This window comes from Castanea sativa, chromosome 11 (genome assembly GCF_040712315.1).
Source record: "Castanea sativa cultivar Marrone di Chiusa Pesio chromosome 11, ASM4071231v1".
NCBI classification, from domain to species: Eukaryota; Viridiplantae; Streptophyta; class Magnoliopsida; order Fagales; family Fagaceae; genus Castanea; species Castanea sativa.
In genome coordinates, this window is record NC_134023.1 from 6,359,112 (window position 1) to 6,431,200 (window position 72,089).

At 34.8% G+C, this 72,089-nt stretch overlaps 3 protein-coding genes and 2 pseudogenes across 3 annotated transcripts; all 5 read right to left on the reverse strand.

The window, feature by feature from the left end:
- Positions 1 to 1,587: 1,587 nt before the first annotated feature.
- On the reverse strand, positions 1,588 to 7,998 carry LOC142615486 (uncharacterized). Its single transcript, XM_075788227.1, has 2 exons — positions 6,970 to 7,998; positions 1,588 to 2,179 (listed from the first exon to the last, which is right to left on the reverse strand). The coding sequence occupies exon 1, from the start codon at positions 7,941 to 7,943 to the stop codon at positions 7,011 to 7,013; it is 933 nt and encodes a 310-aa protein (XP_075644342.1). The 5' UTR covers positions 7,944 to 7,998; the 3' UTR covers positions 1,588 to 2,179; positions 6,970 to 7,010.
- A 4,398-nt stretch (positions 7,999 to 12,396) lies between these two features.
- LOC142615958 (ATP-dependent zinc metalloprotease FTSH 12, chloroplastic-like) lies at positions 12,397 to 17,476 on the reverse strand (annotated as a pseudogene).
- Positions 17,477 to 32,355: 14,879 nt separating this feature from the next.
- LOC142615959 (uncharacterized) lies at positions 32,356 to 32,862 on the reverse strand. Its single transcript, XM_075788857.1, has one exon. The coding sequence runs from the start codon at positions 32,860 to 32,862 to the stop codon at positions 32,356 to 32,358; it is 507 nt and encodes a 168-aa protein (XP_075644972.1).
- Positions 32,863 to 37,733: 4,871 nt separating this feature from the next.
- Positions 37,734 to 38,198, reverse strand: LOC142615960 (SKP1-like protein 14). Its single transcript, XM_075788858.1, has one exon. It carries the CDS (start codon positions 38,196 to 38,198, stop codon positions 37,734 to 37,736), a length of 465 nt encoding a protein of 154 aa, XP_075644973.1.
- Positions 38,199 to 44,510: 6,312 nt separating this feature from the next.
- On the reverse strand, positions 44,511 to 45,352 carry LOC142617454 (uncharacterized; annotated as a pseudogene).
- Between the last annotated feature and the right edge of the window lie 26,737 nt (positions 45,353 to 72,089).

Below are 72,089 nucleotides of genomic sequence, written 5' to 3' on the forward strand. Positions count from 1 at the left end.
CAACAAGAAAAAAAAATCAGGCCTAAGCAAAATTGATTGAAATTGACAATCTTCTGAATTTTCTCCAACTTTTTTCTATTAAATTGATCAGGAGCCTCCTTATTGTAATAGAATCTGAAATTTTAATACTCGGGAGGGGGTAGGAGCACCTCATTCTTGTGATTTTAACTTTTCAAACAAATTACAGTTGTCCAAGTGCTCAAACATTGGTAGATCTTTTCATTCAGATAGTTGGAAATTTACATTTATAATGATAATATTTGGACTTTCTTTTGGTCAGGAGTTGGAGCAACCATAGGAGCTGGGGTATCTAGTCTTGTTGCAACCGTTGCTAAAGAACACTCAGGACTTGCTTTAGTATTTTATTCCTAATTTGCTAGAATAGCTGCTGCACTTAGCATTTTAGAGTAGTTTCCTCAGTCATCTTTATGGTTGTATAGTTGTAGGGGTCTGTTTCATCTGTAATGGCTTGTCGCATAACTGCTTTGACTCTTTGTGCTGTTTTTCCATTAATAGCTGCTGATTGGTTAGTTGATTATTGTATAATTTTCAGTTTCCTACATGCAAAAGACACGTCAGGAAGCAACATATTTGCTGTTGGTATCCATCATTAAGAAGGCAGCACATGGTTTTGTTCCAAGTCTCGTGTTCCAAATATCATATTCAAGCACCTGTTCTTGTGCTGAACTCGACCAAGTCACTCAGTGACCTCTTCATCTCTCAACTCTCGAATTTCTTCTCTTTGCTTATTAGATGATGAGAGAAAGACTAATTAGAAATTCTTCCCAAACGTATCTTTTTTACCCCTGCCCTGTCCTTGCGGGTATCCTTTTATAAGCAAATTAGAATGTCTATCGGAATCTTCAGATAATGTCTTCATAAATGTGTGCACTATATCAATAACAGATTTAAATGTTCTAGTATCCATGAAATCAACAATTGGAACAGATTCCACAATCATTATCCAGATAAATATACCATACTTGACTTGGCTGTAAACAATGAACAAATTAAAAATAAAAAAAATGTAATACAACACATGCAACCACATATGTAATATAAGGAAAAAAAGGCAAACAAATTTCTCATATTAATGTTAGATGTCTGGTAGTGAGAAGAAAGAGGATGTTGATCAGAGCCCAAATCATCAATATGTGACGCATGAGGCCAAAGAATTAAGCCAACCAAGTTTTCCCAAAGCAAAGAATATCATGCCACAACGACATGGAACTACATTATGACACAAAAGAGCACTACCAAGTGAACACTTAACAGATTTCAATACACAAGCAAAAGATGACGTCCACGACATCTTGATTTTGCTACTTCAATCCCAATTCTGCAAGACTCAAATCCTATTAATTGTCAAGTGAACTGTATGTCATTAACTCAAGCCGACTCTAAGTCTAACGTAAGCTAACTGTAATGTAACACCAAAATGTAATCTTTAAGATTCTCCATCAAAACAAATAAATTTCAACAAAACCATGCATGAATTATGAAAATGGCATGAAAGGCAGTGCGACTCTATGACTCTAGCAACCAATGCATCACTACAAAGATTGAAGAATGAATTGAAGAGAGCAATCCAAAGACTATATTAATTCTAATTCAGCAGTTCAGTCAAACGAACCAACATGTCAAGCACAATTTAGTTATTTATTTCATCACTATTTATCCTCATTGACGCATTCAGAAGCCAACGCAACCTTCTCGAGAAGCTGTGCCTCTACATCTCCCTATAAAAATATTCTACACCCTTATCGTCTCCGAGTTCAAACCTCCTCTTGAAGCTCGGCATCAAGAATGCCAGCAGTACCTTGATGTCCAAGTAATCGGCTGCCTTAACCAGCTCAACGATGCTCTTGTCGTTCTCGTCATCCAAAATCAACTCCGCTACTTGTTCAAATGAATGAGGTTCAGTCGACGGAGGGTGCATCAAGTGGAGACTCGGGCTTTTCTCGCAGTAGTGGATGACACGCCCAAGAACGGAGCTGGACACGTTTGGCAGAGGGATCACCGAATCGGCGGTGTCTTCGAGGACGAACTTCACCACGCCAAACTCCATCGCTGTGGCTTCCTTCACCATGAATAGCTTGTCGTCAGCGGATTTCAGCGTTATATATCATCACCGTGCTGGTTGCGCTAGAGTTTAGAATTGCGCCTTGGTTCGCCATTGCTGCACAGTAAAAATGAAAAACGGTCAACGGGGGGATTGAGTATTTATACCTATCGCAAATATAACTTTGCCTATAAACTCCTGCATAAGATCTCCTTCTAATGAATTTTTCAATTCTTCCGATTCTTTAGTTCAGTGAGGGAGATGAATGGAGCTTGGTGATTAAGAAACGAAAATTTCAAGTTTAAAAAAAAAAAAAAAAACTCAAATACATAAAGTAGCAAAGGCAAAAGAAAAAGGAAATAATAACATATAAAGAGATACACATGAAAACTGATAAAGTTGAGATATGAGTATAAATTGAAAAAATGGCTTAAAATGATAATAAATAAGAGAAAAATATATATTACTAATTATGGGTTATGTCATAAGGTAATTGTTAATAAATCATAATAGAAAAGTTTTGACACTATATTTATGAAAAATATAAAAAACTGTTAACAAAATTAATTATTTTATTATTTTCCAATAAAAAGATCTCTAAAAATAATTCCTACTATTTATTTTGGTAATTAGCAATATAATTAATAATTAGTCGTTAACTCGTACCATGCACCGACATGGAATAGTTAAATAAAAAATAAAAATGTTTGCCACAAAAAAGATCCGTATGGATCAGCTTAATGATCAATATGCAAGAATCATCAGCAGAGGATCTTCTTCATCAGATTCACTCTTTCCAGTTAATGGTAGCACAAATGGGTTACTATATATGTGCAAAAAATAGTCTACAATTGTTAAGGTTGGATTGAAGCGTTAAAAGATAGACCCCATAAGAAGCATCTTTCCAATGGTGTCTCTACATATTTGTAAATGTGATTTACAAACATAAAAATGTTCAACTTGTAGTATATTTGTAATATCTATACTACTATTTAAGGAACTTTTCCTGTTTAGATTCCTTATTTTTTAGTTCAAAAATGTCCCTACAGTCATATGTTTAAATAAAGACAAAACTAAAGGACAATTCGATAAAAATGTAACTCTAACTCCAACTAAAACATTGCCTAAAAAATAGGACCACTCTCTTCTTAATTTTTAAATTGATTTATTCACTTATAAATTAGATTTTTTTAAATAAAAATTATATATATAATAATTAAATACAATTTTTTTTTCTACAAAATAGGACCACTAAAAAAAAAAAAGTCTCATGGGTGTGATGAGGCTAGTATTTATAATTGTTCTTCCTCTTTGACCCTTTTTTATGCTCTTCAAGCCAATTCATAAACTTAAAATCACCTACCCCCATCAAAAAAAAAAAAAAAAAAAATCACCAATCCTCTTGAAAGCTGGGCCCAAACCATTTGTTCATATTATTGCATATCGACAGTGTTCAAATAGGAGAATTTGGTATTGTGCTTTTAGTAAACTACGGGTTCAGTTAAGCCAAGGTATATACTTCCATTTGTATATATTTTAGGGTAAATTTCACTAATTTCGCCTGAGGTTTGGACAAATACCAAAGAAGTCCAAAAGCTTACAAAATTGATCATTTCAGTCCTTACCCAATCGGATTCTAACACCATAATTTATTTTTGGTTTCTCTCTCTCACCCTCACACATGTCCTTTCTTCTCACCTTTTCTTCTCATCACTTTCTCTGACTCCCTCATCCTTTACTCTGTCAAACCTCTCTTTGACTCTCATGTTCCCTTCTTCTCTCTATCGTGGTCTTTGCGACGGTGTGGTAGTATGGGTAAGCAATTTTGGTGGGTTTCGGTGTGGATTGGTGTTGGTTCTTGTGGTCTTTGAGCGGCAACATCATGGGTTTTGGTGTGGGTCGGTGGTGGAGGTTTGTGATTTTGGTTTGGATCGGTGGTGGGTCGGCGGTGGTGGGTCAACGGTGGAGGTTTGTGGATTTTGGTTTGGATCGGCGAGGTGCGTTTGCTTTGGTTTGAGCAAAGGCTTTGTGGGTCGCGATGAGTGGTGGTCGGTGGTTGCAAGGTCTCAACCTGGCAGAGCTCGCCGTCATGGGTATGGGCTTTTAAAAAAAATTGTTGATTTGGGTTTGGTTTTGTTATGGGTCTTGGTTTTGCTTTGAAATGTTTTTGATCTGGGTATGTTTGAGATTTGATGTTGGATGGTTGTTTGTTTGGTTTAATCTGTGTTTGATTTTCTTATTGGTCATTTGTTGAGTTTGGCTAGCTTGAGCTTGACACAGAGAGTTTCTGGCGTGAAGAAGAGAGAACAAATTGAAAGGGGTGAGAGGACTGAGATTAACGGTGTTAGAGTCCGTTTGGACTTAAAGAACTGAAATTGTCAGTTTTGTAATTTTCTGGACCTCCTTGGTATTTGTCCAAACCTCAGGGGTAGTGAAATTTACCCTATATTTTATTTGAAACAAACATTTTGGAAGAGACAAAGTATATTTTCAAGGGTCAATAATAAAATTGTTGTTACTCTTACATTCATCAAACTTTCATTGGTAAGATCATTGGCCTTTTTCTCGGTTCAATGTTTCTTGTCAGGCAGGTAGATGATGATGAGAGGTTCAACATGATATATTGTGATGCCTTATCTATTGCACAGGAGATGCTGTACTTAGAAACTCCAGATCACTACTAGAAGATATTCGCACTGAGAGAATGGAGAAGGAACTAACTTTGTGTTGTACCGGTGCCATGTAGGAGACTATTAGCAAACTCCCACATTTTAATGCACATCGTGGTATGTATCCGTTCAAACATCTAGAATGCCGTCCAGTAAGAAATTTGCATACTATTTGCTCTAGCAGTAAGGATGACATTACCAATGAGAGAATCTTGGATCAAGGAGATGGAAGTCAAATAGTCAGGAAGTAGGAAGAGGAAGAACTGGGATTTTCTGGTGACAATCTCATATATGAGAACTTGGCACTTAAAAATGAATTGAAATGGGAAGAAGTTTTAATAGAAGGTTTGCTATTTTATTTTACCTTGTTGCAGGAATCAGCCTCCACTACAACGGACATCAAACGAAACTGAAAAGCTAAAATTTTCTTTAAGCCAAGTTCGACATGAGCTTGAGATGAAAATAAGTCAGCTTAATGAGTTGCTGGTTGAATATAGAAAACTTGAAGGTCATCTAGTTGATACTGAAAAGGCTTTGTTTATAGCTAATACTGACATTTGACTATTGTGAAGATCAAACAATACAGAGAGTACTCTTTGAACTTGAATTGCATGCTGAAGCTCAGGCATCCCAGTACCAGCAAAAGGTACTATACTGGACATGCACACTAAATTTAAAATAGCATGATATCAGTTTGATTTAAATCTTCGAGAATATATCTTAGGATTCAAAAGGAATCTCCCTGTACCAATATCTGATATGCTTGTTAGTCAGAAAACAACCAATTCCAAATTACAGATTTGTTTCAGTAGCTTCTATGTTTCTAAGTGTGGAGGCCTGGATTGCTTAGGAAGACCTAGGTGTGATTGCCTAGTATTTTACTTATCTTGTTTTTAGTTTATCCCCTGTTTCCGCCCCAAATAGCCATCAAGATTTAATCTTTCTAACCTAAAACCATTAAACATCCACCAATATTTAAGAACCCTTCAAGAACTCATCAAGAAATCTATTCTAGTTTAGAATTCTAAAAGATCCTGCATCACCACCAGTCATTTTATGTTCACTTCCACAACTTTTGGTTTCATCTCCTTGCTATTATATAAACCTGTCATACACAAAACTTGAAATTGTCTTCCAAAGTTAAATACCAAAACGCTACGACCAAATAGTCTACTACTAAATCAGTAAAAATCCCCAATGTATGAGACTTCACATTCGCAGACCCACAATTCTTTTCCAAATAAACATTAAAACACCAAGCTTCCTTCTAATCAAACCCAAATTCACTGAACCCATATATTTATTCTCAATGTTAAATTTCAAACTGGCAGAGAAATTCCAAACTCTAATCTCAATTCACAAACCCCACCGTGAAATCAACCAATTCCACTTCTCAATTTCCCCCAAAATTTCCAATACACAAATCCCAAAGGCCATTGTGATTCAATCCTTTCTACTATATACCCTTTCATTCACAAAACCTTAAACTATCTTCCCATGTAAAATATCAAAACGTTAAGACCAAGTTATTTTTTAATACCAATCCCACCACCAATAGGCTACAAAATCAGAAGAAATCTACAATGTATGATCCCGCATTCACAAACAAATACGAATTTAAAAACACCAAGCCACTTCTAAATCAGAGTCAAATTCCTTGAACCCACAATTCATTCTCAATAATAAATTTCAAATTTGCAGAGAAAATCCAAACTCTTAATCTCAATGCATAAACCCACCATGAAATAAATCATAAAAAAATTAGACCCATTTCTAGTTTCCCCGAAACTTTCAACTACATAACCTCTAAAACCATTGTGATTCAATCTAAAGAAAATAAATATAAAACTAGCCAACTGTAATGTAATACCAAAATGTTATCATTAAGATTCCTCATCAAAACAACTAAATTCAAAAATTATATAGAACTAGCAACCAATGCATCAATATATAGAACTGAATACAGCGATCAAAAATGATTTACATTCCAATTCAGCAGTGCAGAGAACAAAACAACATAATCAAACAACGCACACCAAAAAAAAAAAAAAACAGTTGTGTAATTTAAAAGAATGACGGGATGTTAATTTGAAATTTGAACCCGACCTTCCTCTTACCCCCATAAACGCTGACTTGACACTTGTACTTGACCCTTAGACTATTAATTGGTAATTTAAACTCTACATGGTCAAACAAAAGTAAATAACATGATATTAACATTTTATTTGTTTACATCACCTTTATGTCTTGATGCCCTCAACTGCTTGCTCCCTCAGAACTCAGAAGGCCCATGCTGCCCTCCTGAGAAGGATTGTCTCAAACTCAGCCTTATAAACAAATTCCACGCCCTTGTCGTCTCCAAGTCCAAACCTCATCCTAAAGCTCGGCATCACAAAATCCAGCAGTTCCTCAATCTCCAATTTGTCCGCAGCCTTAACCTGCTCAACGATCGTCTCGTCGGTCTGCCGGCCAAAAAACACCATATCAAACTCCTGCCTCACCGCGTCGTATTTCGGGCGGATGTCGAGGAGTTTCTTGCAGGCATAGACGACAATGTCGAGAACGTAGCTGGACACTTTTGGGAGAGGCCAAACGATGTTCTCCAGTTTAGAGTCATCAAGTTCGCCACTGACGAAAGCCTTCACCATGCCGAACATTATCGCTATCCTTACTGGCACCTTCAATAGCTTGCCGTCTGAGGTCATAAACGTTGCCATCGTCGTGGGGTTAGGGTCTGAGCTTGCCTCTGTCTCTGCCTCAGCCTCAGCCGTATAGACAAATTCAACGCCCTTGTCGTCTCCAAGTCTAAACCTCTTCCTAACGCTCGGCATCACGAAATCCAGCACTTCCTTGATCTCCAAGTAGTCCGCTGCCTTAACCAGCTCAACGATCATCTTGTCGCTCAGCTGGCCAAAAAAATTCGCCTCTAACTCCTGCCTCTCTTTCTCCACCGCTTCGTATATCGAGCAGAGCTCGCGCAATATCTTGGAGGCGAGGACGATATTGACGAAAATGTCGCTGCGCACGTTTGGGAGAGGGAAAGGGTCGGCGTTCTCCACTTCAGGGCGATCAAGGTCGCCATCATAGAAATCTCTCACTACGCCGGACATCCTCGCTATCTCTACTGCCACCTTGACTTGCTTGTCGTCTGAGGTTATAAACGTTACCATCCTCGTGGGGTTAGAAGATGAGCTTCCGCCGTAGGTCGCCATAGAGAGAGAGACAATGATGTGTAAAGCTATTGAAATAGAATAATGGTTTGTAGGATACGTATTATTTAGTGAAATTAACGGTCGCTTTCCCAAACTAATTATTTAAAATCGACGCTTTCACGCGGTTTCTACTTTGCGCCACGCGGTTTTTAAGTGTATATATATATATATATATATATATATATATATATATATATATATATATATATATATATATATTTTTTTTTTCCTTTTAAAATTTCCGCCCATTCCTCGTCCGGTCATCCCACTCAAGTGCAGAGGCTGTACCACTTGCCATACGGACCAGCCAAACTCCCGTTTGGTAGAGTATCTTAAAACACACATTTTTAATTTTTAAATAACACATATTTTTATACATTTTTTATCTACGTGTATTTTAAAAAATTACAAACAACATTACTCAAACTCTTGCGTCACTAAATTTCTTCAGTTTCTCAAACTTTGACTCTTCTACCAATATTCAAGCACATCATTACAGATTCAAAGAAAAGAGAACACAAAAATCATTTCACAAAAAAAAAAAAAAAATTTGAGGCTGTTTGGTACATGTGTTTAAACACATGTTTTCAGTTTTTAAACAACTTTATACGTATTTTCGTACACTTTTTTACCTACAAATATTTAAAAAAAATACAAAACAACGTTATTAGAACAACACTAGTCACTATCCCGTGCCATACACGGTAAAATTACTAATAATGAAATCTAAAGAAACATTGGATTATTTTCTTATTCAACACAAATCTAAAGAAACATTAGGTTATTTTATTTTTCAATTTTTCCATTGTAGTTTTACAGGTTGTCAATAGAACTTATTGAGGAGATATGTATTAAGAAATTAAAATAAAAAATACTGTGGACAAAGTCTGGTTATAATCAGCTGAAATGATTGTATGGTTTGTCTTCTCAAAAAATAATTTAAGTATGATTTAGTAAGTCATGTGCATTATACATGACAAGGATACATGGGAAGTTTAAAGGAACTTGCGAAGTTTCTATTTTGATATTCACCTAGATGTCAGGCGAAACTCTTCTTCTCCTTAGATTCTATAATTAAACTCATGTTTTGCAGTAAATTACATTATACCCTTGTACACTTCACTGGAGGAACATTCAGTTCAATCTGATGGTTGTATATCCCAATTTGAGAAATGAGAGGCGTCCTGTAAGCTTCGGCTCTAGCTTTGTACCAGACAACCACAATCTTAAGAAAGTAAAAAAAAAAATATATATATATATATAGAACATTAGCCAAAGGAATCACAAATTATAACAAAAAAAGCGTTTTTATGTTTTTGCATTTGTAAAATTACTGATAATGAAATCTAAAGAAACATTGGATTATTTTCTTATTCAACACAAATCAAAAGAAACATTAGGTTATTTTAATTTTCAATTTTTCCGTTGTAGTTTTACAGGTTGTCAATAGAACCTATTGAGGAGATATGTATTAAGAAATTAAAATAAAAAATACTGTGGACAAAGTCTAGTTATAATCAGCTGAAATGATTGTATTGTTTGTCTTCTCAAAAAATAATTTAAGTATGATTTAATAAGTCATGTGCATTATACACGACAATGATACATGGGAAGTTTAAAGGAACTTGCGAAGTTTCTATTTTGATATTCACCTAGATGTCAGACTAAACTCTTCTTCTCCTTAGATTCTATAATTAAACTCATGTTTTGCTGTAAATTACATTATATCCTTGTACACTTCACTGGAGGAACATTCAGTTCAATCTGATGGTTGTATACCCCAATTTGAGAAATGAGAGGCGTCCTGTAAGCTTCGGCTCTAGCTTTGTACCAGACAACCACAATCTTAAGAAAGTAAAAAAAAAAAATATATATATATATATAGAACATTAGCCAAAGGAATCACAAATTATAACAAAAAAAGCGTTTTTATGTTTTTGCATTTGAAGAAGCTTTATTGAAACAACAAAGTTGGAATCTTGAAGAAACAAATCTCTCTCTTTCTAACCTTTTGAGAAATTAATAACTAAAACAACAAGTGGATATAAGCTTTCAAAATTAATTATTCCATTTCAAAATGTAGAACTTATTCAAATTTCTTTGACCATGAAAACACCATGAATAAAACCTAGTATCTTTTCCTAACTCTTCCTCAAAATATCTGTTTAATTGCTAAAATGAGAAAATTTCACTACATCCCAAAAAACTTTGGAAGCTAATCAAGATTGATTTTGTCTACTTTCTTAATGTATCTTAACGTCCAAATGTGGTATATAACCTCTAAGCTAAATAGAAACAAAAGAAGATAAGATTAAATGAGTATAAGGAATCAAAGTACATATTTAGGCCTTTTATATAACACCTAGCATATATAATCATTTGTTGTAACATTTGATCAAGATAAACGGCCATTTGTTCTTCCTGATTTGGAAGGGAAAAAAAATAAAAAACTCTAAACATGACAAAGATGCAATGGAAGAATTATGCATTAGCATTGTTAAAAGCATATAGTGTGCGCAGCAATTAATTATTTTAAGTTTTCATTAATAAAATGAAGTGTATTTTTCTAAAGATTATCTAAAGCATATATTGCAGCCCTTAAATTGTAGTCCATTGTTGAGCAACAATGAATCCTCCATCATAAGCATGTGTTAGGTAAGATTGAGTAATCAATATAGAAGCAAAAATACTTAAAAAAGAAAAGTTATATACACCATAGATTACTTTGAAAATGCATATTATACCACTCATTGTTCATCAAGAAGCGCGTAAATTCTGGCTAAAATCCTAAACTTATGTAATCAATTATTTTCTTTATACTACACGTCAATATAGATTCAACGTCCTAAACAAAAGTCACGCAACATTGATCTCATTTAAAAATGTATACATATGAAAACTTACCACTTTCAATAGGGCCTTATTGGAGAAATGGTTGTGGTGATTTGGGAAGGAAGAGGATCGGTTATGGAGGAGGGTGGTAGTTTCAAAATATGGGGAAGAGTGGGGGGAATGGACCTCAAAGCTAGGTAGGGGAGCTCATGGGTGTGGTTTGTGGAGAGGCATCTGCATGGGATATGAGGATTTTAGCATAAATTTTCAGTTTGTTGTTGGGTTGGGGAATAGAGTGAGATTCTGGCAGGATAGGTGGTATGGGGATCAACCTTTCCAGGTGGGTTTCCCAAGGTTGTATGGTATTACCACTAACAAGGAGGCTTTTGTAGAAGCCTCTTTGTCAAGGCAGGGGGCGGAGGATAGAAGAATATGGGATATTTGTTTTAGTCGAGAATTCAATGATTGGGAGACGGACGAAGGGCTACATTTTCTTCGTATATTGGGAGCTAATACTCCCCCTCTGGATGTTGGAGACCGAATGAGATGGGAGTTGAAACCTAATGGGAATTTTGACACCCGGTCTTATTATAACAAATTGCGGAATTCTCCCTCAATTGTCTTTCCTTAGAAAGGTATATGGAGAGTAAAGGCTTCTAGACGAGTTTCTTTTTTTGTTTGGTGTGTAGCTTGGAATAAGATCCTTACAGGTGATAACTTGAGGTTGAGGAGATTGGTTTTTGAAGACTGGTGCATTATGTGTCGACGTTGTGGAGAGACAATAGATCACTTATTTCTTCATTGTGAGATGGCTCATCGGTCGTGGAGCTTTGCCTTTATTACTTTTGGCTTGTCTTGGATTATACCTAGATCGATCCCAGATTTGCTATTTGGCTGGTGGAATTGATTGAGGAAGCATTTGCCTCAGATTTGGAACTTAGTTCCGTTATGCATCCTATGGTGCATTTGGAAGGAACGGAATCAGAGGACTTTTGAAGACTTGAATAGCTTCGGTTATCAGATGTTGGTGTCTTTGAGTGGGACTCTTTTTGATTGGTCTTGAGCATGGGAACTCACGACTAGTGATTCCCTCCCTGCTTTTCTTAGCTCTCTTGCTCCTTTGTTATTATTATTATTTTTTTTTGCCCTGGTTTCTTTTATGTTTTCTTTCTGTTTTTATCCTTGTATTTCCTGGGTCTGCTCTATGTTTTTCTTGCATAAAGTAGCTATTCGTATATATATATCATTCTTACTTATATATAAAAAAAAAAAGTTATGAATTTTCACTCAATTACAAATTAATAAAGAGATTCATCCTTTACAAAGCTACACAGTGTTGTTAATTTAATAATTACTCTCCCTACAATTAAATTTCAATTGTGTGAATCTATACATCCAAAGTTATGGATCATCATAAGAGCAACTAAGTTCTAGATGTTAATTATGAGGAAGGTGCATCTCACATATTAAAAACATCAAAATTAAAATTCACTTATGATACCACCAACAACAAAAGTAAGAAAGAAGTGTCCAATCAAAACCATTCAGACCTCACAACCGTTAGTAAGTAAATAATGCTTCCATATCCCAAAATTCAAACACCCACAAACAGAAGCAAATATGAGAAGTATGTACCAGTATAAATCTGACAAAATAACCCATCTGCTACATTTGGTTATGAATGATTATATACCATGAAGGAAACGACCGCAAAAAGAAAAATAAAGCATAGGACTCAAATTAAATTCATCTCCTTTTCGTCCATTTTCAAAACAACCAAACAGAATTTGAAGCTACAAAATTTCAAACAATCTTGCATTTGTAATCAAAAAACACAAGATTGAGAAGATAAACCACAAGCAGGCTAAATTAATACACTTCCTCCCCATCAAGCTGTCCAATCAGAGCCTCAAACGTTGCCGTTCTTCGTGGATCCTTTCTTGCATGCCTTCCAGCAATAGCATCAATTTCATCGACAAATATGAATGAAGGAGCCTGTGCAGAGGATTTACCAAGAGTTACGGTAAAACGTAGTCAATAACATATCTGAGAGGTATCATATCTAATACAGCTACAATATGGACATGACTCCCATGTAGTGCTAGATATCTTTAAACCAATATAGAGATGCAGTTTCCTATGAAGTGGTTGTTGAATTACAAAATGTCCCAGATTTCTAAGTCATTCCATGCTTCTACTCTTTAGCTTGGAAACCAGCATCTCCATATAAGGAATGGTAAGAGACACAGTGAACTACAGGGAGTCAAAGACAAATGCTCACTACTCAGTATTATGAATCGAAACTTACCATTATGTGGGCATATGATACAGTAATTAACAGTAGTGAAGTGGAATATAAAAGACAAAACAAAATTAGAAGAAAGAAACATGAAATATAGGAACATAAAGAATACAAAGAGAAGGATGAGGCATCCTTCAGTGTTGAAGAGAAGAAATGGAAAAGGAGAATAAAGACGACAAAAAGATACAAAGCTTTAAGCCATTGAAGTATTTTCTAATTGATGCTCAGAAGTAACACTCATTTTGGCTTACAAGTCCGCTTCCAAGTTAGCTGACCCTATCTCATTACCAGTAGAGAAATCACCCTAAGTCCATATACGAGCACCCCATGGGACTAAGTGCTCTAGTGCAGCTAGAGTGTAAAATTGCAATATTTGAACACTATCCCATGCTAATAGAAGATAGTTATGATTGTGCCAGGGGTATTCATGTCTTCATAAACAGAAACTAATTATTTAGATTCTCAAACTTGCAAACTTTAATGTGAGCAGATGCAAGCCCTCATCACAAGTTTGCAAGCTCTTAACGAAATAACAAAATAGCGGGTAAATTATAGAAAAGGAAAATATAACAAATTCCGCAAACTACAGAAGAACAGGAGAAATGACTATTGATTTTGGGTGATTCCAACTATTTGACGCAATTGCAAGAAACCAAAAAATGTTAAAACTCATTCAAAGCATGAAGATGCTAGGACTGTATGCCCAGTAAATTAAACTAATAAAGGAATCAGAATTATCTGACTATCTACCCTTTTTTTATAAGCAAAGAATAATTTTAGTCAAAAAGAAGAGGAGTAACTCAAGTATACAGGAAGCATACAAGAGGTCCTCCTAAAAAATTACTCTAAGTTTAATCAAAATCAAGAAAATTGGCTACTTTTTATTATTAAGTAGCAAGAGCTTTAAGGCATTAGGACTTTAGATGTGAAAAATCCCCAACTTCTAGCTTGACGATTTTTGATAAAAATATAATTTTACTCATAGTAATAAATGACACAAAATAATGCTTTTGCAAATTACAAATGAGAGAATGCTTACATTTCTCCTGGCAATAGAAAACATCTCATTGATCCTTGCTGCACCACTTTTTTCACTATCTGTAAACTCTGCTCCAGAAGCAAAAACAAAGGGCAACCCACTTTCCCTTGCCAGTGTCCTTGCAAAGAGAGTTTTCCACATTCCAGGAGGTCCAGAAAGAAGAACACCCTGTTGAGAACACAGTCATCATAAACTATCTTACTATTACACTTATATAAATTATAGGACAGATCAAATAAAAGAACTCTCTATCTTTATAATACTAGAAATAGTTACCCGAACAAATTTCACGCCTTTTTCATAATACTACATGGGATTTCCCATATAAATCATTAACTCATCGAGAAGGTCCCAAACATCACCCCCTAATACCACTTCCTTATACATTGAATTTGTGTCGCCGACATCCCAAACTGGCTGGTTGAGTACAAATAGTATGAGAATTCAAGGATTTTTATAAGAGATAAGCAGGGAAGCAACAAATGCAGAGTTAAAGATATACCAGTATGAAATTTTCTGCATAAGCCATGTCAAAGAGCTGGTTATACTTTTTATATAGGAAACGCTTAGAAATGATGCTTAGAAGCATCACAGACTCCCTTATAAGCCACAGAATCAATATTCCAGGTAGTAATGCCATCACAACTTTCAGAAAGTAATGGATCTGACACTTTTGAAGGAGATCTACTTCAACTCCAGAACTGGATATAATCTCAAACAAATGAGGGTCTAGTGGAATATTGACCTATCAAGTATAATGATCAGTAATTATAAAAGTATGAATGATATGTTTCAGATCTGGCAGTAAAAACAACAGCAGCACATGCACTTGGATACTTGACTAACCCGAAATGCTCAAGTCTTCCTTCAGTTCCTTCTTTTCTTCTGCATTCAGTTTCACATCACTGTCAATAATTTGCTTTACACTGTCCTGAGGACGCTCCAGATCATCATCCCATGCATCCTCTCCAACATAAGAACTATCACGAACAAGTTTTCCATCAGGTCCTTCAATAAACCTCTTCATTTTCAGGCCCTTCGGCATTGTCTTCCTCCATTCACTCTTCCTAAACCTGCAAAATTATAAGGAGAATCTGAGGCACTGAAATTAAACAAGCACAAGTGACAAACATCCTAAATTTCTTTGTTCTTATTCCTTTTCATTCTCATCATTTGCAATCTGAGCCATCACATTCTACCATTTATAATAGGACAAAGATCCACCTCTTTCTAAATGTTAGCAGTTGTTAATCTCAAACAAGAGGGAGGAGAATGAGGGACGAGGGAGGACTTGAAAACGCCTTGATGGATTGGCTTTATTTTCTTGTTATCTTTTGTTGGACAAAGCTTTTTCCTGAGTTGTATTGCTTAATCTAATGTTACTCTCAAATCCCAAGCCATCTGCCATCTATCTATTAGGTGTAAGCAAACTACCCAGAGTAACCAGGTGTATTTAAGCTTTTCTAGGATGAGTTGGGTTTGATTAGAAACTCTATGTTCATTTAGTTCGTCCCTGGGTTGAGTCATAAATCCATATATTGGATTGAGATTGCCATAGTGTGAAAATTCATAAAGGAAGCAAATTTAAAATTTTTCATTCAGGGGAAGATAACTTCATTAATGAAAGATCAGATGGATTCACTTAGTTATACAGGATGCATGCAAAACTATTCTCAGATCTAAGGAGGAAAATTTAAACTTGAATTCTAATCCTCATGTAATCAAGATGGAGTAGTGGAGTAGGTTCTTCATGTACAATCACAAAATAATAATAACTTCACCATGCTATTAGCATCTTGTCATGTCATTAGAATACAAAGAAATTGATTGCATCTGCAGATAAAGTAAAAAATTCACTTACTTTCTAATATTGCTAGAGATGGCTCAGGAATCAATGCTTCCATGTAAGCCTCTTTGGCGATTTAAGATAGGAGCTTGAATTGCCATATATATTCCTTTGTAGGAAACTATTGCAACAAATACATAGAGAATTAAGGCACCAATTCATTTAGGCTCCCATGTTTTGATATCCTAGAGAGAGGAGAACAACCATATCATTATCCACTCCATAAAAATTATATACAGATTGGATAAAACTTCTCATAAGGTAAGCTAGGACAGGCATTGTCCACCATTACAATCTCAAAAGGCAAATTTTCTTCGTCTTGAAACATTTGAGGATCTTCATAAGGTGACCAAGATTCAAGGATGAATACACAAGCGCAAAGCAAATTATTATAAAACCTTTAAAACAAGATAACGCTGAAGAAACCACAAACTTTAATTCAATTTGGAGTTGTTCCAATTCACTTATAGAAAGGTTTATGAAGCAGTGTCAGGTCTGTTGTCAAACTATGCATTACATGCCTTCCAATTTCAAGACACAAGTGGGGGAACAAAAGGTAAAGAAGAAAGAAAAATGGTAGCCGATATATATGTCCCAAAATATCCAAACTTAACTAAATTTCTTTGAAAAGGGAAAATTTTTCATCCTATGTGCCATGCTAGGAAGCATGGACACTGGTATGGGTACGACATGGTGATATAAGCAATTTCTGAAAAATTATAACAAGGACACAGCGGGTATGACACCCCACATAAAGTGTATGTTCTTCCTAGGTGCCATTTATTGTTGCATCCTTGCATATACTTAATAATTCCATGCAATGCTCAAAATTTTCCATTTCCACCAAGTTCATATATGCTATCATTATCTGTATTAGTGTGTACACTAACAACCAGCTAATATACACTGCCCCAACAGTTCAGAAGAAAATACTCCAACTTGTCCATTTTCTATCCTTTTCCTGCAATTTCTTATCTATCAAACAAAAATTAAAACAAAAGGGTCTCTTGCAGAATTACCTTCCAACGCTCCCACCTATTCCAACTCACAAATTCAGGCACTAACTCAGTCCTAAACCGTTCCAACTCACCCCGACCTTTGCTGACCCCTTCCTGAGCTCGCCCCACTAACTCACCCACCTTCACATTGGCATCTTCCAAGTCAAACCCGGTTTCCTTCTTCACTGACTCACCGAGTTTCGACCACAACCGCTCCGAGCCACGCCGGACAGACTGAGTCAGCCTCAGCCATGAAAACCCATCAGACCCATTTGGGTTTGCAGAAGCTAGAACACGAAAATTGGGTCTGTGGTGGGAATTTTTGGACCTGGGGTTCTTAGGAAGCTTGAAAAGAATGAGAGTTTGAGAGTTGTGTGTGAGTGGAGCTGAAGAAAATAAAAGTGGGTTTGGTTTGTATGGGACTGTAAGCTCCATTTTTGGTTTGGATTGGTGGAATTTGATAGATTGAAGAAAGAGAGTGTCTGTTAAAAGAAAGCAGCAGTGTGTCTGTGTTGTGTTTTGCTGAAGACTGAGAAGTAGTGAATTTTAGTACTGTTTTTGGGGTTTTGGGGTTTATCTGATTATCTGTGCAGCTTGTTTATAATTTAGATTTTTCTCTTCTTTTTTAAAGGGGAAAAAAAGGTTTGGAAAAGAGTTTTTTTTTTTTTTTTGGAGAAAAAAATTTAATATACGGTAAGAATTTTTTTATTATAGCTATTAAATAGTACAAGCTAACACTTTTTTTTACCTTATGCTTTACTAATTATAACATATAAACTATTTGTTATTTTTCTTATAAATAACTAAATTTTTTACTTTTCTTATAAAAAAATTAAAAATGAAAAAAAAAGCATACATATGACATATTATTATTGCAATTAATGGATTGTAAAGTAAAACATAAAAATTAATATAAAAAATTTCTATTTTTGCAAACATAATGAAAATTCACAACTGGACCAAATTGGATTGAAGAGATCGAAAATGACCAAACTTAACCAAATAGACTAATTCATTATTGTGGTTGATATTTTGCATTATCATTTTGTAAAAATGTTATGAAAATGTTGTAAACATGTCATTTCTTTATCAGAGAGATGTTACGTCTACAATATTTTCACAACAAATCATAAGTGGTTAATTGTTATTGGTTCAAATTTGAACCTAACATTAAGATTACTTTTTTGCCCTAACAATAACAACCAATAACAAACTGCTACTTAGGATTTTCTTTAAAAATGTTGTGGACATATTATTTCTCTATCATTTTAGTATCATATTTTATAATAAATGATAGAGGATTGGAACAGTTACAAATCTTACGACAAAGTATAAAGACAAAAATAATAGTGTAAAATAAAATTGAGAGAGAGATAAAATAGTAGTAATACTTAACATACAAAACATTCTCAAAAAAAAAAAAAATATATATATATATATATATATATATAATTTAATTGACAAATAAAGTGCTAGCATTTCTAAGCAACTAAGGGCAACATTGTCAAATCAAATTAAACCCCACAGCCATGGTGAGAAGAGAAAATCATTATAAAAATCGCTATAAAATAGTCCTCATCCAAACATGACTTGGTGAAGGAATAATAATAAATATATAAAAAAACAAATACCCGTTGCCTCTTTCTCTCTCTCTCTTATTATTTTATTATAATATTTTTGTAATACAAATTTTTAGAGTTGTAATTTGCTACTTATTATACATATGTTTGAAAGCTAAGAAAATGTGGGAAAATAGTAAAAACTATTTTTATATAATTTTTAGAAATACAACCAAATACTTTGACAATATTTTCTTAAAAAATGCAACCAAACACTTATGTGGCGTTTGGTATGGGGTAATGTTTTAGAATTCTTAAGAATATTTAAAGATTCCTATGTTTGGTTGCAAATCACGCTAAGAAATCAGATGCCAGAGGAATCTGAATTCTCCCCTTAAACCCCTCTCAGTAGGAATATGGATTCCCTTTAAAATAAACGGGAATCCAGATTCCCAAACTTAAAAGAAATTATATTTTTTATAAATTGACAATTTTAACTATTTTTCCTTATCATTTAAACAATTAAGATAAAAATATTAAACAAATTATTATGGATTAAACTCTTTTAAAAATTATTACTAAGAATAAAAGTATTTGAGAATTTAAATAGTTATTTTTGTACTGTACTTGTCATTTTGAAATGTTAGACTATAATTTTAATCAATTTGTCATAATTAATAGTTTATATTTGGTTTTTCATTATTTCTTTAGAGGAAGTTTTTTTTTTTTTTTTAAAGGACTTAGTAGTTCACATTCAAATCTAAGGATAGAATGGGAAAAATAAATAATTCATTTCAGATTTCTGGGAATAAATCAAATATTATTATCTCACATTCCTATAAATCATAAGAGATTCCCAATGAAACCAAACATAAGAATAGTTACATTCTTAGGAATCTAGATACCAAGAATAATGTGAATTCTCTCGTACCAAACGCCACATTAAAAATATTTTCACTTAGAGTCAGAAAATAATTTTAAATGAAACAAACGTAGCCTAGGATATGGATAGGTTTCCTCTTGCATCAAATGTTTGTATTAATATCCCTGTTAACTCATACACTTGAGCGGAAAATAATCTTGAGGGGTATGAATTTGACTCCAAGGAGTATATAACTCATAATTCACACCTATATAGATATATAACATATTGAGAATTATACAACCATTAATAGCCTCTAGGTGCGTAACAGGTTTACACATTTTTTCCAATAATATATATATTTTTAAAACTATTGATATAACTAGAGGCAACAAAATTAGACATGACTCGAGAACTCAACGCGATACGACATGAAATTAGTAGGTTAGGAGTTGAGGTTTAATGGGTTTGTATCATATTTGGGTTGACACGATTAACCCGTTTAATATACGGGTTGGGTTAGTGTCCATCATATAGAACCCATTTGACCCGTTTGACCTGTTTAATTAAATGACATTTTACAAATATATTCTTTAAACCCTAAATATATAAACTTGTTAGTTGTTGTGATTTATTTTTTTTGATATATTATGATTGATTATTTGTGATATTGAGATATGTGTTAGTTTTGAATGATTATTTGTGATACAATTATTCGTTAGTTCTAAATTTTATATTAAAAATATTTATTTGTTTGGTTTTTTATAATTCATATCAATTTGGTTAATAGTTAATACTAAATTTTTTTTTCTTTTCATTTTGATAAAATCTGATAAACATGTCAACACGATTGACTTGTTTAATAAATGGATTGTGTTACGATTTAGGAATCTTAACATGTTTAATAAACATGTTAGATTATAGTTAACTCAAATAGTCGAAAACTGATGAGTCAACACAACACAAACCCAACATACGAATATGAATTACAACCCCTAGATATAACTAGGATTACGAGCCTAGCTCCAAACTTTAAACATTGAAATAGTTTTGAAGTCATATATTCATGTGTGGATGTGTTCATGTGTTCAAAATAGCGATGGGTATAGTACTCCATTAATATTATCTATTCAATGTGTTGCTTCTAATGTAATTTTTAGGAGTAAATTACAAATTACACCCCTAAAGTTTGGGAGTGTTTTGATTTTACACCTTGAAGTTTCGAAATTTGAATTTTACCCCCTTAAATTTGGGGGTGTTTGGATTTTAGGGTGCGTTTGTTTTGACAGTAAACCAATTCCGGAAAATGTTTTCAGCATTTGCGGGTGTTTGGCAACACCGGAAATTTTGGTCAAACGGAAAAGAGGAAGCGTTGACCGTAAAACAGGCCCTCCCCACCCGGAAAATAATTTCCATGTGTATTTTACCTTCAAATTGAGTTTTCCGTTGGAAAACACAGAGAAAGAGAAGGAGAGGGAGAGAGCAACAACCACACCAGAAAAGAGAAAGAGAGCTAGAGGGAGATCGCCGGGAAGCCAAGATCACGCCGTCCTCAACCCAAAGGCTCGCCGGCGAGCTCGCGCAGGGCGAGATCGAGGCGCGATCTCGCGCGGTCGAGCTCGCGCCGGGCGAGATCGACGTGCGATCTCGCGCCGTCGAGCTCGCGGCGGGCGAGATCGAGGCGCGATCTCGCGCCGTCGAGCTCGCGCCGTCGAGCTCGCGGCGGGCGAGATTGACGGCGCGAGATCGCGCCTCGATCTCGCCCAGATCGCGCGTCGATCTCGTCGATCTCGCGCCGTCGAGCTCGCCGCGCCGGCGAGAAACCCTCCCCACCGATCTCACTCTTCCTCCTCCCTGTCTCACCTCCCTCTCTCAATTTGATTTGGCCGGTGATTTGATTTTTGTTTGTTTAGAAGATCATGGATTTTAATGTTTTATTATAAAATTTGTTTGGAATGTGAGAAAATGGTTGAGAAAATGTGAAAAATCAGTGAAAAATTTGCATTTTCATAATGTTACCAAACACTTGAAAATATTTTCCAAAGTTTTTTTTAAAATGCCACCAAACACCTAAAAATATTTTCCTTTCCCGAAAATATTCTCATTTCCTGAAAATATTTTCCGGAATTGGTTTACTGTCAAAACAAACGCACCCTTATACCCGACATTTCAGAATTTGGATTTTACCTCTTAAAGTTTTGAGGTGTTTGGATTTTACACTCCTAAATCTTGAAATTTCAAGGTGTAAAATCTAAACACTTCAAAATTTTAGGGATTAAAATCCAAACAACCCTAAAATTTAGGAGGTAAAATCCAAATTCTGAAATGCTAGAGTGTAAAATCCAAACACCCCCAGACTTCAGGGGATAAAATCTAAATTCCAAAACTTCATATTGTAAAATCCAATTTAAAATTTAGCCTACTTTTTAATTGATTTATTTTTTAAAACTGATAATTTGTAGAATATAAGTCAAATAGAATGGTTCCACACAATGCATGCACTGAAACTTCTCTTTTTATTGGGTAAATCTTTCGGTGACTAATAAAAATGCATTCTAAAAATTCTATCCATTCATATATATAAGTGTACATCAAGAAAATTACGATTCAATGTCTTTTGTTGGGCCTCTCAATTTTGTTTTTACAGTAACATTTACAACCTGTTATGTAAATACAAAACTTATTAATTTATAAAAAGTTAAAACCAAACTAATGAAGACTAGCTCAGGCCATGTGCTGTTAGCAGTAGGATATACTGAAATTTCAAGAGAGAACAGAGAACAGAGTTCAAAAGTCCCAAAAACAGAACTATTGATTCTTCCTTCTGCAACCCAGAACAACCCAAAAATGGTGTTCAAGTTTTGTAAACCTACTATAAAACCAAACAGTATGGAAGTTCATCCTCTCACCACCAACCTCATCCTCCAAACTCCATCTCCTCTACCATGGCTGCTACTGTTTTATTCCTCATTTTGCTTACCACCCCACCACTGGCTATGGCGATCCCTGAGCTTCCAACACCACCATTCCCTTCATTTTCCACGTTCAGTTCATCACCACCACCATCACTACCTCCACTACCACCATTCTTCTCATTCAGTTCATCACCACCACCACCACCACCACCACCACAACCTCTTTCACCACCTTCCCGACCTGTGATTTATGTGGGCTTGGGAATTTTGACCCTCACAGCCAGTGTCGTACTCCTTTTAGTCTTTGCTCAATGCACAAAGGGGAAGAAAAGAGAGGAAGAGCAAGACGACACTGAGAGGGAGAGTGAGAGTGAGTCTGAGTCAGAGGAAGAGAGACCGTAGGTAATATTAATTTTAACATTAATAGTTTTAATTCAGTTACCTTGATTTGGTTCATTTTTGGTGATTGTGTAGAATTTTGATTATGAGTTTTGATTACCTTTTATCAGTGTTCTCCTGATTAATCTGTCTTAGTTTATTACTTCATTATGTCAGGTTGTAAGAAACTTTTTACAAGAAGAAAAAAAAAATTAGGCCTAGGCAAATTTGATGTTAATTCTTTCAAGAAAAAGAAAAGGACTTTGGATGGTTCATGACATGATAAAGGGTTTGTGTCACTGATGTGTTTTGTTTAAACAGCACAAGTGATTTTAGTGCTAGGTTTGTAAATAGGCTGAATGCCTTGTAAAGTTTGAAAGGAATGGAAGCAACAACAATGATTGTATTCAATTTGTTATGAATGTTGTGCACCATTTTATAATCCTAGCCGCATCTTGCTTTAAATGGCACAATTCATTTTGATGTGGTGGTGATTTGATCATTGTTTATGATTCTTGGGGTTTTGTTTATATGGATGAAAGTTTTGGAGTTATGTGATTTAGAGAGAGACAGAGGAACTGTGAGATTTAGAGGTATAAGCCCAATTGTGTTTGCTTCTTATTTAGAAGTTTAATATGATCGAACTTTCATTTTCCAATATGAATTCCCTAGTTAGCCAAAGAGTCTTTAACAGAAAATGGTCTGATTTATTAAGCTCAGACCATTATAATATCTCACATGGTGTTGGAGAGTGCACTTTGGTACCAAGCAAGTGTACACTTTTAACAAAATTGATTGAAATTGACAATCTTCTGAATTTTCTCCAACTTTTTTCTATCAAATTGATCAGGAGCCTCCTCATTGTAATAGAATCTGAAATTTTAATACTCGGGAGGGGGTGGGAGCACCTCATTCTTGTGATTTTAACTTTTCAAACAAATTGCAGTATGTCCAAGTGCTAAAAACATAGGTAGATCTTTTCATTCAGATAGTTGTAAATTTACATTTATAATGATAATATTTGGACTTTCTTTTGGTCAGGAGTTGGAGCAACCATAGGAGCTGGGGTATATACTCTTGTTGGAACCGTTGCTAAAGAATACTCAGGACTTGCTTTAGTATTTTATTCCTAATTTGCTAGAATAGCTGCTGCACTTAGCATTTTAGAGTAGTTTCCTCAGTCATCTTTATGGTTGTATAGTTGTAGGGGTCTGTTTCACCTGTAATGGCTTGTCGCATAACTGCTTTGACTCTTTGTGCTGTTTTTCCATTAATAGCTGCTGATTGGTTAGTTGATTATTGTATAATTTTCAGTTTCTTACATGCAAAAGACACGTCCTTGTTGCTAGAGGGAAGCAAAACATTTGCTGTTGGTATCCATCATTAAGAAGGTAGCACATGGTTTTGTTCCAAGTCTCGTGTTCCAAATATCATATTCAAGCACCTGTTCTTGTGCTGAACTCGACCAAGTCTCTCAGTGACCTCTTCATCTCTCAACTCTCGAATTTCTTCTCTTTGCTTATTAGATGATGAGAGAAAGACTAATCAGAAATTCTTCCCAAACGTATCTTTTTTACCCCTGCCCTGTCCTTGCGGGTATCCTTTTATAAGCAAATTAAAATGTCTATCGGAATCTTCAGATAATGTCTTCATAAATGTGTGCACTATATCAATAACAGATTTAAATGTTCTAGTATCCATGAAATCAATAATTGGAACAGATTACACAATCATTATCCAGATAAATATACCATACTTGACTTGGCTGTAAACAATGAACAAATAAAAAATAAAAAAATGTAATACAACACATGCAACCATATATATAATATAAGGAAAAAAAGGCAAACAAATTTCTCATATTAATGTTAGATGTCTGGTAGTGAGAAGAAAGAGGCTGTTGATCAGAGCCCAAAATCATCAATATGTGAAGCATGAGGCCAAAGAATTATGCCAACCCAGTTTTCCTAAGCAAAAAATATCATGCCACAACGAAATGGAACTACATTATGACACAAAAGAGCACTACCAAGTGAACACAGTTCAGAGTTCGATACACAAAAGAGGTCGCCCACGACATCTTGATTTTGCGACTATATTAATTACAATTCAGCAGTTCAGTCAACTGAACCCACATGCCTTCTAGAGAAGCTGTGCGACTCTATGACTATATCAACCAATGCATCACTATAAAGATTGAAGAATGAATTGAAGAGAGCAATCTAAAGACTATATTAATTACAATTTAGCAGTTCAGTCAAGAAAAGAATGTATATATATAAAACTAGAAGAAAGTTTCAAGGAGGCCAGCAGCTTCAGAAGCCAACGCAACCTACTCCAGAAGTTGTGCCTCTACATCCTCCGTATAGACAGTGCCGGCTCAAGGCCTAGGCAACTTAGGCCTAGGCCTAAGGCCCCACAACCAAAAAAAAAAATTCCCTACTAAAAAAAGGCCCATTTCAATTTGTGAAGGGCCCAAAATTTTATAAAAATATAACATTTTTTAAATAATTAGTACTTTTTTTTAAGTGATATTAAAGATACTACAAATTTTACTATGGGTTTAAGTTTAAATTTAGCTAACATGTCACCAATCACATAAAAAATTGATTCAAACATAAATAAATTAAGTTGTTGAATTTTATCAATTACTGTCATTATCACATTATATTGTGAACATTTTGCAGTATCTTTAGTATTTTTCTTTTTCATTTCTAACAAGGCTTCCAAAATAGGAGACCAATAGAAATTAAAACCAATTGAAACCCTAAAATGTTTCAAAAAAAAATGCTGCAAATGTGATAGAGCATCAATGATGACTAATCTCCTCTAATAGTTTGAGATCTTAATTTTTGTAAACTAATATCCTACAAAGCCACGCACGAAATAATATTTATCTATCTCTTTCTCTTAAAAAGAATATATAAATTAAAATTTAGGTTACAACTGTACTTAACTATGCATAGTTATATATCCAAGTTATAGTAAGTTTCTTTTTTTTTAAAATAATATTTTTTCTAGTTCTTTTTGTTTAAATTTATGGTTCAACTATGATATTCAATCCTCTGTATGAAATTAACCTTAGTTTAATTATTATTATTCATCAATTTCTGTATTTACATCAAATTAGTCTTAATTTAATTTGTATTATATATATTTATTTAATTAATGTTTACATAAAAAGGTCTCATATAAAATTTCCGCCTTAGGCCCCAAATTTTGTTGGGCCGGCCCTGCGTATAGACATATTGCACGCCCTTATCGTCTCCAAGTCCAAACCTACTCCTGAAGCTCGGCATCAAGAATGCCAGCAGTACCTTGATGTCCAAGTAATCGGCTGCCTTAACCAGCTCAACGATGCTCTCGTCGTTCTCGTCATCCAAAATCAACTCCGCTGCTCGTTCAAATAAATGAGGCACAGCCGACGGAGGGAGTATCGAGTGGAGACACAGGCTTTTCTCGCAGTAGTGGATGACACGCCCAAGAACGGAGCTGGACACGTTTGGCAGAGGGATCACCGAATCGGCGGTGTCCTCGAGGACTAACTTCACCACGCCAAACTCCATCGCTGTGGCTTCCTTCACCATGAATAGCTTGTCGTCAGCGGATTTCAGCGTTATCATTGCCGTGCTGGTTGCGCTAGAGTTTAGAATTGCGCCTTGGTTCGCCATTGCTGCACAGTAAAAATGAAAAATGGTCAACGGGGGATTGAGTATTTATATTTATCGCAAATATAACTTTGCCTATAAACTCCTGCATAATATCTCCTTCTAATGAATTTTCCAATTCTTCCGATTCTTTAGTTCAGTGAGGGAGATGAATGGAGCTTGGTGATTAAAAAACGAGAATTTAAAGTTTTTTTTTTATTTTTATTTTTAAAATCAAATACATAAAGCAGCAAAGACAAAAGAAAAAGGAAATAATAACATATAAAGAGGTAACATGAAAACTGAGAACGTTGAGAAGTGAGTAATGAAGTCAAAAATTGGCTTAGAATGGTAATAAAAAAGAGAAAAATAGATACTACTAATTATGGGTTAAGTTAACGGTGCGTTAAGGTAATTGTTAATAAATCGTAATAAAAAAAATTTAGCACCATGTTTATGGAAAATATAAAAAACGGTTAACAAAATTAATTACTTTATCATTTTCTTATAAAAAGATTTCTAAAAATAGTTCCTACTATTTATTTTGGTAATTAGCAGTATAATTAATAATTAGTCACTAACCCGTATAATGCACCGACACGAAATAGTTAAATAAAAAAAAAAAAAATTTGCCATAAAAAGGATCAGTATGGATCAATTTAATGATCAAGAGTTTGACTTATCACTAATATTTTTTAATTGGAGGTGTCCTTTTGTTTTAAATACACAATAACAAGTGAGTTTTAATCTTCACATTCTATTTAGTTAGTGGGTGATGTGACAATTTCTTATTAAAATAAAAGGAAATTCCAGTTAAAAATATACTGAAAGTAAGCCAAACCCAATAATCAATATGCAAGAATCACCAACAAAGGATCTTCTTCATCAGCTTCACTCTTTCCCATTGCTGGTAGCACAAATGAGTTACAATATATGAGCAAAAAATAGTCTGCAATTGTTAAGGTTGGATTGAAGCATTAAAAGATAGACCCCATAAGAGCATTAATATTGGGTCTCTCGTATGCCATATGAAGGTGAAATATAGAAACAGAGCTCCAAAAATCCATGTTACCCAGTCTTGCAATTGCAAAAAAAATTTGCAATTATGCTATAGTCCCATCCTAAATGTAGGATGACACTGTAGCAAAAAATGTATAATATTTCTTATATTTTATTAGGTAGGATGGTACTATAGCACTATAGGATGGTAAACTTGGATTATATTATTTTATTGGGTAGTATATATTATTTTAATGAGTTAAATAGGAAATAAAAGTTGGGATGTTGGGCATAGGGATGGCAGGCCCAGAAGGGTATATTGGGCCATAGGCCCTGTATGAGGACATTCAATAGTCCAAGGACAGGTAGACGCTAGTGTGGGAGTGCAAGCTAGTAAATGGGCGAAGGGGTCTAGTTTTAAGATTCCGAGAAGTATGTCCGAGGACAAATTTCACCTCGGCTTAACAGGGCCGAGGTCAAAAGGGTTGGCCTGAAATCTGGGATGATGTTTTGGGCGATTCTACTGGTAGGGTTATTAGGAAGGGATAAGGTATAAAGAAAGTGAGAAATATCCAAAGGAAAACTGCTACCACCGCATTAAATGCTCTATAGCTAACTTTCTGTCGCATTAATGTGGAAGTAATGCTTGAATAGTATTCAGCCTTACAGCTACTTACAAAGACTTCAAAAAGGTGCTGATAGGACAAGGATCAAAGTCAGCAACTTGGTCTACACGTGAAGGGTGGAGATGAAGGAAAGAGGAGAGTATAAAAGAGAAAGAAGCCCCTGAGAGGTGGGGATTGAAGAATTGAGGGAAAAACACTGTAACAACAGGAACTAGACTTGTAATCAAATCCAAAAGAAATATATACAAGAACTAATTTCCTCGAATTGTGCTGAGGACGATTTTCTTTGGGTAAAACTAGTTTTTCTTTGCTTTCTCGTCATTTGGATCCACTATAATTGTTATCCAACTCATTAAAACCTAGTTTTCTAACCTACTCTTTACAAATTTATTGTATTGGGCTCTTTGAATCTAGATCCTATTATTTTTTGGGCTTAGGAACTAAATTATGGCCTTACATTAAGTACGTTATAAAATGATATAGTATAAATGATAAAATAGCTTTTGAGATGGTAAGATTGATTTTTTTTTTTTTTTGTTTGTAAAAATCAAATGTGAATACTCTAAGAAACGTCTTTCCAATACTATCTCTACATATTTGTAAATGTGATTTACAAACATATAAATGTTCAACTTGTAGTATATTTGTAGAATATTTATACTTGATCTTCCTCTTTGACCCTTTTTGACATTCTTCAAGACAATTCATAAAATTAAAATCACCTATCCCCCATAATAAAAAAAAAAAAAAAAAACACCAATTCTCTTGAAAGCCGGGCCCAAACCATATGTTCATATTATTGCAAACCATATGTTCATATTATTGCATATTGACAGTGTTCAAATAGGAGAATTTGGGATTCTGTGCTTTAAGTAAACTACATGTTCAGTTAAGCCAAGTTATATACTTCCATTTGTATATATTTTATTAGAAACAAACATTTTGGAAGAGAAAGTATATTTTCAAGGGCCAATAATAAAATTGTTGTTACTCTTACATTCATCAAACTTTCATTGTTAAGATCATTGGCCTTTTTCTCGGTTCAATGTTTCTTGTCAGGCAGGTAGTTGCTGAAGAGAAAATTAACAATGCTAGTAGCTTCTTAACCAAATTTGAGGAAGCCCGCGCTACAATGAGAGAAACTGATTTGATGTTAAATGATTTGCTGAAAGCAAATGAGAGTGCAAAACAATTGGCTGGAACTATACTGGACATGCACACTAAATTTAAAATAGCATGATATCAGTTTGATTTAAATCTTTGAGAATATATCTTAGGATTCAAAAGGAATCTCCCTGAACCAATATCTCATATGCTTGTTAGTCAGAAAACAACCAATTCCAAATTACAGATTTGTTTCAATAGCTTCTATGTTTCTAAGTGTGGAGGCCTGGATTGCTTAGGAAGACCTAGGTGTGATTGCCTAGTATTTTATCTATCTTGTTTTCAGTTTATCCCCTGTTTCCACCCCAAATAGCCATCAAGATTTAATCTTTCTAACCTAAAACCCTTAAACATCCACCAATATTTAAGAACCCTTCAAGAACTCATCAAGAAATCTATTCTAGTTTAGAATTCTAAAAGATCCTGCATCACCACCAGTCATTTTATGTTCACTTCCACAACTTTTGGTTTCATCTCCTTGCTATTATACAAACCTGTCATTCACAAAATTTGAAATTGCCTTCCAAAGTTAAATACCAAAATGCTACAACCAAATAGTCTACCAAATCAGTAAAAATCCCCAATGTATGAGACTTCACATTCGCAGACCCACACTTCTTTTCCAAACAGACATTAAAACACCAAGCTTCCTTTAAATCAAACCCAAATTCACTGAACCCATATATTCATTCTCAATTTTAAATTTCAAACTTGCAGAGAAATTCCAAACTCTAATCTCAATTCACAAACCCCACAGTGAAATCAACCAATTCCACTTCTCAATTTCCCCTAAAATTTCCAATACACAAATCCCAAAGGGCATTGTGATTCAATCCTTTCTAGTATATAAACCCCTTTCATTCACAAAACCTGAAACTATCTTCCAATGTAAAATACCAAAAAGTTAAGACCAAGCTATTTTTTAATACCGATCCCACCACCAATAGGCTACCAAATCAGAAAAAATCTACGATGTATGATCCCACATTCACAAACAAATACGCATTTAAAAACACCAAGCCATTTCTAAATCAGACCCAAATTCCTTGAACCCACAATTCATTCTCAATAATAAATTTCAAATTTGCAGAGAAAATCCAAACTCTTAATCTCAATGCACAAACCCACCACAAAATATATCATAAAAAAAATCAGACCCATTTCTAGTTTCCCTGAAACTTTCAACTACACAATCTCAAAACCATTGTGAATCAATCTAAGATGCTATTTATAAAAATTTTAGAAACTTGGCTCAAGAACTCCAATACTGCACAAAATGTCTATGCAACACGCTAAAAGAAAATAACAACGAAAATTTTCTTACTTAAAAAAAAAAAAAAAAACTCTATCCATTATTTCTTCTCTTTGATTTAATTAATATCTCACGCAGTCTCTCTCTCCTCTCTTGCTCTCTGTGTCTACCTCTCTTTGTTCTCTCTATCTCTCTCATCTCTCACACTAAAATTCAGATTGGTGGTAGCTTTGGGTTTTGGTTGTGGTCAATCTAAGAGTTTAGCTTGGTTGTGGTGGATTTCAATCGATGAAAGGTGGCTAGTGTTGGTGAATCTTAAACCTTCGAACGATATGGATTTTTTCTGAGAGGGCAGTGGCTACAATTTATGAACACAAAGAAGAACTAATTTGGGTTTGACTAGCTAGGAACAAAATATAAGTTTTTTTTTTTTTTTTTTTTCCCTTCTTTTAATAGCAATTACAACAACAACAACTCTTTATTTCCCCAAAAGAGAGTGAGAAAAGGGAAAAGACTTACAATCTTTATGTGAAAAGAGAAGCCGATTTGAGATTTAACCTTTTCCACTCCTCCAACCAATACAGAGGTAAACTAGGCAGTGACAGCTGAAATTGCAATACAGCGTAAAACTAGCAGTGAGACCTGAAATTTGCAAAGGTAAATCAACACTTATATACATACAACAAAAATTATAAACATCTCTGGTTCAATTTCTTAGTGGTGATAAGGAAACGGAGCGGAAGGTGTATCAACTGATCGATCAGTAACGGGCGAGTACCAATTCATTATAAATATGAAAAAAGAGATGTGCCGAGTAGCAGAAGAGATCTCATCTCAATGGCTTCTTTCGTAGGAAAGAAACAAATGAAAGGGAAATAAAACTTTAGAAGGCGCACAAATAATCTTCACATATGGTTTTCTGTTTCTCCGCTAGTGCCTCTTTTACCTTCTACCTGGAAGCGTCCTTCAGAACTAGATGTGATTGCCCTTAGTGTGGAGGCCTGGATTGCTTAGGAAGGCCTAGATGTGATTACCTAGTGTTTTATTATCTTCTTTTCAGTTTTCGCCCTGTTTCAGCACAAATAACCATCAATAGTTAATATTTCTATCCTAAAACGCTTAAACATCCACCACTATTAAAAAACCCTTCAAGAAGTCATCAAGAAATCTATTGTAGTGCTTAATTCTTAAAGATCCTGCATCACCACCAGTCATTTTATGTTTAATTCCACAACTTTTGGTTTCATCTCCATGCCATTATATAAACCCGTCATTCACAAAACTAAGACCCAATAGTCTACCAAAGGGAAAGCAATCTCCTCGAAAAATTAAGCAAAGAAAGAAACAAAGAGGGGCTAAATTGAATCGGGGAGAGAAATGCTTTGCGATACAGAGTATCACCAAAACGAAATGGAACTACATTATGACATGAAAGAGCACTACCAAGCGAATGCAGTTCAGATTTTGATACACGAAAGAGGACATCCACGAAGTCTTGATATTGATCCTTCAATCCCTATTTTGTAAGACTCTCACTTGCAATGCTCACAGAAAAACCAATAGGAATATTCAATTGAACTGCATACCATTAACTCAAAACATCAATTTAGTTTTAACCTAGGCGGGATTCAAAATCAATTTTACCAGTTGACCTATAACAAGAGCCCACTCTAAGTCTAAGGTAAGGTAAGTCAACTGTAATGTAACACCAAAATTTTATCTTTAAGATTCTTCATCAAAGCAATTAAAATTTTAACAAAACCATATATGAAAATAGCATGCACGGCAGCACAACTATGCCTCAAGCACGCAGTGCATCACTGTATAATTCAGATCAAGCCATACAAACAGTTGTGTAATTTAAAAGCTAAAGCCATATCAATTCGTAGTCAGAAAGCTAAAAAAATGATCAAACTAAGAAAACCCATTTTGGTTATTAAAAATTCTATTATCTATTTTCGTCACCATGTTGTTTTGATCCTCGTCGACGCCCTCAAGTGCCGGCTCCCACAGAAGCCGGTGTAGCCCTCCTGCGAAAGATTTCCTCTGCCTCGGCCGAATAAACAAAGTCGACGGCCTTGTCGTCTCCAAGTCCAAACCTCTTCCTAATGCTCGGCATCACGAATGCCAGCAGTACTTTGATGTCCAAGTAATCGGCTACCTTAACCAGCTCAACGATGCTCTCGTCGTCCTCGTCATCCAAAATCAACTCCGCTACTCGTTCAAATAAATGAAGCAGAGTCGACGGAGGGAGTATCAAGTGGAGACTCAGGCTTTTCTCGCAGTAGTGGATGACACGGCCAAGAACGGAGCTGGACACGTTTAGCAGAGGGATCACGGTGCTCTCCAAATTGGTGCTGTTTTCGAGGAAGAACTTCACTACGCCGAACTCCATCACTATGGCTTCCTTCACCATGAATAGCTTGTCGTCAGCGGATTTCAGCGTTATCTTCATCGTGCTCGTTGCGGTAGTGTTTAGGATTGCGTCTTGGTTCGCCATTGCTGCTCAGTAAAGTTAACGGGGAACTGAGTATTTAGATTTATCGCAAATATATAAATTTGCCTATAAACTTCCTGTCTAAGATCTTCTCTTCGAATGAATTTTCCAATAGAAAGGTTGGCTTTTGCGGATAAAGGGGGTGAAATGGCATTGATAATATATGCCATAAAGGATAATAGAAATTTTATAATTCGGAGGTTGACCAAAATTAAATTGTGCACCGTATATATTGACATCAACTGCAAGTGGTACGTTGGGATATTCATGAAGGCTAAATTAAATGGTCTGTAGATGGTCACGTTTTATGTGGGTCCACACAATTGTATACCCTTTGGCCTGCAAAGAGACGGTAAAATGATGGATTCGAATTTTATTACATCAGAAATTATGAAAAAATTGCGACAAAATTACACTACTTGTATTGATAAGCTCCGAGGCACATAGATACTAAGTATAATCATCAGCTCTCTTATTATAAGGTATGGGACGCAAAACAAAAGGTAATTGCTAAGATATTTGGAGATTGGGAGGAGTCTTACCAAAGGTTGCGAAAGTTGTTGTTGGCATACTTGGATCAGGATTCGGGTACCCAGTACACCTATTGGACCATACCTAGCCCCATAGATGGTACTATGTTACTGCACTATGTATTTTGGGCATTCGCTCCATGCATTGCTGCATTCAGATATAGTACGCCAGTGATCAGTATTGATGGGACTCATTTGTATGGTAAATATTGAAGGGTGTTGATGATTGCAATGGTAACCGATGCTAACCAAAAGGTTTTGCCTCTCGCCTTTGTTGTTGTGGACAAGGAGTCAGGGGCTAGTGGGGGTGGTTTTTAGAGTGTCTCAAGAATTCGATAGGGCATGTGATACCTGACGAGGGCATTTGCATTATTTCTGACCAACATAAAGGTATCAAATGCGCCATTGTAGAGTGGCCTATAGGTGATGACGGAAAGTTACAAGTACATCACTGATATTGCCTTCGACATGTTGTTAGCAACTTCAGCACACACTTTGATGACCCGACTTTAAAGGCATTGGTCTTGAAAGCTGGATATGCGACTCATGAAGCTAAATTTAAGTCCATAATGCAAACTATTAAGGATGTCGGGATTAATGCACTGAGGAGTGTAGACCCTGATGATCCCCATCTTGAACTTTATATGCCATACACATATCTAATGAGTGAGGATGTGGAGAAATGGACCCAGTCACATGATGGTGGAAGACGTTACGGGGCAATGACAACCAATATCTCTGAGTGCTTTAATGGGGTACTTAAAGGTGTCTGCGGTTTGCCCATTGTTGCAATGGTTGAGTTCACTTGGTGCAAACTTATTGCATATTTCCATGATCGACATAAAGAAATTACTTCTGATCGCTCTCAAGGTAAGGTGTGGAGTAATTATGCAATGGAGATCTATACCACAAATTTGCAGAAAACTTCAAGACACACTGTGAGGGAATTTAATCATGAAACTGATGTATTTCAAGTGGTTACCCCGTACAATGACCATAGAGGTGGAGGGGGAAACCATAGTCATGAAGTGCGCGTATTTGCTAGAACATGTGGTTGTGGAAAGTGGAAAAACATTAAGATCCCTTGTTCACATGCAATTAAATTTTTGCAGCAATTGCATCTCAATGCGACCAGCTATATTGACCCATGTTACAGTTTGGAGAACGCCATTCACACATATTCACATCAATTTGTGGTGCCAAAGTCAGAGTCATTGTGGAGGGACGTTCGCGGACCACGGTGGGTGCCTGACCCAAGTCTGTTGCGGGCCAAAGGTCGTCCTGTGAAGTCAAGAATAAGGAATGAAATGGATGGGGTACGGTGAAAACGGGAAAGCCGGAACCTAGATTCGGACTTGAGGGAGATTAGGACTTGATACAAAACAAGCTAAGTCTGGCTTGTTTATGGGCTTGATAATAAGTTTCATAGATGAAATTATATATTTTTTTAAACTTTAATTAAATAGAATTTGGAACTCACTCGTCCAAATCAAATAGGTTAAATAATAAGCTTGATATAGGCTTGATAATGTACTTGTTTTGAATCTCAAACTCAAAAACCTAATATTGACAGGGGTGGCTTTACCTTAAGGCCAGGGGTTTCAAATGAACCTCTTGACCTGGCCATAATTATATATATATATATATATATATATATATATATATATATGTAAATATATATAATTTTTAATAAATTTTTTTAGCCCCTAAATAAAATTTTGAACCCCCTAACCCTAAATTTTGTTTAAACCCAGCTGATATAAATTTGAATATGACCATCTTTATACATTCACAATATTTTTGCAATAATTTAACAATAAAAATTAAATGCAAGTTGTAACTAATTTTTATCAAGACCCACGACTAACATCACTTTTTGTCTTATCTTTAACAACTTGCCGCTTAGGTTTTGTTGTGAAAGTGTTGTGTCAATAGCACTACTCTTAAAATATTTAATTTTATAAGAAAGAAAAAAAATGTTTCAAATTTTTGCTCATTTGTTTTAAAAATAAAAAAGCTTTTTTTCCAAGACTTTACCTTATTTTTCCATTGACAACAGAATAAAGTTGTTACACTTTTCTTCTTCATCAACAAAAAAGTACATCATTGTTACAACCAACAATTCTGTATCTATATCTATATTCTTTCCTCATTCTCTCTATCTTTCTTTTTCCCTTCTATGTTTTCTTAGTTTATCTCTCTATTTGATCAAGTAGTTTGATAAATGCTCTATAGATTTCCAAATTCAAAAAGTTTTTTAATGTTTACTCCAATTTCAAGAGAACCACGTGTATGGTTAAGAAGTCATATACTTTAAAAGTTAAAACTTATATTAGTTACTATGTTTTTCTTCTTAGTTTCACATTTACCATTAGTCTGACTCCAAGAGATTGACCACGTGTATTATTAGTTATTTAATTATATTTTTTTATGCATTCAGATTCAATGGTTGTTTTCTTACCGATATTTATACTAAGTTATATTTAGAATACTATTTTAGATTATTGTATAATGTATATAATATGGAAGTTGCACATATAAAAAATTTGTAATTATTTTATTTTTTAATTGCCCCTATGATAAATTTCTAGCTCCACTATTGCTGACCCCCTTAAAAGCTTGATATTGAGTTCGAACTTGGTTTAACTAATGAATCAAACCGAGCCGAACCGAGCCAAGTTGAGCCAAGCTCAAACTCAAACTTTTAAACTTTTTGACGAGCTCAACTTCCAACTATTCAATCTCAAAAAACCATTGTTATTCAATCCAAAGAAAATAAATATAAAACTAGCCAACTTGTAATGTAATACCATAATGTTATCACTAAGATTCTTCATCAAAACAATTAAATTCAACAAAACCAATATTTAAATTTAAGGGTAAACTACGTATTTGGTTCCTATCCTTTATAGCAGATTTCAATTTAGTCCATAATCTTTCATTTGTGTCAAATTAGTCCTTAACCTTTCAATGTCGTGTCAATCTAGTCCCTGCCGTTATCTATTGGATGGAAAACTCTGACATGTCAAACAGTCTAAAAAAAAAAAAATTGCCGCATCGTCTGCCACCTAGGCTAACATGTCAACAATTTTAATTTAATTTAATTTTATAAAATGTCAGCATAATTTTAAATTAAAAAAAAAAGAAAAACAACAGATAATTGAATCCTAACTCACATCTACCAAGGCTTCAAAAAAAAAAAAAAAACTCACGTCTATCAAAACAAAAAAAATCCCTTTTCTCAAAAAATAACAAAAATCCCTAAGTCGTTTCTTTAAGGTCCCAGCGGTTATGATTGCACTATCTTCTCTAACGATGAGATAGGACCCTGCAAAATTACTTTGCTGCAGTGATGAAGAGAGGATCCCAAACCCCAGATTCATCAAGGGGTAACCTAGAAACTACTGGTTCTCCAATAACCCTCTGCCCAGCAATTTAAAGACGAGTTCTTTATCTTATCTTCCTTAAACAATAAATCATATAGAAAAAAGAAATATGGAGATTAGCATACATGAGTTCTAGAACTGAAGGCCAACAACTTGAAGATGGACACTTAAACCAAATCAATAAGCTAGGATAGGGGAAAATAAAAGTCTTAGGATCTTAATCACCCGCATACATATATATTGGGTGTTTGAGTGCGTGTATATATCAGTCCGTTAACGTGGCAGGACATGTGTCCATTAACATGGCAATAAATTAATTTTTTATTTAGGCCATTTGACATGTCAGACTTTTTCATCCATGAGATAACGGTAGGGACTAAGTTGACACGACACTAAAAGGTTAGGAACCAAATTGACACAATTGAAAGGTTAGAGACCAAATTGAAATATAGTGTAAAGGATAAGGACCATTTATATAGTGTAAAGGATAATGACCATTTATATAGTTTGCCCTAAATTTAATAAGGAGCAAAGCAAAAGTAGCATGAATCTAGCAACCAAAGCATCAATATATGGAACTGAATACAGCTATCAAAAATTATTTACATTCCAATTCTGGCGTGCAAAGAACAAAAAAGAATATTATCAAACTATACAAAAAAAAAAAAAAAGTTGTGTAATATAAAATAAAAGAATTGATTTGTCCACAATATTTTCACAACAAATTTTAAGTGACAAGTTGTTACTAGTTGTTATCGTTGGGACAAAAAGTAATCTTAGTGTTAGGTTCAAATTTGAACCAATAACAATTAACCACTTTCGATTTGTTGTGAAAATATTATAAAAATGTTGGTCACGTAGTATCTCTAAAGCAAAACTACATGATCAAACAAAACTAAACAACATGATTTTTTTGTTTATTTTTTTTTCTCACCATGTTGTCTAGATCTGTTGATCCTCATCCGGTCCCAACAGAACCCGACGCGGCCCTCCTTAGAAGGATTGTCTCAAACTCAGCCGTATAAACAAAGTCAGCGTCCTTGTCGTCTCCGAGTCCAAACCTCTTCCTAACGCAGGGCATCATGAAATCCAGCAATTTTTCGATCCTCATGTAGTCTGCTGCCTTAACCAGCTCAACGACCGTCTCGTCGTCGGTCTGCAGGCCAAAAAACTCCGCCTTGACCTCCTTCACCGTTGTCTTCAACGCTTCGAATTCCGAGTCGAACTCGAGCTTTGCCCTCAGGAGGTCTAAGATAAAGCGGAGAACATGGCTTTTCACGTTTGGGAGAGGGAAAAGGTCGGCGTTCTCCACTTCAGGGCGATTAAGCTCGCCATCGTAGTATTTACTCACTATGCCGATCTCCGTCGCAATCGCTACTGGCACCTGGACTTCCTCGCCGTCTGAGCTTCTAAACGTTACCATCCTCGTGGGGTTAGAAGATGAGCTTCCGCCGTAGGTGAACTTAGTTACTGCACAGAGAAAAAGAGAGAACGATGTGTAAAGATATTGAAATAGAATAATGGTTTGTGAACGATGTGTCGAATTTGATTGTCTTCTCTTACATTAATGTATAAAATAATGTGAAAGATATTACATACCTGAGAAAAATGATTGAGACCGGAGAAGAAATACTCACGAAGAAATCGAATCTGCTGGCCCTCTGGAATAAAGAAAAGATCTAGCTACTTGGAAAATCCAAGTGTGAAAACCATATATGTTGAAAGACTGGGAACTCTTTTTTTTTTTTTGAGCAAGAAAGACTAGGAGCTCTGCCATTTATAGCAGCTGGTTCAGCCCAACGAAATTTTCTGGAAAGAGAGACCGATCCATGCTATGGTATACGCTCATTTCTAAATTCCGCGTAAGAAAATTAATATAGGTTTTTTTTTTTTTCTTGGTTGAAGTAGTATGAAATTATGTAATTAAATTTAAAATAGCTATTTGAATATCTATTTACTGTGACAATTTCTTAAACCTATTTACTAAATGTAATATCTACTCACCAAAAATGCTACAAAGAGAATGATAATAAATGTCATCATCTTTTTACAATACTTAAATTTTTGTAATGAATGATAATATATGCTACAGGTTTTTTGAAGATCTTTATCAAATTAAATACTTGTAACCATTTACAATAAAAATTTTGTTATTTATACTTCATTTTTTATCATCTTATCTTATAAGTCTAATTATGATGTTTAGCTTATTTATTTGTAATGAACACCCTCTTAAGTAGGAAAAGAAATTTTAAAAAATAACAAAAAAACATTTGTCATTAAAGTTTCTATTAGATAAAATTATAAGTTTAGAAGATTTAAACCTAATAAATTAGTGTTGATTTTTTTCTTTGAAACAAGAAAACGTCCAGTCTAAATAGGATAAGCTTTTTTTTTTTTTTTTAAAGGGATCATTCATTCATATAATCATAATAACATAACATCCTGAATCAAGGCATCCGTAGCCGGTGGAGAAGAGTCCTCCATCCAATACACATCATTATCTAAGGAATTTCTAGCATGTTGAGTCAAAGCATGTGTAACCTTATTCCCACCCCTCCTAGTAAAACTAATTCTAGCCCACTCTAAACAATGAACCAAGTGGCGAATATCATCCACCACATAGCCTAGCAGTGAACAATTAATCCGTGAAGATGAAATAGCTTGCATAACATTTACGTTATCTCCTTCTATGATCAGCTTGGTGAACCCAGCATCCACAACAAATTCAATTGATCTTCGACATGCCAACAATTCTGCTTCCTCACTAGAGCTCACCTTTGGTCCTCTTGCCGTCATTGCCGCCATAACTTGACCTTGCTCATTTCGTATAATTGCTCCCACTTAAGTTCTGTCTAGCTCAGAAAAAATAGCCGTATTAAAATTCAATTTATAAGCTATTAATGGTAGAGGTTGCCAAGTTGTGCTTCCATACTGCTCCATTTGTGCTATTGTCAGTTGCGCCTAGGTTGCCTTATATTTTGTCAGAAATTCTTCAGCTCTCTTGTTCAGGTTCCTCAGGTCCATCAGAGTTCCACCAAACACTACCCGGTTTTGCTAATTCCATGTAATCCAAGCTTGAATCCAGAACAGCTCCAATTCCTCTCTCGCCAACTTGTCAATTAAACATTCCATAAGCTGCATAACATCAATAGGCATGACGCTCCTCCTCTGCAATTTTTGATAGCTTCTTGCCCATATATCTTGCACCGCCACACACTCCCAAATTGCATGGATTGTAGTCTCCACTTCCCTTAAGCATATTGGACATTTATCATCAGGTATAACTCTTCTCCGCACCAAGTTAGTTCTTGTTGGCAAAATGTCAGTACAGGTCCTCCAACCAAATACTTTAACTTTGTTAGGAATTTAGAGATTCCACAAAGCTTGCCATACCTTCTTACCTGCATTACTATCTGATGACTCACCCCGATCCTCTAACAAGATAAACTCTTTAAATAATAGTATAAATGATTAAAATTTAGGTCAAATTACAACATATCCACATATAGTTAGGCTAAAATATATGTAATTTGAAATTTGACATTTTATTTACTCGAGGTTAGTTTAGCTAGATTTACTTAACTCACTTTTGTTGAAAATATAGCTAAATATATAATTTTACTCTATTTTTATATCTCTTTTCTTTAAAAACACAAAAATATATAAAAATACAAATAAAAAATAATTCAGTTGAATAAACGCTGCATCACATATTTCCAGCACTTTATTTTGTATTTGAAAAACGTTTTGTGGATCCCACGCACGTCACGCTAAATTAGGTCATAAACCCACTCACATGGGCCCCCGGGGGAATCAAGCATGGCAGCCAATACGAGCCTTTAATAAAATTAAAATAAAAAATAATATTAAATCGACGCTTTCACGCGGTTTGTACTTCGCGCCACGCCGTTTGGGTCCCACATGTTGTAAAAGGTTGTCATGAGATTCTTAATAGATGTTTCTACCAAATTTAAATCATCAACGAAGAAACTTCTACCAAATAAAGCACTTAATAGATGTTTCTTCCTCGTAAAAGGACAGACCAAAATCTCAGGAACACTATAAAATATACTACAATGCAAGTATAAACATGAAGATCCATAGGATCATTAGCATCATGATTCTTAAAAAGTACATATTTTAATTCAAAAAGTTCTTACTTCAACGCATTATTTTACATCCCTCACTACATCTCATTTCTTATTTATCAAATTAAATTCAACACTATTTATTTATTTATACATTTCTCTCTCTCTCTTACACAGTTACACTTAAAATGATCCTTGACCTGCTGCTGGTGATCATAAAACATCTTGGCAAGAGTGTTTTTTCCCAGACCATTCATTCCGCATACAGAAACAACTCTATAATTTTTCTCTTCTTTTCTTCAGTAAGTAAAGATGCCACCAATTAAAGAGCTGGTGGGGTTTAAAAATTATTTTGTGGAAAAGATTAATAAGGGCATGCCCAATATAGTTTGACAACCTAAAGTGGAAATTTTAAAGGGCATTTTTATATCTAAATATCACTTAAATAATATTTAGTATATTTTTTATATTATAATATTTTTTTAATATTTATCTATCATTAATTCTTACTTATTAATATGACTAATTCATCTAGAGTGATTTGTATTAGTTTTAGCATTTTTTATTCACTTCATACTAATTGGGTTTTATTTCTATTAATTCATAATTTTTTTTGTGTGTGGAGAAAGTATTAAAATTATTACAAATTTTATAGCAAAAAATCTACAAATTGATGTGGCAATAAAATAATACTTCAACAAAAGAATAAATGAGTAATGAATCACTCTTTGTGATTGTTGACATATTAATTTATAAGTCGTATATAATAAAAATTTAAATATATTAGCATAACTTTAATATTTTAGGCACTTTTAATTTTAAGAGTGGGGAAAAATATGTACACTGACTAGCATTTTTTTAATTTTTAATTAAAAAAAAACCCATACTGGCCCCAAATTTGGGGGCCTTAGGCCATGGCCTAGGTCTAGTGCCTGCCTGATTCATATCATTCCAATTCCAATGAAAGAGTTGCCCCTCAGATATTATAGCTGCTGGAATGGGTTTGCAATTGACTAATTGTAGCGGATGAAGTTATTGGGCCTGAAATTCCTTCCTCTGTTCGAAGCCCAAATTGCTAAACGACATGTAGCCCATAAATACAATCTAAAATTTTGATTTTGAACACAACGGCTAGGCTATTAACAGTTAATAGTAAACACAAGACATAAAGGCTTAACCCCTTAGAATTGCCCTGTCCATCTTCTTTTTAAACCAACCTCCATGTAATTCTTCAAGCCAATTCATAAAATTAAAATCACCAATCCTCTTGAAAGCCAGGCCTAAACCATATGTTCATATTATTGCACATCAACAGTGTTCAAGTAGGAGAATTTGGCATTCTGTGCTTTTAGTAAACTACATGTTCAGTTAAGCCAAGCTATGCAGTGAGTCAGATGTTGGAGATTGTTCTTACTCACAAGTCACAAGGTACATGTTTCCTTGAACCACTTGCATTTGTATATATTTTGTTAGAAAAAAACATTTTGGAAGAGACAAAAGTATATTTTTCAAGGGCCAGTAATAAAATTGTTGTTACTTTTACATTCATCAAACTTTCTTTGTTAAAATTGTAGTTGCTGATGAGAAAATTAACAATTTTAGTAGCTTCTTAACAAATTTGAGGAAGCCCGCGCTACGGTGAGAGAAGCTGATTTGATGTTAAATGCTTTGCTGAAAGCAAATGAGAGCGCAAAACAATTGGCTGGTATGTGGAAGCAAAGTGGTGAGGAGTTGGTGGTAGAGAGAGCAAGCTTGATTGAAGAAGCTGCACAACTCATCAATACGTTTGAAAGGAGAGAACGAATTACTGAAGGATCAAATCCGATATGGTTTGGTAGAGATAGCAAACTCTTTTTCTTTGCTTGAAGAGTGTTTTTTGTAAATGCAAAAAACTGTGTATGAGAGATATTGTTATGCCTTATCTATGGCGCAAGAGATGCTGGACTATGAAACTCCAGATCATTGCTAGAAGATATTTGCACTGAGAGAATGGAGAAGGAACTAACTTTGTTTGCGTTGTACTGGTGCCATGTAGGAGAGATTATTAGCAAACTCCCACATTTTAATGCACATCGCGGGATGTATCCGTTCAAACATCGAGAATGTCATCTAGTAAGAAATTTGCAAACTGTGTGTATCCGTTCAAACATCAAGAATGCCATCCAGTAAGAAATTTGCAAACTAACTGCTCTAGCAGTAAGGATGACATTACCAGTGAGAGAATCATGGATCAACGAGATGGAAGAGAAAATAGTCAGGAAGTAGGAAGAGGAAGAACTGGGATTATCTGGTGACAATCTCATATATGGGAACATGGCACTTAAAAATAAATTGAAATGGAAAGTAAGTTTTATTAGAAGGTTTGCTTTTTGATTTTACCTTGTTGTAGGAATCAGCCTCCGCCACAATGGGCATAGAAGACAACTGAAAATTAAAGCTAATATTTTCTTTAAGCCAAGTTCAGCATGAGCTTGAGATGAAAACAAGTCAGCTTCATGAATTGCTGGTTGAATATAGAAAACTTGAAGGTCATCTAGTCGATGCTGAAAATGCTTTGTTTATAGCTCAATAGCTGATAGCCTGATTATGAAATTTGATTTTTGTGAAGATCAAACAATACAAAGAGCAAATCTCTGAACTTGAATTGCATGCCGAAGCCCAGCCATCAGAGTAACAACAAAAGGTCCTATACTGGACACGCACACTAAATTTAAAATATATAGCATAATATCAGTTTGATTTAAATCTTTTGAGTATATATCTTAGGATTCAAAAGGAAATCTCCCTGTGCCAATATCTCTTATACTTGTTAGTCAAAAAACAACCAATTCCAAATCACAATTTTGTTTCAGTAGCTTCTATGCCCTTAGTGTGGAGGCCTGGATTGCTTAGGAAGACCTAGATGTGATCTCCTAGTGTTTTATTATCTTCTTTTCAGTTTTTGCCCTGTTTCAGCACAAATAACCATCAAGATTTAATATTTCTATCCTAAAACGCTTAAACATCCACCACTATTAAAAAACCCTTCAAGAAGTCATCAAGAAATCTATTGTAGTGCTGAATTCTTAAAGATCCTGCATCACCACCAGTCATTTTATGTTTAATTCCACAACTTTTGGTTTCATCTCCATGCCATTATATAAACCCGTCATTCACAAAACTAAGACCAAATAGTCTACCAAAGGGAAAGCAATCTCCTCGAAAAATTAAGCAAAGAAACAAACAAAGAGGGGCCAAATTGAATCGGGGAGAGAAATGCTTTGCGATACAGAGTATCACCAAAACGAAATGGAACTACATTATGACATGAAAGAGCACTACCAAGCGAATGCAGTTCAGATTTTGATACACGAAAGAGGACATCCACGAAGTCTTGATATTGATCCTTCAATCCCTATTTTGTAAGACTCTCACTTGCAAAGCTCACAGAAAAACCAATAGGAATATTCAATTGAACTGCATACCATTAACTCAAAACATCAATTTAGTTTTAACCTAGGCGGGATTCAAAATCAATTTTACCAGTTGACCTATAACAAGAGCCCACTCTAAGTCTAAGGTAAGGTAAGCCAACTGTAATGTAACACCAAAATTTTATCTTTAAGATTCTTCATCAAAGCAATTAAAATTTTAACAAAACCATATATGAAAATAGCATGCAAGGCAGCACAACTATGCCACTAGCACGCAGTGCATCACTATATAATTCAGATCAAGCCATACAAGACAGTTGTGCAATTTAAAAGCTAAAGCCATATCAATTCGTAGTCAGAAAGCTAAAAAAATGATCAAACTAAGCAAACCCATTTTGGTTATTCAAAATTCTATTATATATTTTCATCACCATGTTGTTTTGATCCTCGTCGACGCCCTCAAGTGCCGGCTCCCACAGAAGCCGGTGCAGCCCTCCTGCGAAAGATTTCCTCTGCCTCGGCAGAATAAACAAAGTCAACGCCCTTGTCGTCTCCAAGTCCAAACCTCTTCCTAAGGCTCCGCATCACGGAATCCAGCAGTTCCTCGATCTCCAAGAAGTCCGCCGCCTTAACCAGCTTAACGATAGCCTCGTCGCTCTGCCGGCCAAAAAACTACGTCTCGAACTTCTGCCTCTCTTTCTCCAACGCTTGGTATTTCGAGGGGAGCTCGACCAACCTCTCTTTCTCCAACGCTGAGTATTTCCAGCTAAAGTGGAGCCGTTCCTCAGTGAAGATGACGATACAGCGGAGAGTCAGGCCGTCCACGTTTAAGAGAGGGAAAGGGGCGTTCTCCACTTCAGGGCGATCAAGGTCGCCATCGAAGACTTCTCTCAGTGTCTTGGACTCCATCGCAATCTCTATTGGCACCTTGACTTTCTCGCCGTCTGAGGTTATAACCGTTACCATCCTCCTGGGGTTAGAAAATGAGCTTCCGCCGTTGGTCGCCATAGTTACCGCCCAGAGAAAAAGAGAGACGATGTGTAAAAGCTATTGAAATAGAATAATGGTTTGGGAGCTAGTGGAGGAGCTGAGGTGCATTATTTTATTGGAAATTAACGGTTGCTTCCTTACTACGTTTTCTTAATTTATCCAACGTTCTAATGGTACGTGGAGAGGAGGGCCCCATGGGGAAAATAGAGGATAGTAGCCACAGCTCACTAGGCATCTCCACTCTAAAACTTAATATTTTTTTAAAAAAATTTAACTATTTATTGTTATTGAATTCAAAATTCAAGAAAAAAAAAATTATTCATAAAAATAAATAAAATAAAAAATTTTGCAAAATTTTAAACTAATTATGTTTGCTGAATTTTTGCAAAGATCACCTTTTCTACCTAACAAAAAATATAATTATTGAAATAACTTTGTGTGATTAGTGCATAACAAAAAGAATGTAATTGTGATACTTTATCTAATAAAATGACAAATATATGCAATTGTGATACTTTATCCAACAAAATGGCAAATATTTGGCATTGAGTTAAGTTCTATTTAAATATACTGTCTCCAATAAAAGAACACTTCATAAATAAATAAAAAGAACTTCTATCATCAGCTTAGAAGGGAAATCACCTTGAAGCTCTCCATAATTAATATATATATATATATATATATATATATATATATATATATATGCTGACAATATATTTCATTTTCTAGTCATAATCAAGAGAAATTTTTTTAAATAATTATAAAAATCAAACTATATTATTAGTTAGCTAAGGTTTGAAACTAATTTGGTATATAACAAATCGAGTCCAAAGGACTCGATTTTCGAATGCTAAATCGACTGTTTTGAAGTTAATTTCAACATCGTTGGTAGCTGATGTGGAAAGGTGATCCACGTAGACATAGAACTCGAGTCCATTGGACTCGAGTTCTGTCAAATAGAAATCGAGTCCTGAGGACTCGATTTCATTTTGTTCATCATCTTCTCCCTTGGTTCTTTTTTTTTTTCTCCATTTCAGGTCCCGTTCTCTTCTTCCATTCTTTCTCCATTTCAGGTCTTGTTCACATCTTCTTCCCTTCTGCCAAGCCTCCAAAAATCCCAAACCCATTTTTCTCAAAATCCCAAACCCATTTCTCAAAATCCAAACCCATTTCTCAAAATCCTAAACCCAAAACTCATGAACAAAACCAAATACAAAACCCAAAACAAATCAAACAAATCAACGCGTTCTTCTCCTTCACTGGAGCGGCGGCAGCAGCGAGAAACCCAATAATCACGATTTCGTACCGGAGCGCATTGGTTTATCTCTTGATTTGTTTTCTGTTTTTTCTGGGTTCGCCTGTCTCGGATGGAATATTTTCTGTTGTGGTTTTGTGTTTTCTGGGTCTGTTAGTGTTTTCTGGGTTGATTAACTGGGTTTTTTTTTTCTTTTCTGGTTGGTCTGCTTTTCTGCGTGGGTCTGTGTTGAGTTTTCTTTTGGTTGCTGTAGAGTTTTCTGCGTGGGTCTGTGTTGAATTTTCTGGTTTCTGGGTTGCTGCGAATTTTCTGGTTTCTGGGTTGCTGTAGAGTTTTCTGTGTGGGTCTGTGTTGAATTTTTTGGTTTCTGGGTTACTGCGAATTTTCTGGTTTTTGGGTTGCTGCATTTTTTCGGGTTTCTGGGTTGCTGCACATTTTCTGGTTTCGTTGCTGCATTTTCTGGTTTCTGCATTTTTTGCATTTTCTGGTTGGGGAACTCGAGTCTTAGAGACTCGAGTTCCACGTGGATTTTTTTGTCCACGTCAGCTACGCACCTAATAAAAAATTGAGTCTTTAAAACTCGATTTGCTACTGTAAAATCGAGTCCCATAGACTCGAATTGTTAGATACCTAAATAGTTTGAAAACGTTGCTAATTAATAAAATAGTTTAGATTTTATAGTTATTTAAAAAAAAATCCCCATAATCAAAATGGAACTAATGTTTTACAAAGAACTATGTAATACACTGACATTTTCAAAATGAGAGGGCATATATAATACTCTTATCAATTAATTACATCCATATAAGCTATCACTCACTAATTTAGGAGAAATACAAAGGTTAAGCTACAAAATTTTCATCCTATTCAGCATATTTATCTCTTTATCTTTTTACTCATTTTCTTCAACAATCCTTCCTCTGCTAGAAGTTTTAGATTTTTGTTTTTTTGTTTTTTAAATTTTCAAAGTTGGTTATGAAAAACAATTGGTTGAAATGATAAATACTATAATAGTGGATAAATGTCCATCCTTTAAATGGGAAGATGTCGATGAGAAATTATTATATGCTCTATTGACCTCATTTTCTGTTTCCTTTGCTAGTCACTTAGCACATTAAATACCAGATCTTATATGAGTTTGTTTGCTGCTAGTTTTGAGAAGGCGAAGCAAGCTTTAATGAAGACAGTTATCTTGCTAACAAAAAGAAGAGTGCCCAAAATGTGGCATTGGCTTCTTCATCAAGCCTATACAAAAAGAGAACAAACATTATTTTGTATTTTTTTTATAGTAAAAACACAGATTTCCTAAGACAAGTTAATGCCAACAAACAAAATAAATAATCATACAAATTGTGGTTTATGACTCTGAATGATGGGTCTGCGTGTTTTGACTTTGGATTTACATTTATTCTTTAGATGGGTTATGATTTATGAAATTGAACCATTAGGCTTTGTTTTTACCTTTTTATTTTATTTGTTGTTGTTGTTGTTGTCTCCTACTCTCCTTCCTCTTCTTCTTCATCCATTTATTCGTTGATGCTTGTTTTTATCTAAACTTCTATATGGATTCTTGGGTCTGGCTAGTTAATAGTAGATTGCAGAATGGGACGTATAGTCGTATAGGCTTATGCGACCCAATAATTAGTGTCACTATGTGAGAGCAAATTATAAATCAAGGGTAAAATATCATTTTTATCCCTAAACTATTACAAAAGTTTGTTTTTCATCCTTGAACTTTCAAAAGTTCTATTTTCATCCCTAAACTTTGCAAAATGTTTTGATACTTCCGTCTATTTCCGTTATTTTTTTGTCTTATATATGTGTCTTGATAGAGTGCTGTTGTGAAATCTGATTTGGACTAATTTATTTTATTTAAAAAATATGGACACATGGAAAAGATTTATTGGCTCACATGAGAGCATTTTAAAAAAAAGGCCAAAATCACCCCACCAAAACTCCAAGTCTTAGGCATGCCGACATTCACCCAAAATCCTGAAACCATGAAAACCCACCACCCTCACTCTCTGAAAACCTCAAACAAGCGTCCCTAATTGCTGTTAGTTTCTGCTGTTGTCAAAGTTATATTGTGCTTAGTGCTTACTATGCGCAGCAAGCCAACCAAATTTATTAAAGCTACTCAAATACAACATGTGGTTCGTGAATGTGTGATGGAGTCTTTAACAATAGACACTATGGACCACTAAATTACTTTATATGCAATTTCCAATGAAGTCTTCAAGAACAATGTTTGATGGAGTCTGCATAATAGCACAACAAGCTGATCATGATCACGCCCTAAGCTCATCCACTACCCAACCATAAAACAAGAATCTAAGGAAGAAGCACTCAGTGATCTAACTGATAACCTCTCCTCCTTGGGTACTGATAATAATAACAGTTATTTGTGGACAAATTTTAAGGATTTTGAATTGGTTGAGCCTGCAATTATGTCCCCCAAGTTGGGGTTTGATAAAGGAGATGTGGTATCTACTATGTACGGTACGGAGACGGCTTCTCATGGTTTGGACTTTGGTCATTTTGATGATGATTTCAATTTTGATGATATATAGTACTGAGTAGTTCCTTTAGCCTAGGCGTCCATGTAAAAGTTAATGTAACGTTGTTTTGTGTAATATGATTTCCTGTACTATGTGACATTACTTTCCTCGCTTGCAAGGAAATTATGATGATTATAGTAAGTTTAAGTTTCCAGGAAATTTGTGATTATATTTTTTGGGGGGGGGGGGGGGGGGGGAAGACAGAAGCTTAAAGTATATTATTAATATCTAGAACATGGGCCCAGGAGATAAGATCAAAGATTCAAAATCCCCAAAATTTCCAAAGATTTGTGAAAAAGTGGTATGAAAGGCCGGGGTGAGACGATCGAGTGGGGTCTGATGAGATGGATTGCTGCTTTTTTTTCTCAAATTGTAGACTTTACCACACAATTTGATCTTTGCTAAATTTTTGCAAATATCACCTTTTCTACCTAGCAAAAAATAGGATACAAATTTTTTTACAATTATTTAAATAACTTTGTGTGATTGGTGCATAATAAAAATAATGTAATTGTGATACTTTATCTAATAAATTAAATGGGAAATATATGTAATAGTGATACTTTATCCAACAAAATGGCAAATATTTGGCATTGAGTTAATTTCTATTTAGATATACTGTTCCCAATAAAAGAACACTTCATAAAAAAAAAACAAAACAAAAACAAAAAAAAACTTATACAGTCAGCTTAGAAGGAAAATCACCTTGAAACTGTCATTAATATAAAAAAAAAATATCAACAATATATTTCATTTTCTGGTCATAATCAAAATTGAGCTAATGTTTTACAAAGAACAATGTAATAGACTGACATTTTCAAAATGAGAGGGCACGTCCACATAAGCTATCACTTACTAATTTAGGAGAAATACAAAGGTTAAACTACACAATTTTTAACCTATTTAGCATATTTATCTCTTTATCTATTTTTACTCATTTTCTTCAACAACCTGTCTTTGCTAGAAGTTTTTAATTTTTTTTTTCAATTTTTAAAATTGGTTATGAAGAACAATTGGTTGAAATGATAAATACTATAATAGTGGATAAATGTCCCTCCCTTAAATGGAAAGATGTTGGTGAGAAATTATTATGTGACCTCTTGTCCTCATTTTCTGTTTCTTTTGCTAGTCATTTAGCACATTAAATAACAGATCATATCTGAGTGTGTTTGCAGCTAGTTTTGAGAAGGCAAAGGAAGCTTTCATGAAGATGGTTATCCTGCTAACAAATAGAAGAGAGCCCAAAATGTGGCATTGGCTTGTTCATCAAGCCTATACAAAAAGAGAACAAACATTATTTTGTATTTTTTTTATAGTAAAAACACAGGATTCCTAAGACAAGGTGAATGCCAACAAACAAAATAAATAATCACATTCACATTTGATCATACAACTTGTGGTTTATGGCTCTGAATGATGGGTCTGCGTGTTTTGACCTTGGATTTACATTTATTCTTTGGATGGGTTATGATTTATGAATCCGAACCACTAGGCTTTGTTTTTACCTTTTTTTTTTTTTTTGGGGTCTCCTTCCTCTTCTTCTTCATCCATTTATTCACGGACCATTAGGTTTTATCTAAACTTCTATATGGATTCTTGGGTCTGGCTAGTTAATAGTAGATTGCAGAATGGGGCGTGTAGGCTTATGTGACCCAATAATTAGTGTCACTGTGTGAGAGAAAATTATAAAATCAAGGGTAAAATATCATTTTCATCACTAAACTATTACAAAGTTTGTTTTTCATCCCTAAACTTTGCAAAATGTTTTGATTTTCATCCTTCCGTCTATTTCCGTTAGTTTTTTGTCTTATGTGTCTTGATAGAGTTCTGCTGTGATATCTGATTTGGACTAATTTATTTTATTTAAAAAATATGGACACACGGAAAAGATTTGTTGGCTCACATGAGAACCTTTTTTCAAAAGGCCAAAATCACCCCCACCAAAACTCCAAGTCTCAGGCATGTCGGCGTTAACCCAAAATCCTTAAACCATGAAAACCCACCACCCTCACTCACTAAAAACCTCAAACCGACGTCCCTAATTGCCGTTAGTTTCTGCTGTTGTCGAAGTTACATTGTGCTTAGTGCTTACTATGTTCGGCAAGCCAACCAAATTTATTAAAGCCACTAAAAACAGCACGTGGTTCATGAATGTGTGATGGAGTCTTCAACAATAGACACTATGGACCACTAATGGTCCGTTCGGATTAAGGGGGGGGAGGGGGAGTAGAGTAGAGTAGATTTAATACAAAATTAGCTTATTTTTAGCCAACTCTACTCTACTCTCCTCCACTCTCCCTCCTTCCTCCCTCCTTCCAAATAGGCCATAAATTGCTTTATATAAAATATCCATTGAAGCCATCAAGAACAATGTCTGATGGAGTCTTCATAATAGCACAACAAGCTAATCATGATCATGCCCTAAGCTCATCCACTACCCCAACCATAAAACAAGAATCTAAGGAAGAAGCACTCAGTGATCTAACTGATAACCTCTCCTCCTTGGGTACTGATAATAATAATAGTTATTTGCGGACAGATTTTAAGGATTTTGAATTGGTTGAGCCTGCAATTATGTCCCCCAAGTTGGGGTCTGATAACGGAGACATGGTGTCTACTATGTACTCCAGTACAAAGACGGCTTCTCATGGTTTGGACTTCGGTCATTTTGATGGTGATTTCAATTTTGATGATATATAGTACTTAGTAGTTCCTCTGGCCTAGGCGTCCATGTAAAAGTTAATGTAACTTTTTTTTGTGTAATTTGATTTCCTGTACCATGTGACATTACTTTCTATCAGAATGGTCAGCTACAAGCTTCAACCTGAGGATAATGGTCAACTACAAGCTTTAACCTGAGCAGAACAAGCACAAAGAACCAGTAGTAGTAACACAAAGTTTTATTGGTTTTGTATAAACGACTTGTAGTTCAGTCTTTTAGTTTCTTATGCTAATGGTAGTTTTGGTTGTAAATAGTAGTGATATTTATGGACACGTGTAGGTAGTTGATAGGTGTATTTCATATTGTTTGTCTTGGAGGGAATAGATTCGTGTAATTTGGGGTTAGTTAGGAAGTCAGTTACATTTTTAGCTTGTATATATACCTCTGCTTGTACATTCTTCATTTAGCTAATGCAATACAATCCTCATCAAATTTTCACATGGTATTAGAGCACTCTGAGCTTTTCTAGATTCTTCTTAGTTTCATTCCAGATTTTCTTTCATGCTTGAATTTTCTCACAAGCTTTTCTTCTAAGGTCTTCTAGAATTTTTTGCTTCAGATTCATCTTCGTTTTATTCTGAAGCAGATTCACCTTTGATTTTCTCTTTCAACCTTGGATTTTCCTTCAGAGTTAAATCATATTTTCTTTCCAAGCTTGAAATTCTTCAATGGAGGCCACTACAAATTCTACTACTGTTACCACCATTGATGAATTGCAACCTTTCTTTTTACACTATGGAGAGAATCCAGGTGCAATTCTTGTCGCTTAGCCTCCAGTAAAATGATAACTATGATTAGAGCTAAGAGCAAATTAGGGTTTATTGATGGAAGTCTTTCACTTAATCCTTCCATGGAAAAAAATCCATCACTTGTTCAAGCTTGGACCAAGTACAACAACATGGTTGTATCTTGGATATTGAATTGTGTTTCTCCAAAGATTCTTGCAAGTGTTGTTTACAAGAACACTACTTTAGAGGTCTGGACTGATCTCAAGAATGGACCAAAGCTTTTTCAACTTTAGAAGGAGCTTGCAACAATTACTCAAGGAGATCTTTCTATCATAGACCATTTCACTCAATTGAATGCTCTGTGGGATGAAATTGAAAATTACAGAGCTTTAGCATGTTGTACTTGTGGTTCTTGTACTTGCTCAATCAATGAGAAATTGACACAATATCAGTTGCAAGATTCAGTAATGCAATTTCTTATGGGACTCAATGAGACACATAGTCAGGTCTGAGGGCAAATCTTGCTGATGGATCCTCTTCCTTCAATCGATAAGGTGTATTCTTTACTGATTCAAGATGAGAGCCAAAGGTCAATTGGTCATTCCACTGGTGCCTAGATTGAATCCACTGTTTTGGCAACTAAGCCATCTGTTGGAACTGTTGGTTTTGGAAACACTTATGGAAATAATTCAAGTGCTAAAGGTAATAAGAACAAAGGAAAGGAGAGGCCAGTGTGTAGCCATTGTGGGGTCACAGGTCACACCATGGAGAAATGCTATGAACTCCATGGTTTTCCCCTGGTTACAAACCCAAGGGCAAGAATGCAAAGGCTAATCAAGTTGTAGGACCTGATTTTGGAGCAAACTTTGGTGTTATGGAGTCAGATTCTGTTCCCGTGCAACAATCCTTTCCTTCACAAGCATTCCCATTTACTGCAGAACAGTGTCAAAAGATTTTGGCTATTATTGGGGGTTCAAGTAATAACCAAGGTAATATGGCAGCACCTGAAGTTGTTCCCACTGCAATGGCCAACAATGTCACAGCCACTACTCCACTTGCAGGTACTTCCTTCAACTTAAAGCTTTCTGTTTTTGCTGCCAAGGTAGTAAATAGAAATGCTTATAGTTGCAATACTTGGGTTTTAGATATAGGTGCCACTGATCATATAATCTGTTCTATTAGCCTACTAACCTCTGTAACCACCTTATCCCAGTGTGTTGTTGAGTTACCTGAAGGTGAAAGTGCTCAAGTGACTCACATTGGCACATTCAAGCTTTCTGCAACCTTAATTCTTGATCATATTCTATGTGTCCCTTCCTTTTCTTTCAATTTGTTGTCTATTAGCAAATTGACTAAAAAATTACCATATTGTCTTGTTTTTCTCTCTCAATTTTGCTTTATCTAGGACCTTTTATCTTGGAAGATGATTGGAATAGGTGATGTGCACAATGGCCTATACTTGTTGCAAAGATCAGATTGCATCAGTCCATCATCCTTGGCAGATCATCTCATCAAGCATAAGTCTGATCACTCCTTTTCTTATGTTAATTCTGTAACTAGCATGTCTAGAGTGTGGCATTTTAGGTTAGATCACCCTTCCATGAATAAGCTGCTATCTTTACAAGATAGCATATTTGTTTCCTTTGATTCTTGTACTGATGTTTGTAACATCTGTCCTAAGGCAAATCAGAAAAGGTTACCATTTCCTTTTAATAATAACTTTTCTACTCCTACATTTGATCTTGTTCATGTTGATATATAGGGACCTTATTCTATTCCTAATCATGAGGGTTTTAAATATTTCTTGTCCATTGTTGATGATGCTACTAGATGTACTTGAATTTATCTTTTAAAGGCTAAATCTAATGTTAAAGGTTACCTTATTTCTTTTTATAAATTGATTCAAACCCAATTTGGTACCAACATCAAATCTATTAGATCTAATAATGGACAAGAATTTCTCCCTTCTAATTTTTATTTTGCTTATGGCATAATACACCAAAAGAGCTGTGTTTACACTCCTCAACATAATTTTGTTGTGGAGAGAAAGCATCAACATCTTTTATTTGTTGCTAGAGCACTTAGAATTCAGTCCACTGTACCTTTGTGCTATTGGGGGAGGGGGGGGGGGGGTTGCTTTCTCACTGCAGCTCATATTATTAATAGATTACCCTCTCCCATTCTCCAAAACAAATCTCCTTTTGAGCTTCTTTTTCATATTAAGCCTTCATATGACCATTTAAGAGTTTTTGGTTGCTTATGCTACTCTTCCACTATTTCTGCTCATAGAGATAAGTTTCAACCTAGAGCACAGTTTGTGTTCTATTAGGCTACCCTCTTGCCACAAAGGTTTATAAGCTCCTTAATCTCACTTCCAGAAAAATTTTCATTTCTAGGGATGTGATTTTCCATGAGTCCATTTTTCCTTTTATTTCCTTAGATTCTATGTATTCCACTCCATCGGCTACTTCCCTTCCTCCTATGTTAGATTCTACTCTTACCACTTTACCTTTTGATTATAATTCCTCAATTGTGTTTCATGATTCCTTCATTAATGATCAGCACTTTGCATCTGATGTTGATTTAGATTCAGATATTGATGATGATGCTTCTAGCTCATCACCATCTGATTCACTTCTGGGTGCCCATCTTACTAATCCTATCTCTTTAGCACTTTCATCACCTATTCCTGCTATTGCCTCCTCTAATGACTCACACCTTCCATCATCTATTCCTCAAACCAATCTACCAGCTAATTCCTAACCTGTTGTACTACCTACTGTTTTATCTCCTAAACACTCCTCTATTCCTTAGCTTGTTCATTTAAATGAGCCACAATTGGTTGTCCAGCCCCAAGTTCCAATCCAAGGTCTTAAAAGGTCTACCAGGATGTCCCATAAACCATCATATTTGCAATCTTATCACTGCAACCAGGTAAGTGCTTCACCCCTTATTCTAACTCTTCTTAAGAAAGGTACTTCTCATCCATTTCAAAACTTTCTTTCTTATTCTAATCTTTCTGCCACCCATAGACATTTTTGAAATTCTATTTTTTCTGTTGTGGAACCTACTACCTATGCCTAGGTTGTTAAGGATCCCAAGTGGAGGAAGGCTATGGCTGTTGAGACTGCTACCTTGGAAGCTAATAATACTTTGTCCTTAACCCCTTTGCCTGCTCATAAAAAGCCTATAGGCTGTAAATGGGTATATAAAATCAAGCATAAGGCAGATGGGAGTATAAAAAAGTATAAAGCTAGACTAGTTACCAAGGGGTTCACTCAAAGAGAGGGTCTGGACTACTTAGAAACCTTTTCCCCAGTGGCTAAAATGGTTTCAATTTAAACTTTGCTTGCTGTGGCTGCTGTGAAAGAGTGGTTTATGTCACAACTTGATGTGAATAATGCATTCCTACATGGAGTTCTTGAAGAAGAGGTCTACATGGTTTTATTCCCAGGCTTTCACAGCAAGAGGGAGGTTGTTTGTAAGCTAAATAAGTCTTTGTATGGTCTAAAGCAAGCATCCATGTAATGGTTCTCTAAGTTTTCTCATGCCTTGGTCCAGCTGGGTTTTCAACAGTCCAAAGCAGATTACTCCCTTTTCACAAGAAGTAATTCTAGTAGTTTTAGTGCATTATTGGTGTATGTGGATAATGTTCTTATTGCTAGTGACAATGTTAAAGCAGTGAAGGAACTTAAGGTGTTGCTGGATAGACAGTTCAAGCTTAAGGACTTGGGTGACTTAAAGTTCTTTTTGGGTTTAGAGGTAGCCAGATCCAAAGAAGGCATACACTTGTGTCAAAGGAAATATGCCTTAGAGCTTCTAGAGGATGCAGGCTTGTTAGGCTATAAGTCAGCAAAGACACCTATGAAGCAGAATTTGAAGTTGAGTAAGCATGAAGGGAAGGAGTTGAAGGATCCTAGTATGTATAGAAGATTGATTGGAAGGTTGCTTTACTTAACTATCACAAGACCTGATATCACATTTGTAGTTCATAGGCTAAGTCAGTTTATGGCTAAGCCTAGATTGCCACACCTTCAAGCTGTAAATAGGGTTCTGCACTATATCAAAGGAACACCTGGACAGGGTTTATTATTTTCTAGTCAATCTAAGTTGCATATCAAGGCATTTGCAGATGCAGATTGGGCTGCATGCCCTGATACCCGAAGATCAACTACAGGCTATTGTGTTTTTATTGGGGATTCTCTTGTTTCTTGGAAGTCCAAGAAGCAACAAATTGTCTCAAGATCATCAGCATAATCAGAATACAGAGCAATGGCAGTTGCAGTGTGTGACATTGTGTGGTTGATTAGTTTTCTTAAAGACATTAAGGTTTCCCATCCTAAGGTAGTTTTGCTTTTCAGTGACAGTCAGGCTGCTTTACACATTAGGGCTAATCCTGTGTTCCATGAGAGGAAGAAACACATTGAAATAGATTGTCACATTGTCAGGGATAAAGTATTAGCTAAAGTGATAAGGTTGCTACATGTTAGAACTAAGTCTCAAATTGGAGATTTATTGACAAAGGCTCTAAGTTCACAATAGTTCTCTCATTTGGTGTCCAAGATGAACATGATAAATATACATTCCCCTATTCCTCTTGAGGGGAAGTATCAGAAGGGTCAACTACAAGCTTCAACCTAAGGATGATGGTTAGCTACAAGCTTCAACTTGAGCAAAACAAGCACAAAGAACCAGTAGTAGTAACACAGAGTTTTATTGGTTATGTATAAACAACCTGTAGTTCAATCTTTTAGTTTCTTATGCTACTGGTAGTTTTGGTTGTAAATAGTAGTGATATTTATGGACGTGTAGGTAATTGATAGGTGTATTTCATATTGTTTTTTTTGGAGGGAATAGATCCGTATAATTTGGGGTTACTTAGGAAGTCAGTTACACTTTTAGTTTGTATATATTCCTCTGCTTGTGCATTCTTCATTTAGCTAATGCAATACAATCTTCATCAAATTTTCACATTTTCCTCGCTTGCGAGGAAATTATGATGTTTATAGTAAGTTTAAGTTTCCAGGAAATTCGTGATTATATTTGGGGCGGGGGGGGGGGTGGGGGTGTGGGGGGGGGAGACAGAAGCTTAAATTATATTATTGATATCTAGAACATGGGTGAGACGATCGAGTGGGGTCTGATAAGATGGAATGCTGCATTTTTTTTCCTCAAATAGCATGGAAAGACTTCATATTTGATCCTCTAGATGGTCCAAAATTTGTTTATCAATCACATGATACTTGCGGACTTTACCACACAATTTGATCTTTGCTAAATTTTTGCAAAGATCACCTTTTCTACCCAACAAAAAATAAGGATGCAAAATGTTAGGATATATGTGATTCAATGTTAGGATCATATGTCACAATTTTATGTAATTGGCTAATCATTTGATAAAACGCACTTTACTTGTAATTGGGTAGACGTAGGATGTGTTTAATGCTTCAAGAAGCTTGTTTCAAGTTCAAGTGTTAAAGCCATCCAAGTTTGTCCAAGATTCAAGTGTGAAAAGTGATGTTCATTAAAACTCGACAACTAGCATCTATCGAGCCTTGAAGAGCTGTTCTAGCTCGTGGCTTGATAGCAGCTTGATAGATAGGGTATCTGTCGAGGTTTGTGAAACTCAGAATTTCTGATTTTTTTTCATCCAATCCGTGATTGTATGTTTGGGCTTTCTTTTCTCACAACCCTAGACATATAAAAGGATTATCTTAAGGGCTATCAAATGTGACACAAGTTGCATAAGTGTTGAGCAAAGTTTGTTCATGCAAATTGTGACTGGAGACAGAATTTGCCCTAGTTCATCTTTCTTGTGAAGAAGCTGCTGTGTTTGTACATCGTAGGGTTTTGTGACCAAGCAACTTCGTGATCTTCATGTGTTGAAGAATAGAAGAACTTTGCGGCTAACATCTTTCTCAAGTAGGTGATTAAGTTGCCAACTAGTATCCGTACATCTATTGGTTAGTCACGTATTGGGAGCTGTGCATTGAAAGAAGAGATTGTCACTACAGAACAAGTCCAATAGGGTATTGGGGTAAGGGTTCAACTGTAGGTTGGTATAAGGTACTGGGATTCTTTTACTTGTAACCACTTGTTGTGATAATAGTGAATTCTCGGGAGTAGTGACCTTAAAGTCACCCAGTGGGGTTTTTGCTGTATAGGTTTTCCCCATTCGTAAACAAATCACAAAGTCAATTTATTTTCCATTGCATACTTTAGTTAATTAGTGATTTGTTTATGCTACCATGCGTTTGCATGTTAATTTGATTAAATAATAAACTTGGCTAATTAATCAATTAATTCATCACAAGGGGTCAACACATTCTTGGCTTATCACAAAATTTTTTACAATTATTTAAATAACTTTGTGTGATTGAAGCCATACAATTATTTAAATAATTTTTTACATGTTTTTAAATAACTTCAAAAAAACATGTTGTTCAAGTCTAGTATTGAAGCCATACAAATCTGTCCAAGAAACAAGTGAAGAAGGGCTATTCATTAAAGCTAGACAGATTCCCGACAAATAGCTTGACAGATGTATCTATTGAGGTCTCGACAGTTGTCGACAGATACTGTATTTATCGAGAATTACGAAATCAAAATTTCTAGATCTGATTTTTGGTTCATGCTGACATATATGTGTTGGGTTTCTTTTCTCACAACCCTAGACATATATAAGGCTTATTTTAAAGGCCGTCATATAAGAGAATACAAGGAGAACACATGCAAAAAGTAACCGAGTGCCTTATTCTCTTTGAAAGAAGCTACTGCGTCTTTGCGCCTTAGGGTTTTGTAACCAAGTGCTTCTTGATCTTCATTGTTGATGAAGTGAAGAATTTTACAACCAACAACATCTTCTTCAAGTTGGTTATGAAGAACAATTGGTTGAAATGATAAATACTATAATAGTGGATAAATGTCCCTCCCTTAAATGGAAAGATGTTGGTGAGAAATTATTATATGATCTCTTGTCCTCATTTTCTGTTTCTTTTGCTAGCCAATTAGCACATTAAATAACAGATCATAAATGAGTTTGTTTGCAGCTAGTTTTTAGAAGGCAAAGGAAGCTTTCATGAAGATGGTTATCTTGCTAACAAAAAGAAGAGAGCCCAAAATGTGGCATTGGCATGTTCATCAAGCCTATACAATAAGAGAACAAACATTATTTTGAATTTTTTTTTATTTTTTTTTTATTTTTTATAGTAAAAACAGATTTCCTAAGACAAATTGAATGCCAACAAACAAAATAATTAATCACATTCACATTTGATCATACAAATTGTGGTTTATGACTTTGAATGATGGGTCTGCGTGTTTTGACTTTGGCTTTACATTTATTCTTTGGAAAGGTTATGATTTATGAATCCGAACAATTAGCCTTTGTTTTTACTTTTTTTTTTCTTTTCTCCTTCCTCTTCTTCTGCACCTCTATATGGATTCTTGGGTTTGGCTAGTTAATAGTAGATTGCAGAATGGGGCGTATAGGCTCATATGACCCAATAATTAGTGTGACTGTGTGAAAGAAAATTATAACATCAAAGGAGAATAAATTAATAAGGCCATGGAAATAAATATTCCCAAAAAAAGACAAAAAGAAAAGAGTAAACTTTTAGTTTAAAAAAGCCAAACCAAAATCTTTCCAACTTTTATAAAAACTAGTTTTGGTGGCACATGCTACCCCTTGTTTGCAAAAATTAAGATAGAGCTTCTATCTAAAGAACTATGAAATTATATACTCAAAAATTCTTGTCATACAATACTAATCTCGTTCATATTAAATTTTGATTACACACAAACTTAGAGTAGTTATTTAACATATGAAATATCAATTTTTCTATGATAATTTTTTAGTACCTATTTTCTAAAGGCAATATCTACTCACTAAAATTTTTTAAGAATGATGATGAATAAAATTATCCTACATTTTATATGTCTTTATAATGTTTAGCTTATTTAGTTTTTAATAAACACATTTTTAAGCAAGAAAATAAATTAAAATAAATAATAATAATAAAAACAAGATAAGAAAATGCATATGTGCAATTGAAGTTTCCATTAGATAAATTTATAGGTCTAAAAGATAAAAATCTATTAAATTAGTGTTCTCTAGGTAACAAATAGAATACCCTATATCATTATTTCAACTCCCAAGCATGACTACAACATAGAGCTCAAAAATATGTGAAGAAGAATTTTGGGATGTTAAAATTTAGTTTAGATATAGCACAATAAAACATTTTAGGAATCATAAAATTTCATTAGAGTTTAATTTAGAGAGTAATAGTATTAGAATCATAAAATAGATACTACTATTTATTAATTTATCACATGGACTTCTTGTGGGTTTTGGTAGTTAGCAGTGGAACATATAGTTATTAGTAGAGTTTAAATCAAATTAATAAATTGACTCTCTATTAAAAAAATCACTTTAATAAAAAGTTATTTATAAAACTATAATTAGTAAACGTTTCTTAGGCTCATCTATTTAGCTTTATTGTCTTGTTGGCTTGTTGCTGGGTTACTCTGCACAGCAACTTGTTTTTACTAAATAGATTTATTTATATAAAAAATTTATATATTTTATAAGCATGTATTTATCTTTGAAAGGCATGAACATATACTTCTTTTTTTGTGTGTGGACATTAACAAAAAAGTGTTCATGATTTTTGCTGAGAAAAAATGTGTGTATAATAGAAATGTCTTATACACACACATATATGTTTCCCTATTTGACCATCTCTTGTATGTAGAGTTACTCTTTATTGTTCCCTTGTAATTTAGCTGCCTTTAAATTCCAAGCTCCTAGATTAGTAGCTGAGTCTTTTTTCTTTTTTTTTTTGCCCCCAACAAATGGTCATTGCATGAGCTTTTACAGGTGCAGGCGAAGCCAAGTGTCCCTATCATCTTCCTCAAAACAAAACAAAAAAGTGTCCCTATCAAAAAAAAAGAAAAAAAAAGTCTGCTGATTTGCATCTTCTAAATCAGTTTTTTGTACCTGGATTGAGATCAGGTGCAATACTTAGGTATTGCACCTTTCAATCTTAACCATTGAATACATGGTTGAGATTGAAAGTTCCAAAAAAGAAACTCTCAACCTCAACCATTGAATTAAAAAAAGTTGAAAAAGTTGAAAAAGTTATAAAGTTAAAGTTAAAAAATAAAAGTGGTAAAAATTAATGTGAGAGGGATGGTGTAATTGCACCTGCTATTGCACTGGATCCAAATTCTTTGTGCCTATAGGGCATAGGCAAAGTTATCCTGACACTTTGGCACAACTTGATCGTACATATATAATACTAATGGAAATCAATAGATTTTACCTGTAGAAAATTTCAAATTAATTAATATAATGAGTGGTTCACTAAAGACCCAATTTTTTTATTTAGAAAAAAAAAAATCTCATCTCATCTTTTGCCTTTCTTCTCCACGACGATGTTGTGTTTGTTATGTATTTTAGGGGGTGTTTGGTAAGAGTATTTAAACAACAGTTTTCAGTATTTAAACATCATAGCATGTATTTGCACAATATTTTTAACCCTGATGTATTTCCGCAACACTTAAATAACTATGCTAAAAATCACTAACCAAATGGGCCCACAATATCTTAGACTATGCTTAGCCAAAAAAAAAAAAAAAAAAAATCTTAAACTAGGAATAGCGAATACTCTAATTGGGATTGGGATTGGGATTGGGTCCAATGAGAACTTCCTCTTATAGCATGTGGGACCCGCAGAGGCCCACACATCTGTGGGTCCCACATGTTGTAAAAGGTTGTCTGTTGTCATGAGATTCGTATATTCCCACTTCCCTCTTCTTTTTGTCACCAAGGAAGCAACTTGTACCAAATTTAAATCATCAATGAAGAAACTTGTACCGAATAAAGCAAAGTGCTATTTAAATATAGAGTGGATTTGGTAAAAATTAGTTAAGTTCTATTTAAATATAGTGTGTGTTTGGTAAAAATTAAAAAGCCAACTTATTTTACCATTCAACTTATTTTTGCTATTATTCACGGGTTTTACTGCACTTTTTGGTATAATTCATGAGTCTCACTGTACAATTTTAGCTAACTTTTACCTTTATTTACAGTACTTTCAGTAAAAAGTTTTCAGTTTCAGCAAAATAAGCAGACCCCAAACAGACCTATAGTGTGCGTTTGGCAAAAAATATTTTTGCCAACATATTTAATATTCAGCTTATTTTTACTACTATTAATGTAAGGTAAAACTCATAGTTTACCCTCAACAAAGGAACACTTCATCTACATTTTACTAAAAAAAATTATAAATATAACTTATCATGCATAACACAATAACTCATTTAATACCCTACCATTACTCATTTACTCCTTGCTCTTTCTCTCCTCCAAAGACCCCACTCCCTTTCACGGCCACCAACAATAGCAACTGCCGCTGCTCCACTTCCCCGCTTTTTGTTTCCGTAGTTAGATTTGTTTGTTTAAACTTTAAACCACCACCACCAACATATTTAATATTTAGATTATTTTTACTACTATTAATGTAAAGTAAAACTCATAGTTTACCCTCAACAAAGGAACACTTCATCTACATTTTACTAAAAAAAGCTATAAATATAACTTATCATGCATGACACAATAACTCATTTAATACCCTACCATTACTCATTTACTCCTTGCTCTTTCTCTCCTCCAAAGACCACACTCCCTTTCACGGCCACCAACAACAGCAACTGCCGCTGCTCCGCTTCCCCGCTTTTTGTTTTCGTAGTCAGATTTGTTTGTTTAAACTTTAAACCACCACCACCCTTAAAAAAAAAAAAAAGGAACTTCTACAGTCAGCTTAGAAGGGAAAATCAGCTTGAAACTCTCCTTAATAAAAAAAAAACATGTATATTGACAATATATTTCATTTCTGGTCATAATCAAAATTGAGCTAATGTTTTACAAAGAATAATGTAACAGACTAACATTTTCAAAATGAGAGGGCATATGTAAAACTCAGCCAAAATGGTCAAATACCACCCTTTTACAAAATATTTTACAATATATCACTGTTTGTGAAATATTTAACAATCTACCACATTTTTGAAACTTGAGTTTGTGAAACTCAGGTTTGCTGTGTAACTCGAGTTCCATAAACTCGAGTTCTTTGAAAAAATAGCCTTCAAATTTGCCAATTTTTTTTTTTTTTTTTGTGGAACTCGAGTACCATGGAAAATTCGAGTTCTCCAAACTCAAATACTCAAAAAGTGGTAGATCTCTACATATTTTCAAAACAGTGGTAGATTGGTATATATTTCGGTAAACAGTGCTTTTATGCCATTTTGGCTTATAAAACTCTCATCAATTAATCACATCTATATAAGCTATCACTCACTAATTTAGGAGAAATAAAAAGGTTAAACTACGAAATTTTCAATCTTTTTAGCATATTTATCTCCTAATCTATTTTTACTCATTTTCTTCAACAATCCTTTCTCTACTAGAAGTTTTTAATTTTTGTTTTTGTTTTTGTTTTTTTTTTTCAATTTTTAACATGTTGGTTATGAACAACGATTGGTTGAAATGATAAATAATGTAATAGTGGATAAATGTCCCTCCTTTAAATGGGACGATTGGTGAGAAATTATTATATGCTCTCTTGTTCTCATTTTCTGTTTCCTTTGCTAGTCACTTAGCACATTAAATAACAGATCTTATATGAGTATGTTTGCTGCTAGTTTTGAAAAGGCGAAGAAAGCTTTAATGAGGATGGTTATCTTGCTAACAAAAAGTCAAAAAGAAGCAAGGCCAGAATATGGCATTGGCCATTTGGCATGTTCATCAAGCCTATACAAAAAGAGAACAAACATTATTTTGTATTTTTTTTTATAGTAAAAACACATATTTCCTAAGACAAGGTGAAAGCCAACAAACAAAATAAATGATCACATTCACATTTGATCGTTCAAGGCGCTTAGCTGTAAACCATTTTGACTGGCAAGCACAATTACAAACAAAAAACAAGAACTTCGAAGTCGAAGTATTGATGTGGCTTAGCTATAAACCATCTTGGCCGTTGGTTTTAATACCACTGGTTTGTGACTATGTTGGGTTGTTAAGTATCCGTTTGGTAAGAAATTTCTAATAACATTGTTGTTATTTTGAGAAAATATGTGTGGGTGAAAAATATGTAGAAATATGTGTAATGTTTTTTAAACACTGAAAAATGTTGTTCAAATAACATTACTAAACACCTCCTAAAACTTTGTAGTTCATACCAAACTTCAAACCGTACTATCCACTTGTAATTTTGCACCTTTTTCAAAAAAATTTAATATTTGTTTTGATACGTAAATTGGAGCCTGATAAAATACAATATCGACAAATAGTTGTTAAAATATTGTAATTATAACAAAATATTACAACATTTTTACAATAAATATTAAATTATTTTATTTTTCTTTATAAAAAACTAACAACTCAACCATTTTATTTTATTTTATTTCTATTGTTATAACTATTTCTAAAACAAAACATTGTGTCAACATATATAAATATTTTTAAAAATAAAAACAGCAAACTCTAGTGTCAAACCAATCGCAGTATATATAAAATATTAAAATAAAAAAAAATAAAAAAAAGAGGCCGGCTGAAATCGTGACTTTTGACTGACTAATTGACTAACCAACAGGGCATTTCATAAAGGTGGCGATTTTAATTGGCCGGCACTGTTCTCTTTATTTAGGTAATATAATATGAAAATGAGAAGGGTTGTATTTACAATAAATTTGAGATAAAAAGTAATTATTGGTTTTAATTTGAGACTACTACTAAATTTTTTATTATTAATAATAATCAGTAATAATTTTATATTTAAAAAATATTGAAGCCATAACATTCCGTAATATTAAAATTTTTTCATTTCTCATCCAAACCCAACGATTTAACTCAATAAAAGACAAAACTATACCAAATCAAACTTACCATAGAAAAGCTTGTTCACACTTTATATATAGTTAGTAGATAAAACCAAAATTATTTAATAAATGCCATGTGGGTGGTGGCAGCTGAAAAGAATCTATCCAAGCTTGAAAAGATTACAACAATGGTGTTCACACAGTGAAACACTCAATGAGAAACAATAAACATAGAGAGGAAGGAGAGAAAGCAATTCAGAGAGATATGAAGAAAGAATGGAGATTTTCTGGAAGAATGAAATGCTCAACTATTCATTACACTTGATGTATCATATATATATTACAAGAGTATTAGTAACTGCCTAATCAAAGATCCCTAAATTCTCGGGATTGATCCATAAAATGTGGAGGGAAATTAGGAACTAATTAACTACCTATAACCACCCAACAACCTAAGCTAATGAATCAATACAGTAGTACAAAAACATAGCGTATCAATGAACTAATAACAGAAGAATGAAACGCAGCGTTTCATTAAATACATATACAACTATTTAAATAGAACGACATCGTTTTGTGGCATATCTGGACTAGCCGTTGGGCATTTGAACCTTGTTCTGAGCAATGCTCTGTTGAGCTCTGGGGTTACTCTTAACATCCCCCTTCAAACTCGAGGCAGTATCAGCCACGAGTTTGGTATGCAGAACCAGAAAATGAGGACACAACCCCTCACATAGTGATAATCTACTTTGATGTGCTTGGTTCTGGAATAAAAGACAAGATTAGAGGCCAAAACAATAGCAGAGTTATTATCACACCAAAGTATGGGAACGTGAGGAAGAAACAACTTAAGTTCCTTAAAGAGAGTGCGAAGCCAAGCCAGTTTAGCTTCTGTGGAAGCCAAGGCGCAATACTCTGCCTTAGTGGAAGAGCGGGGAACAGTGGACTGTTTTTCGGAAGTCCAAGAAATAGGGCTTGAACAAAAAAAACCAACATCCTAGTAGTAGATATCTTGTCAGTGGGGTCACCAGCCCAATTTGCGTCTAAGAAAGCAGAGAAGGTAAGTGGACAAGGAGCAAGGTGAATCCCAAAATGTAAAGTTCCTCTCACATAACGGAGGACACACTTGGCTGCTTCCAAATGAGATGTAGTGGGATGATGCATAAATTGGCATAACTGATGCACACTAAAAGCCAAATCAGGGCGTGTGAAGGTCAAGTATTGGAGAGCACCCACCATACTTCTATACTCAAAGGGATCAGGCAAAACAGAACCATCAAAAGGAGTAAGACGTACATTTGGACAACAAGGTGTCTTTGTAGGCTTAGAATTCTCCATCTTGAATCTATGAAGCACATTAGAGGCATACTTTGATTGGCATAAAGTGAGACCAAATCTAGAAGGCACTATTTGAATGCCTAAGAAATAAGAGAGAGCACCCAAATCTTTAAGCTCAAAAGCCTTACTAAGAGCAGTGACAAGATGAGAAACTTGTGAAGAAGAATTGCTTGTGATTATAATGTCATCAACATACACAAGGAGATAAATGATAGTGTGATGAGAGTGAAACACAAATAAGGAAGAATCTACCATGGAAGCTTCAAAGCCAAGATGCAACAACTATGAAATAAATCTGTCAAACCAGGCATGTCGGGCTTGCTTCAATCCATACAAAGATTTATGTAATTTGCAGACATGATGAGGAAATTGGTGGTCCACATAACCTGGTGGTTGCTCATTATATACCTCCTCTTTCAGAAAACCATGGAGGAAGGCATTGGAGACATCCAACTGTCTGAGAGGCCAATTAAAACTTACTGCAATGGAAAGTACAAGCCTCACAGTAGTTGGTTTCACAACTGGACTAAAAGTCTCAGTGTAGTCCACACCTGCTTGCTGGTGAAAGCCCTTTGCAACCAATCTTGCTTTATAAAGAGCAATGGTGCCATCACAATGTAATTTCAGCTTATACACCCATTTACAACCCACCAAAATTGATGCCAAGCATAGCAGGAACAAGAGGCCAAGTTTTCTGTCTTTGTAAAGCAAAAAATTCCTCATCCATGGCCTTAACCCACTGAGGAAACTTACAAGCAATTCTATATGAAGGGGGCTCAGTGTGAGTATAATCAACCACAGCCTTGTAACACAATTTAGGCTTAGAGATACCATTCTTGGATCTTGTGGTCATAGGATGAACATTCATAGGAGCAATGACAGAAGCAATGACAGCAGGTGGTGAAGAGGTAGTGGAAACAGAATTAGGGGTAATAGACTGTAAAGGAGCTGAAGAAGTAGGATTAGAAGAAATTGGAGGATGTGGAGGTATAGGATGAGAAATAGAGACAGGTTGAGATGTTGTAGCAGGAATTGAGACAGATGATTGAGAGATTGTGGAAGTGTTAGATGGGGGGAAAAGGACAAGAATTGTGAGATGAAGAAGTAGGATTTGGATTTGTGGTGTGAGGATAAGGTCCAAGGACAGAAGGCTGATTAGATGAGTGTAAATATAGGAGGTTAGAAAGCCAAATATTTGGATTAGGAGTATGAAGAATTGAAGCAGAAGAGGGTGGAGAAGAAAAGGGAAATTAGCCTCATTGAAAAAAATATGCCTGCGAGTATAGAGGGTGTTAGTGAGCAAGTCAAGACACAAGTAACCTTTGGAAATGACAGAATAGCCCAAAAAAAGACACTCAGTGGTCCTATGATTAAGCTTGTGTTTGGTGTATGGTCTAAGAAAAGGATAGCAATCGTAGCAAAAAAATTTTAAGAGAAGAAATATCAGGATGTTGACCATAGAGCTTGCACCAAGGAGAATTGAAACCTAAGGTAGCAATGTGAAGTAAATTGATTAGAGACATAGCTGATTGAATAGCAAATGACCTGTATGAAGAAGGGAAGGAAGCTTGAGACAGAAGTGTGATAGTAGTCTCAATTAGATGTCTATGATTCCTCTCTACTAAGCCATTTTGTTGAGGGGTATAGGGACAAGAAATTTGATGATTAATCCCATTTAAAGATAGAAAGGATTCAAAAGTCTTAGAAGTGTACTCACCTCCACCATCTGATCTAAGAGTTTTAATAGTTGAGGAAAATTGTGTTTTAACCATAACATGAAACATGACAAATTTTGAGTAAACTTTAGACTTAGCAGAAAGTAAGTACAGCCAAGTAAAACGAGTGAAATGATCAACAAAAATGACATAATATTTGTAGCCATTTATTGAATTAAGAGGTGCAGGACCCCACAGATCAGTATGTACAAGTTCAAAGGGAGAATTAGCTACAAATCTTGATCTAGGAAATGGAAGTCTGTGCATTTTGCCATGAAGATAGTGAATACAAGAATTGACAAAATTAGCACCAGTATTGAAAGACAATCCATTATTTTGTAACTAAAGCTTAAGAACTTGGGAGTTTGGATGGCCAAGCCTACTGTGCCACAAATTCCAACTAGAGGAAGCAAGTTGGACTGAATTACACAGTTTATTAGGAAGCAAAAGTTCAGTGGCCTTGTGAGGATAGATGGGGTACACACCACCTTCACTCTTGCCCTTGTAAAGAGTTTTCCCTGTGGCCAAGGCCTGAATGAGCAAGGAGTTTTCATCAAAATAACACCAGCAATTATTATCATGACAAATTTTGTAGATTGAAGCAAGATTAGAAGCAATAGAGGGAACCCTAAGCACATTTCTAAGATGAATAGAAGCATTGGAAGATGGGATTAGAGAGTTACCTATGTAAGTAATGGGCAAATTCTAACCATTGCCAACTGTGAGATGCTCCTGACTTGTGTAAGGCTTAGGAAAGCTCAAATGATTAAGACTTGAAGTGACATGATCTGTAGCTACACTGTCTGCCAGCCAAGGTTGCTCTTGAGCTATCATTGAGTTGGAAGAAGTTGCCATTACAACTAGCTTTATAGGTGGATGTTTGCCTTGATAGGCATAATCCATTCTGTGGTGACAGTCTAAGGCAAGATGACCAGCCTTACCATAGATTTGGCAAATTGGCCTTTTTGATCTAGCATTAGAACCTTGAGATTGTGAAAACTGAGATTGTGAAAATTGGTTGGACTGATTAGGTGATGGACCTCTACCTCTACCTCTTCCATTGTTATATCTTACTCTTCCTCTATTATTAGACTAGTTGTGATTATTATAACCACCAGTGTTGTTAAATCGTGGTGTAGTGTTAACTGCCATTGCAAAGGTGGAGTCTTTGACCTCCATTCCTTCATTCAATGATTCCTCTTTTGCATTTAGCAAGGTAGCTAGTTCATCAAAGCTTAATTTGGTGCTTCTAGTTCTGATTGCAGACCTGAATGCACTGAATTCTTTTGTAAGACCTTTGATTACTAAATGAAGCAGCTCTTCATCATCTAAGAATACACCAATTGCCATAAGCTTGTCCCTTATCACTTTAATCTTCTGTAGATATGCATCCACAAAATCAGATCCTTTCTTCACATTATGCACCTCACCCTTTAGATTCATCACATGTGACCTTGAGATTGAAGAAAATCTATTTTCAAGAACCTTCCAGACTTTTTGAGCTGAAGAACATCTAACAATTATAGCCAAAACTGAGGGAGTGAGGGTTGAGCTAATGAAAGTAAGAAGTGCATTTTCCTTTGATTTCCAGATGAGATAATCTGGATTAAACACTGAAGTGATGATACCAAATAAATCCTTGAGAAATTTCTTAGGAACAAGTAGAACTTCATCAAGAAGCTCAAACATGGGGTAAGTTTCTAACACCATGGAGATCTGATGCTTCCAAACAATGTAATTGGAAAAATCCAGTTTAACTATCATCATGTTTGACATATTCGACAGTAATAGCAGAGGCTAATTTGTGAGATTGATGGAGGTAGATGTAGAAGTTGAAGGTATGGTTGTGGAGGTTGAAGGTCCAGTTGTTGAAGGTGAAGCTAAAGTAGTTTCTGCCATTGATGCTAGGATCGATTGCCGCTTTGATACCATGAAAAGAATCTATCCAAGCTTGAAAAGATTTCAACAATGGTGTTCACACAGTGAAACACTAAATGAGAAGCAAAAAACGTAGAGAAGAAGGAGAGAAAGAAATTCAGAGAGATATGAAGAAAGAATGGAGATTTTCTAGAAGAATGAAATGCTCAACTATTCATTACACTTGATGTATCATATATACATCTATACTACTATTTAAGGGGCTTCACCTGTTTGGATCTGATTTACCCCTACAGCCTACGTTTAAGTAGGGACAAAACTTGGTAAAAATGCTTCTTTAACTTCCACTAAAACATTGCCTACAAAAGATGATCACTCTCCTAATGGTTTTCAAATTGCTTTATCCATTTATAAAAAAATAATTAAAATTAAAACAAACACAAAACTTATCCTTATTTTCCTATCTTTATCAATATGGATAACTGTCTTTTTTTTTTTTTTTTTTTCAATTTTCAAAATAAAACGTTTGAATAAAAAAAACACAATTATCTTTGTAAAAACACATATGCCTTGCTGATAAAAAAAAAAAAAAAAAAAAAACACAGTTGTACCCAAATTTGAGACACAAACTCCATATTTCTACCTTGCAGTTTTAAATTTCCCCCTTGTCATTAACTGCTTTTTTTTTTAGAGACACATTATCATTAAGCAGTTAAGATCATATTGCTTTTGTTTTTTGGCTAAACATATATTTCTTTTTTTTTAGAAGCCAGTTAAACATATATTTCAAGTTTCTAAGTTATCATCCAAATTAAAAACTTCTTAATTTTAGCTACAAATTTTACCATTCCACTAATTTCTCCCCACTATCAGCCATTACTTGATCGGTTATTCAATTAGCCCACTATAAGGGCAGTCAACCAAAATCACAATACTTACCCCTACCTCTAGATCACATATAATTTTTTTTTTTTTTTTTTTTAAGTTGTAGAAAGCGCCTTGAAAGTGTGAAGAGGGGTACTGTGTAGGAGGTATTTGTTTTCCAATGAATATAACTAATATTTGAATTTTACATAAATATTTACACGTGATATGTATTCTTTCATTCTTTGTGATAATTTTTATTTTTCTTGATTAGGGTCACTAAAGTTTTACAGTCACTATAGAAATAGATACAGGCAAAAGAAACTTCACTTACAAAAACAAAAGATTTTTTCTAATTGTTCCTGCTCAAACAAAAAAAAAAGCTTTTCTATCTCAACGGTATCTTAATGTACATAGCTCATTTCTTTTTTCTTTTTTTAATAAAGAAATAAACAGTCTTCTAACATTTTTTTCAATCACCATCACCGACCATTTGTAAAATTTGATGAGGATTATGCAATTTGTAGTTGGTTTTTGTTGAATTTGGGTAGGTTACGTTGCTTTTTTTAATCCTTATTCAAGGTTACTTTTGTTAATCCTTATTCTAATTATAATGACTTTGAAGTGCTTTTCTTTATTTTCATATTTCCTTATCATTATCTTTCTTCTTCTTCTTCTTCTTCTTCTTCTTCTTTTTTTTTTTTTTTTTTTTTTTTTTTTTTTTTTTTCTGTTCTGTATGATATGTGTTTATTCATTAAAGCTTACTCAGTACCTTAAAGAAATGGAATATTTATTGCTTTTCTTTGAATACAATATTGCAGTATGTAGAACTTTGTTTAAAAAAAAAAAAAAAAACTTTGATTACAATACTAGCCT

What these genes read in the sequence shown, in the direction of transcription:
- LOC142615959 (XM_075788857.1), bottom strand. Translation starts at nt 32,862, where the DNA reads ATGGCGAACCAAGACGCAATCCTAAACACTACCGCAACGAGCACGATG.
- LOC142615960 (XM_075788858.1), bottom strand. Translation starts at nt 38,198, where the DNA reads ATGGTAACGTTTAGAAGCTCAGACGGCGAGGAAGTCCAGGTGCCAGTA.
- LOC142615486 (XM_075788227.1), bottom strand. Translation starts at nt 7,943, where the DNA reads ATGGCGACCTACGGCGGAAGCTCATCTTCTAACCCCACGAGGATGGTA.